Raw genomic sequence first — 72089 nt, forward strand, 5'->3', positions numbered from 1 at the left:
AGTATCTTGGTTTTGTTCCGATGGTTTTGTGACGAGAACATTGTTCTTGATGCCTCCTGTCTTTAGGGGTTGTGGCAGTGTCCCGGGGAGTTGAGCTCCGAGGTGTTGTCGTCACAATTTTATCGTTGCAATTCTGGTATACTTGAGATATGTGCGCGACATCGAAAATCTCTTTTATGCAGTTCGTTGGTGAGATAACCTCGACGCCACCCAGTACTGGGGCGGGAGTTCGGGAGTATCGCCATAACTTGTATAACGGATGCTTTTCGAAGGTTGAGATAGATGGTTTCCGAAGGTTTCTTGGTTATGTGTTGAAGGATGGATACAGCTGGATGTAGGATTTGCTAGCTTGAGTGAGATATTATGCTCCCCTGTATCCCCAACACCTGATTGCATAACCGGAAAATTTCGGGAGTTTCATAGGTGGGAATTCAAGTAGCCTTACGATATCTTTCCGACAGATGTATGATATGAAATTGGGGTTCGACGTCTAGTGGTTCGTCTATTCACGGTCGATTTTACAGTGGTCTCGTTGTGTCTTAAAGAGTCCTTGGCTATGCTGACTCGGGGACGCTTCGTATGTCATGTGCACTGCCTTGTACATGATGGTGCTGTACGATCGAGCCCGTGTAGGTCCCACCACGAAAACTTCGGACGAAATTTCTATCATGTATTTGTTCCGGCTTATTCCGCAAGCCAACCCTTGGTTTTATTTCAAGTTGTGGCATTCGTTTTGCTTCGACGTCATATGTTGATTCCATCCCCCGTTGATGTACCCCTTCTACATGATTCTACGTGGCTTTGCAATTTAGGAATATGTGACCACTTCAAGAGAAATGCATTCGTTCATTTTGTTCGGATGTGAAGACTTTATGTTGCAATTTTCATTCCGTTGGTTTCAGCTTCATTTATCTGTCTATGTGCTAACGGTGGTCAACCTCTTCAGGATGGCTCCCGCTAAGAGCACCAGTCAGAACCAGAATCAAGATCCGCCACCGCCTCCACCTCCTCCAGAGGCATGGAAAGCTGTGATGGCCGCAACCAATGCAAACACTCAGCTGATCATGCAAATTATCCAAGAGCGCAATCAAGGCAGTCAAGGGAATCAAGGCAGCAATCAGAGTCACTTTGCTACACTCAACCAGTTCCTTGCTAATGGGCCAAAGACTTTCAGCAATTGTGTTGAGGCAACCGATGCTGACGATTGGCTTGTGGATCTGTGTAAGCATTTCGAGTGCAGTAACGTCAGGCCTGAGGACTTTGTCAAGTTCGCTTCCTTCCAACTCAAAGATCAGGCTGCAGAGTGGTTCCAGCAGTACAAGGATTCCAGAGGTGGACGTGTTATCACTTGGGATGATTTCCGTCGAGATTTCCGAGCTCATCACATTCCGCAGAGCGTGGTTGAAAGCAAGCGTGATGAATTCCGCAATCTGAAGCAAGGCTCTTTGTTTGTCTATGACTACAACAAATTGTTCCAAAAACTTGCCCGCTTTGCCAAGCAGGACGTGCCTGATGAGAAGAGCATGATATATCAGTTCAGGGGTGGTCTCAGAGAAGATATTCAGCTCGCTCTTGTTCTCTTCGAGCCTTTGAGATACAATGAGTTCTACAACATGGCACTGAAGCAAGAGGCTGCTCAGTTGAAGTGTGATGCTTCCAGGAAGCGAGTCAGAGATGTTACTCCTTCTTCCTCTACTCAAGTGGCCAAGCAGCAGAAGTTTTGGCTTCCTCCTCCTCCGTTCCGTCAGCCGTATCAGCAGAAGAGCAAAGGTGGTAGTGGTTCTTCCCACCCACCCAACCCAGGCTTTCAGAACAAGGCTCCGTCTCAACCTCCAAGATCGAGTGCTCCGTATCACCGTCCGCTCTCAGAGGTCACGTGCAACAAGTGCCAACAAAAGGGTCACTATGCCAACAAGTGTACCAACCAGAGGCGTCTTCCTCCTCCTCCTCCTGTGAGATCGGCAAGTACAGCTATGGTCAAGCATAACCCCAAGCATGCCAAGGTCAATTTGATGAATGCAGCTCAGGCAGAGGACTCGTCAGATGTGATCATGGGTAACCTTTCTGTTAATGATATTCCTACAAAAGTTCTATTTGACACTGGTGCATCGCATTCCTTTTTGTCATGTCCTTTTGCATCGAAGCACAATGTTGATACCGAGATTATGCCCAAAGTCATGCAAGTTGTTTCTCCCGGCAAGCTTTTGACTTCTGGTTTGGTTGCTCCCGATGTCTCTATCACGTTGGGCGATTACAAGTTTCTCTCTTCTCCGGTGGTTCTTGGTAACTCGAATATTGTTCTTATTCTCGGAATGGATTGGCTTTCTAAGCACAAGGCTCAGCTTGATTGTGCAGCGAGGCAGATTCAATTGACTCATTCGTCTGAGGAAGTAATTGTATTTGCCGCTCGGGATAATACCATCCGTCTATTTTCTCTCAATGAGAAGGGTGAATTGGATGCCATCTCTCAAATTCCAGTCGTTTGCGAGTATCAAGACGTCTTTCCAGAAGAGCTCCCAGGAATGCCACCGCACTGGCCAGTTGAATTTGTTATTGAACTTGAACCTGGCACGGAACCTGTGTGCAAACGTCCCTACAAGCTCGGCCCCGAAGAGTTGAAGGAGTTGAAGAAACAACTCGATGAGCAAGAAAGATTGGGTCTCATCTGGCCTAGTACTTCTCCGTGGGGTTGTGGTGTTCTTTTTGTGAAGAAGAAGGATGGATCGAGTCGACTTTGTGTTGATTACCGTCCAGTGAATAAGAAGACCATCAAGAACAAATACCCACTTCCCAACATCAATGAGCTGTTCGAACAACTCAAAGGTGCCCAAGTATTCTCCAAGCTTGATCTTCGTATGGGTTATCACCAGATTCACATTCGTGAAGAAGATATTCCCAAGACAGCATTCAGAACAAGCTTTGGTTCATATGAATACACTGTCATGTCTTTTGGCCTCGCCAACGCTCCTCCGACGTTCTCTCGCATGATGAACTTCATCTTCAACGCCTACACCAATGACTTTGTTTTGGTCTATCTCGATGACATTCTGGTTTTCTCCAAGAACAAGGAAGATCATGCCACGCACTTGCGTTTGGTTCTTGACAAGCTCAGGGAACATCAGTTCTACGCCAAGTTCTCCAAGTGTGAATTTTGGCTCGATGAGGTTCTTTATCTTGGCCATATCATCTCCGCCAAGGGCATTTCCGTGAATCCTGAGAAGGTGTCTGCAATTGTGAATTGGGAACCTCCTCAGAACGTGAAGCAACTCCGCAGTTTCCTCGGTCTCGCAAGCTATTGCAGAAGATTCGTTGAAAACTTTTCTAAGATCGCGAAGCCTCTCTCAAATCTTCTTCAGAAGCACGTCAAGTACGTTTGGTCTCTGGAGTGTGATATTGCTTTCAACACTTTGAAAGAGAAGTTGATCACTGCTCCAGTTCTGACTCCGCCTGATGAATCCAAGCCGTACGAGGTCTTTTGTGATGCCTCTCTCCAAGGTCTCGGTGCAGTTTTGATGCAAGAGAAGAAAGTTGTTGCTTATACCTCTCGCCAGTTGAAGCCTAATGAGAAGAACTACCCCACTCATGATCTCGAGTTGGCGGCAGTTGTGCACGCTCTTTTGACTTGGAGACATCTTCTATTGGGAAGAAAAGTGGACATTTTCACCGATCACAAGAGTCTCAAGTACATCTTCACTCAGCCTAATCTCAACCTAAGGCAAACTCGATGGGTCGAAATGATTCAAGAGTATAATTCGAGTATTGAGTATACTCCAGGCAAGGCCAATGTGATTGCTGACGCTTTGAGCAGAAAGGCCTACTGCAACAGTCTGATTCTCAAGCCTTATCAACCTGAGCTCTGTGAAGCTTTCCGCAAGCTTAATCTGCAAATTGTTCCTCAAGGTTTCCTCGCCAACCTTCAAGTCTCTCCTACCTTGGAAGACCAGATTCGCCAAGCCCAGCTTCTTGATGCTATGGTGAAAAAGGTGAAGATTGGTATTGCAAAGAGTCAGTCCAAGTACAAGTGTTACCGACTTGATGACAAGGACACTCTCTTCTTTGAGGATCGAATTGTTGTGCCCAAAGGTGAACTTCGTAAAGTGATCATGAACGAGGCTCATAATTCTCTCCTCTCCATCCACCCTGGGAGCACGAAGATGTATCAGGACCTCAAGCAAGCTTATTGGTGGACTCGAATGAAGCGCGAGATCGCTCAATTCGTGAACGAGTGTGATGTCTGCAGAAGAGTGAAGGCAGAACACCAAAGGCCAGCAGGTCTCCTCCAACCTCTTGCCATTCCAGAATGGAAGTTTGACCACATTGAAATGGACTTCGTGACTGGGTTTCCAAAGTCCAAGCGTGGCAATGATGCTATATTCGTTGTCATCGACAAGCTCACCAAAGTCGCTCACTTTCTGCCTATCAAAGAGTCGATCACTGCAGCTCAATTGGCGGAACTCTATACCTCTCGCATTGTCTCTCTGCACGGTATTCCTCAAGTGATCTCTTCAGACCGTGGCAGCATCTTTACCTCTAAGTTTTGGGATTCTTTTCAGAAGGCCATGGGCACCAGCATCCGCTTCAACACTGCTTTCCATCCTCAAACGAGCGGTCAAGTCGAGCGTGTCAACCAGATTCTCGAAGACATGCTCAGGACTTGTGTGATTTCTTTCGGCATGAAGTGGGAGGACTGTCTTCCTTATGCTGAATTCTCCTATAACAACAGTTTTCAAGCAAGTTCGGGTAAGGCCCCTTTTGAAATTCTGTATGGCAGGAAGTGTCGTACCCCTCTCAACTGGTCTGAAACCGGTGAACGTCAGCTGCTGGGTAATGACTTAATCACGGAAGCAGAAGAAATGTGCAAAGTCATTCGTGATAACCTCAAAGCAGCCCAATCCCGCCAGAAGAGCTACTATGATAGTAAGCACCGTGATTTGGCTTTCGAGATCGGAGATCATGTTTACCTCTGTGTCTCTCCTATGAAAAGTACTCGTCGCTTCGGTATCAAAGGGAAGCTTGCCCCTAGATACGTGGGACCTTTCAAGATTGTCAGCAAGAGAGGCGACCTCGCCTATCAACTCGAGCTTCCTTCAAACTTTGCAAATGTTCATGATGTGTTCCATGTCTCTCAGCTTCGAAAGTGCTTCAAGACTCCTGACCGCACCGTCAACTTCGAGGACATTGAGCTCCAAGAAGATCTCTCTTATCGTGAGCACCCAGTTGCTATTCTTGAAGAGACTGAACGCAAGACTCGCAACAAGTCAATCAAATTTCTCAAAGTCAAGTGGTCTCACCATTCCGACCGTGAAGCTACCTGGGAACGCGAGGATCACCTCCGTTCTGAGTACCCGGAGTTCTTTCAGTCCTAGATCTCGGGACGAGATCTTTTCGTAGTGGTGGAGTGTTGTAACGCCCCAGATATACTTTCCATATTTGTATCCAACTCTTGCCGTCTCCGGCGCTAAGTTATATTTATTTCTCGGGTTCGGGTCTTTGTCTCCGTGTGTTGTTTTTCTTTTTCGTGCATCTCTTATCATGTCATCACGTGCATTGCATTTGCATACATGTTCATCTCATGCATTCAAGCATTTTCCCCGTTGTCCGTTTTGCATTCCGGCGCTTCGTTCTCCTCCGGTGGCCATTTCTAGCTTTCTTTCGTGTGTGGGGTTCAAACATTTCAGGATTGGACCGAGACTTGCCATGCGGCCTTGGGTTACTACAGGTAGACCGCCTGTCAAGTTTCGTATCATTTGGACTTCGTTTGATACTCCAACGGTTAACCGAGGGACCGAAAAGGCCTTGTGTGTGTTGCAGCCTAACACCCTCCAAATTTGTCTCAAAACCCACCAAACTCTGCTCCATGTCCTAGAGCGTTCGATCACGATCGCGTGGGCGAAAACCGCACCTCATTTGGACTCTCCTAGCTCCACTTATGCCTATTTAAAGGCCCCCATTTTCGGATCTCGTCTTCCTCCCCGTCCTCCTCCTTAAAAAAAAGCAGATCAACCCCCCCCCCTCACCGACGGACGTGTCCGGATCCGACCGGACACCGTCCGCCCCACCGCCGCCAGCCAACCATTCGCCGCCACCTGTCCCCGGGGCGGGACCGCATCGCCGCCGGCCCGCCTGGCCCGCGCCCGGCCCCCGTGGCCCATCTCCCCCGCCGCCTCGCGCCAGCGCCCCGCCGCCTTTCTTCCTCGTCGCCGGCGCCCCGCCGCCGCCCGTCCCCGGCCGCGCGCTGCCGCCGTCGCCGGCCGGCGCCACCGCGCCGGGCCCCGCCGCCTCGACCTCCTCCGGTGGCCCGCGCCGCCGCAGGACGCCGCTCCACCTCCGGCCGCCGTCCTCTCCTCCGGGCCCGGCCTTCCCCGCCGCTCCGGCCGCCGTCCCCACCATTTCCGGCGAACCTCGGCAGCCGTGCCGCTACAGTGCCCCGGCCGCCTCGTAATCCGTGCCGCTGGATCTAGATCTGGGTTGACCCCTCTCCCCCGAAACCCTAATTTTCATGCTACCTTTGACTGCTTGTATCTCCGCAACCGTAGCTCCGTTTTGGGCATATGATATATCAAAATCTTCGCCTCGACATGTACATCATTTCATTCCATTGCATCATTTGCATTTGATGTCATCTTGTTGCCCAAAATGCTGTTAGAAGGAGGCTTCATGAGTTAAATTGCAGATCCGTTAGTTCATCATGCACTTTTGTCATTTTTGCCATGTTTAATTCGTGCATGATATGCCTGTGCCCCTTTGGGATGAATCGTTAAGCATTTTGTCTTCTTTCCAGAGGTGCCACCCATGCATTTTTAGGATGTGTGTGTTATCTTGTGCAAGCTTGCGAAGAGAGGTACCTGAGATTGCTGATTTCAGAGACTTAGTGATTTTCACAAAGTCTGGGATATTTTAGTTCATGATGCCATATGTCCAGCTTGTTTCCTAGTGATCCGTGCCTCTTTTGAGGATGATCAGTAAGGGAGTTTTGATATTTATGTTATGCTCTATCCATCCATGTCTTTGTTTGCATATATGGAGTGCTCTAGGTTGACTCAATCGAGCTCAACTTTTGCTTCGTTGTTAATCTGGGCAGATCGTCAACTTGTTTGCGATTTTGCCGATGCTACCGTTAGTGTTCCATGCATGCTATGCCTTTGTTCTTGCCATGTGTAGCTAGCATATTGTGCCTTCTTGCTGGTTATATGCTTTTCTTGCCATGACTTGCACCGTAGTGAGTGCATCGAGCTCGTTTACATGCCTTCGTGAGTTATATTTCAGCATGTCTCCGTTTTCACGAAGTCTGAAAACTGATTGTGTTTGAGCTATGTTCGTGTGCTCGGTAGAGTATTTTGTGAACCCTTTTGGCCCCAGGTCACTTTGGGTGTTTTGTTAAGCTTGTTGAGTAGCTCCATGCCATGTTCTTACTTTTCATGTTCAGGTTTTGTATCATGTTGTTTTGCTGCTCTGAAGAGGACTTCGTGATCTGAAATTTCAGGCTAGTGTTAATTTCACTAAGTCTGGAATCTGTTTTGCATATTCATTTTTGCCATGCTTGTTTGAACCTCTTAATGGATGAATTTGCCTATGGCTCAGTGCTAGTGTTTTGTTAAGCATCTTGTGTAAATCACTGCCATGGATTTTGTTTTCATGTTTGGTGGCTGTAGCATATTCATTTTGTTGCATTTATATGCCTACTTGCTGTAAATCGCAGACCGGTGTCATATCTTAAAACGCTTGCCATTTCCAAACCGTAGCTCCGATTCCAATGATCTTTATATCGTTTTCAAGAGATTTCATCCCCTCTATCCAGTGGCACCCTTGGAATTCCAAGTTGAGGCCAGGTTCAGGCATTTCCTGTCATATCTTGCATTTTGCATCCCGCATCGCATCCCGCATAGCATATCATCATTTCATCATATTGCTTGGTCTTGCACGTGGTTGATTGTATCCTTGTTGCTTGTTTGTCTTGTTTGGGTAGAGCTGGGAGACGAGTTCGCTACCGAGGAGCCCGTTGAGCTTGCTTGTGAGGATCCAGTCAACTTTGACAACTGTGCAGGCAAGATGATCATACCCTCGAAATCACTACTATCTTTGCTATGCTAGTTTGCTCGCTCTTGCTTTGCCAATGCTACAATGCCTACCTTTTGCTTGTCAGCCTCCCAATTGCCATGCCAAACCCCTAACCCACCATGTCCTAGCAAACCGTTGATTGGCTATGTTACCGCTTTGCTCAGCCCCTCTTATAGCGTTGTTAGTTGCAGGTGAAGATTGGAGCCGTTCCTTATTGGAACATTTATTTACTTGTTGGGATATCATTATGTTGCTATGTTATCTTAATGCATCTATATACTTGGTAAAGGGTGGAAGGCTCGGCCTCTCGCCTAGTGTTTTGTTCCACTCTTGCCGCCCTAGTTTCCGTCATATCGGTGTTATGTTCCCGGATTTTGCGTTCCTTACGTGGTTGGGTTATAATGGGAACCCCTTGATATTTCGCCTTGATTAAATCTTTTCCAACAATGCCCAACATTGGTTTTACCATTTTCCACCTACCCTTTTCTTTCCCTTGGGTTCTGCAGACTCAAGGGTCATCTTATTTTAGCCCCCCACGGGCCAGTGCTCCCTCTGAGTGTTGGTCCGACCGAGTAGACTACGGGGCCACCTCGGGGCAACTTGAGGGTTGGTTTTACTCGTAGGATGTCTCATCTGAGTGTGCCCTGAGAAAGAGATATGTGCAGCTCCTATCGGGATTTGTCGGCACATTCGGGCGGTGTTGCTGGTCTTGTTTTAACCTGTCGAACTGTCTTGTTGTACCGGGTTACCGAGTCTGATCGGTGTGACTCGGGTGGAGGTCTATTCCTTCGTTGACCGTGAGAGCTTGTCATGGGCTAAGTTGGGACCCCCTGCAGGGATTGAACTTTCGAAAGCCGTGCCCGCGGTTATGGGCAGATGGGAATTTGTTAATGTCCAGTTGTAGATAACTTAAACCTTAATTAATTAAAATGAATCAACCGTGTGTGTTGCCGTGATGGCCTCTTCTCGGCGGAGTCCGGGAAGTGCACACGGTGTTGGAGTTATGTTTGCACAGGTTGTTCCTTCTAGCTTCTCGCTCGCGCTTGCCTTCTCTTCTCGCTCTCTTTTGCGTATAAGATAGCCACCATATATGCTAGTCGCTTGCTGCAGCTCCACATATATTTGCCTCATCCATTCCTATAAACTTAAATAGTCTTGATCGAGAGGGTGCGAGATTGCTGAGTCCCTGTGGCTCACAAATATTATAATTCCAGATGCAGGTCCAGGTGATTCTGCTCCAGGTGACGAGTACGAGCTCAAGTGGGAGTTCGACGAGGACTCTCAGCGTTGTTATGTTTCCTTTCCCGATGATCAGTAGTGGTGCCTAGTTGGGGTTTGATTCAGGGCCTTGTCGCATGTTGGGTTCTTTTCTATTTTGGCGCCGTAGTCGGGCCATGAGTGTTTGCTTGATGGATGTTATTTATGTACTCTGATGTGACGTGGCGAGTGTAAGCCAACTATGTTATCTCCCCCTTTTTTTATGTATTACATGGGATGTTGTAATGATTGCCTGACTTGCGACATTGCTTTCAATGCGGTTATGTCTCTAAGTCGTGCCTCGACACGTGGGAGCTATAGCCGCATTGAGGGCGTTACAGTTCTTGACCGCTGTCCAGTGATCCACTCCTGGATTACTTTGATACCGCCCTGCTAAACTGATAGCAAGGCACACATCAGGTCTGGTACAAGGCATTGCGTACATGATAGAGCCTATGGCTGAAGCATAGGAAACACCTTCCATTTTCTCTCTATCTTCTGCAGTGGTCGGGCGTTGAGTCTGACTCAACTTCACACCTTGTAATACAAGCAAGAACCCTTTCTTTGCCTTATCCATTTTGAACTTCTTCAAAACTTTATCAAGGTATGTGCTTTGTGAAAGTCCAATTAAGCGTCTTGATCTATTTCTATAGATCTTGATGCCCAATATATAAGCAACTTCACCAAGGTCTTTCATTGAAAAATTCTTATTCAAGTATCCTTTTATGCTATTCAGAAATTCAATATCATTTCCGATCAACAATATGTCATCTACATATAATATCAGAAATGCTACGGAGCTCCCACTCACTTTCTTGTAAATACAGACTTCTCCAAAAGTCTGTATAAAACCATATGCTTTGATCACACTATCAAAGCGTATATTCCAACTCCGAGAGACTTGCACCAGTCCATATATGGATCGCTGGAACTTGCACACTTTGTTAGCACCTTTTGGATCGACAAAACCTTCTGATTGCATCATATACAACTCTTCCTTAAGATATCCATTAAGGAATGCAGTTTTGACATCCATTTGCCAAATTTCATAATCATAAAATGCGGCAATTGCTAACATGATTCAGACGGACTTAAGCATCGCTACGGGTGAGGAGGTCTCATCGTAGTCAACTGCTTGAACTTGTTGAATACCTTTTGCAACAAGTCGAGCTTTATAGATAGTAACATTACCGTAAGCGTCAGTCTTCTTCTTGAATATCCATTTATTCTCTATGGCCTGCCGATCATCGGGCAAGTCAACCAAAGTCCACACTTTGTTCTCATACATGGATCCCATCTCAGATTTCATGGCCTCAAGCCATTTTGCGAAATCTGGGCTCATCATCGCTTCCTCATAGTTCGTAGGTTTGTCATGGTCAAGTAACATGACCTCCAGAACAGGATTCCCGTACCACTTTGGTGCGGATCTTACTCTGGTTGACCTACGAGGTTTGGTAGTAACTTGATCAGAAGTTTCATGATCATCATCATAAGCTTCCTCACTTACTGGTGTAGGAATCACTGCAACTGATTTCAGTGATGAACTACTTTCCAATAAGGGAGCAGGTACAATTACCTCATCAAGTTCTACTTTCCTCCCACTCACTTCTTTCGAGAAAAACTCCTTCTCTAGAAAGGATCCATTCTTAGCAACGAATATTTTACCTTCGGATCTGTGACAGAAGGTGTACCCAACAATCTCCTTTGGGTATCCTATGAAAACACATTTCTCCGATTTGGGTTTGAGCTTATCAGGTTGAAGCTTATTCACATAAGTATCGCAGCCCCAAACTTTAAGAAACGACAACTTGGGTTTCTTGCCAAACCATATTTCATAAGGTGTCGTCTCAACAGATTTAGATGGTGCCCTATTTAATGTGAATGCAGCCTGATAACCCACAAGTATAGGGGATCGCAACCGTTTTTGATGATAGAGTATTCAACCCAAATTTATTTATTCGACACAAGGGGAGCCAAAGAATATTCTCAAGTATTAGCAGCTGAGTTGTCAATTCAACCACACCTGGAAACTTAGTATCTGCAGAAAAGTGTTTAGTAGAAAAGTAATATGATAGTAGTGGTAACGGTAGCAAAAGATAACAGTAGCAAGAGTAATGTTTTTGGTATTTTGTAGTGATGATAGCAATAGTAACGGAAAAGTAAATAAGCGAAGAACAATATATGGAAAGCTCGTAGGCAATGGATCGGTGATAGAGAATTATGCCAGATGCGGTTCATCATGTAACAATCATAACATAGGGTGACACAGAACTAGCTCTAGTTCATCAATGTAATGTAGGCATGTATTCCGAATATAGTCATACATGCTTATGGAAAAGAACTTCCATCACATCTTTTGTCCTACCCTCCCGTGGCAGCGGGGTCCTAACGGAAACTAAGGGATATTAAGGCCTCCTTTTAATAGAGTACCGGAACAAAGCATTAACACATAGTGAATACATGAACTCCTCAAACAATGGTCATCACCGGTAAGTATCCCCATTATTGTCACTTCGGGGCTAACGGATCATAACACATAATAGGTGACTATAGACTTGCAAGATAGGATCAAGAACTCGCATATATTGATGAAAACATAATAGGTTCAGATCTGAAATCATGGCACTCGGGCCCTAGTGACAAGCATTAAGCATAGCAAAGTCATAACAACATCAATCTCATAACATAGTGGATACTAGGGATCAAACCCTAACAAAACTAACTCGATTACATGATAGATCCCATCCAACCCATCACCGTCCAGCTAGCCTACGATAGAATTACTCACGCACGGCGGTGAGCATTATGAAATTGGTGATGGAGGATGGTTGATGATGACGATGGCGACAGATTCCCCTCTCCGGAGCCCTGAACGGACTCTAGATCAGCCCTCCCGAGAGGTTTTAGGGTTTGCAGCGGCTCCGTATCGTAAAACGCGATGAATCCTTCTCTTTGATTTTTTTTCTCCCCGAAACCAAATATATAGAGTTGGAGTTGAGGTCGGAGGAGCTCCACGGGGGCCACGAGGTAGGGGCGCGCCCCCACCCTCGTGTACAAGTGGTGGGCCCCATGGCCTTCATCTTTTGCAAGGATTTTTTTATTATTTCCAAAAAGTTGTTCCGTGAAGTTTCAGGTCATTTTGAGAACTTTTGTTTCTGCACATAAATAACACCATGATAATTCTGCTGAATACAGCGTCAGTCCGGGTTAGTTCCATTCAAATCATGCAAGTTATAGTCCAAAATAAGGGCAAAAGTATTTGGAAAAGTAGATATGATGGAGACATATCAACTCCCCCAAGCTTAAACCTTTGTTTGTCCTCAAGCAATTCAGTTGATAAACTGAAAGTGATAAAGAAAAACTTTTACAAACTCTGTTTGCTCTTGTTGTTGTAAATATGTAAAGCTAGCATTCAAGTTTTCAGCAAAGATTATCTAACCACATTCACAATAACGCTTAGGTCTCAAGTTTACTCATATCAATGGCATAATCAACTAGCGAGCAATAATAATAAATCTCGGATGACAACACTTTCTCAAAATAGTCATAATATGATATAACAAGATGGTATTTCGCTAGCCCTTTCTGAGACCGCAAAACATAAATGCAGAGCACCTTTAAAAATCAAGGATTGACTAGACATTGTAATTCATGGTAAAAGAGATCCAGTCAAGTCATACTCAATGTAAACTAACAGTAATGAATGTAAATGACAGCGGTGCTCTCCAACTGGTGCTTTTTAATAAGAGGATGATGACTCGGCATAAAAGTAAATAGATAGGCCCTTCGCAGAGGGAAGCAGGGATTTGTAGAGGTGCCAGAGCTCGGTTTTGAAACAGAGGTGAATAATATTTTGAGCGGTATACTTTCATCGTCAACATAACAACCAAGAGATGGCGATATCTTCCATGCTACACACATTATAGGCAGTTCCCAAACAGAATGGTAAAGTTTATACTCCCTCTTCCACCACAAGCATCAATCCATGGCTTGCTCAAAACAACGAGTGCCTCCAACTAACAGGAGTCCCAGGGGGAGTTTTGTTTGCAATTATTTTGATTTAGTTTGCATAAAGCATGGGACTGGGCATCCCGGTGACCAGCCATTTATCTCATGAGTGAGGAGCGGAGTCCACTCCTCTTGAGAATAACCCGCCTAACATGAAAGATACGGACAACCCTAGTTGGTACATGAGCTATTCGAGCATACAAAACATGATATTTATTTGAAGGTTTAGAGTTTGGCACATGCAAATTTACTTGGAACGGCAGGTAGATACCGTATATAGGTAGGTATGGTGGACTCATATGGAATAATTTTGGGGTTTATATAGTTGGATGCACAAGCAGTATTCCTGCTTAGTACAGGTGAAGGCTAACAAAAGACTGGGAAGCGACCAGCTAGAGAGCGACAACAGTCATGAACATGCATTAAAATTAATCAACACCGAATGCAAGCACGAGTAGGATATAATCCACCATGAACATAAATATCGTGAAGGCTATGTTGATTTTGTTTCAACTACATGCGTGAACATGCGCCAAGTCAAGTCACTTAAATCATTTAGAGGAGGATACCACCCTATCATACCACATCACAACCATTTTAATAGCATGTTGGTACGCAAGGTAAAACATTATAAGCTCCTAGCTAATCAAGCATGGCACGAGAACTATGATATCTAGTTGTCACTACAAACATGTTTATTCATAATAGGCTGAATCAGGAACGATGAACTAATCATATTGACAAAAGCAAGAGAGGTCGAGTTCATACCAGCTTTTCTCGTCTCAATAAGTTCATCATATAATCATCATTATTGCCTTTCACTTGCACGCCCGAACGACGTGGATAATAATAATAATAGTGCACGTGCATTGGACTAAGCTGGAATCTACAAGCATTAAATAAACAGGAGAATACAAGGCAATATGGGCTCTTTTGTCAGATCAACAATAATGCATATAAGAGCCACTTCAATAATTTAATCATGGTCTTCTTCTATCGACCCCCAAAGAAAAGAAAGAAATAAAACTATTTACATGGGAGAGCTCCCAACAAATAAAAGAAGAACAGGAAATATTTTTGGGTTTTCTTTTTAATTACTACTACAAGCATGGAAATTAAAATTAACTAAAAATCTACAACTAATTTTTTTGGTTTTTCTTAAGGTTTATTAAACACATAAGAAGAAAGCATAAAAAAGAAATAAACTAGCATGGATGATACAATGAAAAAGTATGAGCACCGACATCTAGCAATGAGTGTGTGAACATGAATGTAATGTCGGTGGGAAATACGTACTCTCCCAAGCTTAGGCTTTTGGCCTAAGTTGGTCTATGGCCACGATTGGCCTGGCGGATATCCATAATAATAGTTGGGGTCGTGCTGAGATGCAGCGGCTATCGCCTCCTAAGCTGCAGCGTGGCGATGAGCGGCCTCCGCCCTTCTCTCGTACTCATCTGCCTCCTCTCTGATAATAACATATCTTTCTTTTGCCTGATAATCAAAGAAGGCAGGAGCAAGGAGAGTAATATGGACAACACGGCGTCTGTTAAAAATTAAACGATACTGGAGAGATGATTCATTCCTCTCGACAAACTGGTGGTGAACCATAGCATTAAAGTCTAGGTAAGCACGAGGTAATTCAATATCATCTTCACGTATGGCTATACCAATAAAATTAGCTATGCGGATTGCATAAATTCCACCAAAGAAATCTTCATTAAACCTATTAAGATGCAACCTACGTGCAACAATAGTTTTCAAATTATAAGATTTGTCTCCTAACACAGCACTTCTAAGAATACTGAGGTCAGGGACACATATGTGACATGCCTCATCTTTATAATTAATGCATCTACCTATGAAGAGAGCAAAATAATGTATAGCAGGAAAGTGAATGCTCCCTGTGGTAGCTTGTGTTATATCTCTATAAATTCTCCCACAGTTATGTATACTACTATTAAAAAAGCAAACATAACTCCCTTTAAAGCCACACAACAAAATGTACACAGAAGTACCAGAGACGTTAGATCAATCAAACTAAATTATATCCAACAATCCATATTACATCCCAGGTCTGTCACACAAACTAACGCTCCAAATTAAATGTTCTGCCAGGCAGACTACTCCGCGCACGTCCTACCCCTCCGCACATCACGCTGCTAAAAGCATCTGAACCCAACAAATTATCCACTGCCCAATTGCGCCCCCGCCTTCCTTCCCCACCGCTGTGCTCCCCTCTCCCCATAGACGCCTCCTACCCTCTGACGCCGCCCCGCGCGATGGACGCCATCTCTCCCCTATTTCCCTCTTCACCTCCACGGCCACGCCGCATCGCCGGCCAAGCCCCGCTGCGGTGGCTATGATCCGCCACGCCGCCCCATAGCCCCACACCCAAAGCTGCAGCCGAGATGCATCTGAGCGAGAACGAGGGGATTGAGGGCGTGCGGTTCGCGGTGACTGTCGGGCAGGGCTTCGTCGGTGCCGCGCTATGCCTGGAGCTGATCCGCCGCGGCGCCCTGGAGGTCTGCTCCCTCGACAGCTCGACCTGCGCGATTCCTCCGCTTGGTCCCAGCAGCTCCTCGACGCCGGCGTCCGCTTCTTACAAGGTTCTCTCCCTCACTCTCTTTTGCTTAAATTATTGTGTTTTTTTTCTGTCGCCATGAGTGGGCGTGAGACTTAAATGCAGCGTCGCAGCGAAGAAGGTAATTTGTTTTTCTGTCCAATGCATTGAAGCTATAATGTACGTGCTTAGTAAATTGTTTAGGGCGGTGTGAGACTTATAATGCCTGCCAACTTAGTGAATTGATAAACCTGGAAGTTTGTGTTTTTCACTTCACTTGAATTTGCACAATTCAGTTATGTGTTCATTGAATGGATTTGACATGACATTTCCTGCAAGCAATGAGGGAAGTAGATGGGCATGGCTGATTTGTTCGTCATGCAGTTATGTGCTATCTTATTCCTTGATGCTGAGTGTGAGTCCATGCATGTGCAAGCTATATGTACTCTTAGTCTATTAGTGTTCTCTAACTTATTTCCTACTATTCCTGTATGGTACCACTTCTTCCCTAGCAAGGATATGTGAGCCTATTAACCTTATGTTGTCTGTCAATGTCAGATTTAGAACCCAACAAAGAAATATGGCAGAAATTTGCATATTAACCTTTCTTGTGCAGGTTCGAGATATAAAGGTCATACAGATGCTTCTTTGCCATGAGTCTGTAAACTTGATGAGGCAACATGGTCTTCAAGCACAAGAAATACCCATGTACGTGAGTGTGGGCTGCCGCTCTGCCCTCCACTCCTCTGCTTGACCACCGCCACCGCCACGTTGAAGCCCCTTGCCACCTAGCGGCATGCTTTCTCGTGAGCTAGCTTCTTCAACACATGTTTTTCTGAATTTCTACAAGCTAAATTAGTACATGCTTCTTTGAACGTTGGCCTGTATTGGATTCTTGTATGTTATGATTTGCCCAATCAGCACACCCATGGATAGGGCAAGAAAAATAATTAGAAAGCATGAAATATGCCAATCAATACTTTCTGTTGGATATATCAATTGTTTTAGCTCTTCCTACACCCAACCGCCACATTCTAAATTATGAAGGTTCCAGCTGGAATTCCCGTTCCGTTCATACATTCCAATTTAGCGTTTTAGTTCAAAATTAGAAGCTGGATTCTGTGTATAGTTATTCTCATGTCCATCATATGAACTATGCGTGTGTACTCATGTTGAATTGATGTGTGATACTGAGTCTTTGCATTTTCAATTGCCTTTCACTTTCTTCATGATTTGGTGCATGTGCATTTTCACATAATTTGTAACAAACCAATTCATATTTTCGTCGAGCTTGGATCATTTTGTTCTTTTATAATGGTTGGAGGTGTGGTTTAGGAGGATCAGCAGCTAATGGCAAACGCGCCAGCGAGCCCCGAGTGCGCTGGACCGTGCAACATGAAGAAGACCATCTGGACAAAGGGCAGGTACACGAATAGCCAAGAACACAAGGATACGTGCGGGTCTGCGTTTCTGAGGTATATCTCTTTTAGCACTAGCGACTAAATGGTCTGTAGCTGGTCAGGCGTGCTTGCCTAAAATGTACTTTAGTAGTTGCTAGAGCCATGCTAGCTTCTATGTTGTTCTTGCAGCCTCAACTAGCTTATTTCATTTGAAGCAAATGTTGTTCTATCCTTCCAATTAATGTTATTCAGATCTTCTTTTCTTTTTTCTATTGTCATTCACAATACAAATGTTATGAGAATTTCAGGAATTTTGTCATATCTTTCTCCCAGTTACCTTAATTTTGTAAATTGTGGTCTAATTCAATTTTGAGTTTGTTTTCAGAAAAGCCTACTTTAAAGCTGTGTAAATCCATTATTTCCTTTGAGTTTGCCGTGGAGGTGAGTTGGGAACCTTTTTTTATACTTGGTGGATGCACTGATTTAGGGTGCGTTTGGTTAGGGAACGAAGTGGAATGGAATGTCATGGTTCCGTTCTAGTAGAATGGGTCGGTTCCATCCTTGTGTTCGGTATATGCAAATCTAAGGAATGGAATGGTTATGTTTTAGTGTTTGGTTTCAGATATCTGATGAAATGGATTTGTTCATCCCTACACTTGTCTGCTTGTGATTATGTAGAATATATTGAACTTTGAACTGGATTTCAGTCAATCAAAAACCATCGGATGCATTGGCACACACATATGGGCAAGATTAAGCTGAATTAGAAAAGAGCGGTGCATACACTGAATCAGATTTCAGAACACCAAATACAGCTGGTTTCAGTCAAATGGTTGATCTCGGCAAGACAAAGACTGAATTGGATGGGGAGCTCAACAGTACAGGCCTTAGCCCCAATCGTCGGCGCACTGGTTGGGCTCGCTGGGCGCCGGCACAGGACTGGAGACACCTGGGCGCGAAGACCACGCCGAGCGGTGCACAAGGCCGCACAGCTGCGCATACTACAGATCAACGCCGTCGCTCGCGGCCATCCAGCGCGGCCGTCTCGTGATGCATGAGGCCATGCAGGAGCTGCTCGTGCACTCTGGTACAAATCTACGCCGCTGCCCTCCTCCATTAGCCGCCGTCTCTTGGTGCCCGTCGTCGCTCGCCTCCATCCAGCGCCGTCTTTCGGTGCCCGCCGTGCTCGCCTCCATCCAGCGCCATCTCTCGGTGCCCGCCGTTGCTCTCCTCCCTCCAACGCCGCCTATTGCTACCCGCTGCCACTCGTGTCGAGAGAGGGAGAGGCGATAGAGTTGCGGGAGTGCGAGGAGAACGACCGGTTTCATGTGGTCCGCTCGAGTTGGAAGTATGAGCGTGTTCCGCATCTGAGAGGAATATTTGGTTCGTGGGAACTAGTCGGTTACCGTTCCAGCTCTATGCCAAACACCAGAACGGGGCCTAGAAACGGGTCCGACCCATGACATTCCAGTTGATGACTGCAACCAAACACACCCTTAGTGACGGAGACTTGCCTGAATGTTATTTTCCTCCGCGTGAAGTGCTTACAATTCTCAAAGACTTCAACAAGTCCCGGAGGAGATTGACAAGGTGCAGGCAAGATCTCAAGTTCATTGCTGTCTTTTTCTGTCTGAACATTTTCTTATTTGGAGTTGCAGCCGATTTATGGTGTATCAACCGACTTGGCTTAGGATGTATTGTAGTTAGTTTGGTTGCATCAACCAACAAGTCTTATTATGTATTGCTATTGGTTTGGTACCATCAGACGACTGGCCAGTTGGAAAACCAGCGGGGAAAACATGTACTGTGAGCTCCCCTCGCATTCATAATTTGGAGCTTGATAAACAATGTTCTGTGAGCTTGTTAATGATCTGCTATTTTTCACAAAATTGGGACATGTCTGATGGTTGATGTGAGGTTCTCTAAATAAAAAAATTCCTCATTTGTCCATTCTGATAGTCTGATGGAATTTTGTTAATAAGAACCTACAATTCCTTGGGTAAGTTTGGGTTAGGAGTTCCGTATATATGCGCCAGGAAAGTATATAGGGAAATCATGATATGCTTTTTCTGCAGTGCCAACACTGAAAATGTAAAGTGTGTCCTGCATGACTTTTATATGTGTTTTAGGAATTGGAGGATAGCTCTATAAACAAAATTCCTTATTCTGCACTTCTCTGCTTTGCTTGGCAGGAATCCTTGTTGTAAAGAGCGAAGGCATGGTTTGGTTTGCATGACATTATCTTCAATTGGCTGGAGATATATAAATGTTGATACTTGATTTTCTCATCTGGCATCTTATCACTTGTGTGAAACACACTTGATTTTCTCATAGTAATAGTTCTCTATTATTGCTGATACATAAATGGATCTTTATTCAATGGTACTTGTATGTGTGTATGGAGAATGGTGATTAACCTTTTAAATAATCCATTGTCCAACAAGGTGATTCTAATTTCTGATTAGATTATACTATAACAATATGATTAGAAAAATTCAAATGGTTGTATATTTGACACATACTACAACGGGCCGAAGCCTGCCTGTATATTTTTTTTCAAATACTAAAATTTGAGATTATAATCATTTGGGCGCTATGCATTGAGAAAGTGGGCATTTAGATAAGAGATTATATAATTAACGCAAAGACGTGCGATATTTTTTTCAACAAGAATGTTGATCATGAAGAATGATAATCAAATTTGTAGGGTAGCCAAAGAATATTGATAACACACAAGTATAGGGGATCGCAACAGTTTTTGAGGGTAGAGTATTCAACCCAAATTTATTGATTCGACACAAGGGGAGCCAAAGAATATTCTCAAGTATTAGCAGCTGAATTGTCAATGAACCACACCTGGGAACTTAGTATCTGCAGCAAAGTGATTAGTAGCAAAGTAATATGATAGTAGTGGTAATGGTAGCAAAAGGTAACGGTAGCAAGAGTAATGTTTTTGGTATTTTGTAGTGATGATAGCAATAGCAACGGAAAAGCAAATAAGCGAAGAACAATATAAGGAAAGCTCGTAGGCAATGGATCGGTGATAGAGAATTATGCCGGATGCGGTTCATCATGTAACAATCATAACATAGGGTGACACAGAACTAGCTCCAGTTCATCAATGTAATGTAGGCATGTATTCCGAATATAGTCATACGTGCTTATGGAAAAGAACTTGCATGACACCTTTTGTCCTACCCTCCTGTGGCAGCGGGGTCCTAACGGAAACTAAGGGATATTAAGGCCTTCTTTTAATAGAGTACCGGAACAAAGCATTAGCACATAGTGAATACATGAACTCCTCAAACTATGGTCATCACTGGTAAGTATCCCGATTATTGTCACTTCGGGGTTAACGGATCATAGCACATAACAGGTGACTATAGACTTGCAAGATAGGATCATGAACTCTCATATATTGATGAAAACATAATAGGTTCAGATCTGAAATCATGGCACTCGGGCCCTAGTGACAAGCATTAATCATAGCAAAGTCATAGCAACATCAATCTCAGAACATAGTGGATACTAGGGATCAAACCCTAACAAAACTAACTCAGTTACATGATAGATCCCGTCCAACCCATTACCGTCCAGCAAGCCTATGATGGAATTACTCATGCATGGCGGTGAGCATCATGAAATTGGTGATGGAGGATGGTTGATGATGACGATGGCGACGAATTCCCCTCTCTGGAGCCCCGAATGGACTCCAAATCAGCCCTCCCGAGAGGTTTTAGGGTTTGGCGGCGGCTCCGTATCATAAAACGTGATGAATCCTTCTCTCTGATTTTTTTCTCCCCGAAACCAAATATATAGGGTTGGAGTTGAGGTCGGAGGAGCTCCAGGGGGCCTACGAGGTAGGGGCGCGCCCCCACCCTCGTGGACAGGTGGTGGGCCCCCTGGCCTTCATCTTTTGCAAGGATTTTTTTTATTATTTCCGAAAATTTGTTCCGTGAAGTTTCAGGTCATTCCGAGAACTTTTGTTTCTGCACATAAATAACACCATGATAATTCTGCTGAAAACAGCGTCAGTCTGGGTTAGTTCCATTCAAATCATGCAAGTTAGAGTCCAAAATAAGGGCAAAAGTGTTTGGAGACGTATCACAGCCGTCTCTAAAGCATTCAAATCATAGCCGTCTCTAAAACAGTGTCAGTCCGGATTAGTTCCATTCAAATCATTCAAATCATGCAAGTTAGATACGATGGAGACGTATCACAGCCGTCTCTAAAGCATAACCCCAAAACGATAGCGGTAAATTAGTGAGAGACATCATAGATCGCACCATATCTAATAAAATGTGGTTACAACATTCGGACACACCATTACTTTGTGGTGTTCCAGGTGGCGTGAGTTGTGAAACTATTCCGCATTGTTTCAAATGAAGTCCAAACTCATAACTCAAATATTCACCTCCACGATCAAATCATATAAACTTGACTTTCTTGTTACGATGATTTTCCACTTAACTCTGAAATTCTCTGAACTTTTCAAATGTTCAAGACTTATGTTTCATTAAGTAGATATACCCATATCTGCTCAAATCATCTGTGAAGGTGAGAAAATAACGATATCCGCCACGAGCTTCAGTGTTCATTGGACCACATACATCAGTATGTATGATTTCCAATAACTCTGTTGCTCGCTCCATTGTTCCAGAGAACGGAGTTTTAGTCATCTTACCCATGAGGCACGGTTTGCAAGTACCAAGTGATTCATAATCAAGTGATTCTAGAAGTCCATCAGAATGGAGTTTCTTCATGCGCTTTACACCAATATGACCCAAACGGCAGTGCCACAAATAAGTTGCACTATCATTATCAACTCTGCATCTTTTGGCTTCAATACTATGAACATGTGTATCACTATTATCAAGATTTAGTAAAAATAGACCACTCATCAAGGGTGCATGACCATAAAAGATATTACTCATATAAATAGAACAATCATTATTCTTTGATTTAAATGAATATCCGTCTCGCATCAAACAAGATCTAGATATAATGTTCATACTTAACACTGGCACGAAGTAACAATTATTTAGGTCTAAAACTAATCCCGAAGGTAGATGTAGAGGTAGCGTGCCGGCGGCGATCACATCGACTTTGGAACCATTTCCCACACGCATCGTCACCTCGTCCTTAGCCAATCTTCGCTTAATCCATAGCCCATGTTTCGAGTTGCAAATGTTAGCAACTGAACCAGTATCAAATACCCATGCACTACTACGAGCATTGGTAAGGTACACATCAATAACATGTATATCAAATATACCTTTCACTTTGCCATCCTTCTTCTTCGCCAAATACTTGGGGCAGTACCGCTTCCAGTGACCAGTCCCTTTGCAGTAGAAGCACTCAGTCTCAGGCTTAGGTCCAGACTTGGGTTTCTTCACTTGAGCAGCAACTGGCTTGCTATTCTTCTTGAAGTTCCCTTTCTTACCTTTACCCTTTTTCTTGAAACTGGTGGTCTTGTTGACCATCAACACTTGATGCTCCTTCTTGATTTCTACCTCCGCAGCTTTTAGCATTGCGAAGAGCTCAGGAATCATCTTATCCATCCCTTGCATATTATAGTTCATCATGAAGCTCTTGTAGCTTGGTGGCAGTGATTGAAGAACTCTGTCAATAACACTTTCATCAGGAAGATTAACTCCCAGCTGAGTCAAGTGGTTGTGGTACCCAGACATTCTGAGTATATGTTCACTGACAAAATTATTCTCCTCCATCTTGCAGCTATAGAACTTATTGGAGACTTCATATCTCTCAATCTGGGCATTTGCTTGAAATATTAACTTCAACTCCTAGAACATCTCATATGCTCCATGACGTTCAAAACATCATTGAAGTCCCGGTTCTAAGCCGTAAAGCATGGCACACTGAACTATCGAGTAGTCATCAGCTTTGCTCTGCCAGGTGTTCACAACATCTGGCATTGCTCCTGCGGCGGGTTAGTTACCTAGCGGTGCTTCCAGGACATAATTCTTCTGTGCAGCAATGAGGATAATTCTCAAGTTACGGACCTAGTCCGTGTAGTTTCTACCATCATCTTTCAACTTAGCTTTCTCTAGGAACGCATTAAAATTCAACAGAACAACAACACAGGCCATCTATCTACAACAACATAGACATGCAAAATACTATCAGGTGGTAAGTTCATGATAAATTAAAGTTCAATTAATCAAATTACTTAAGAACTCCCATTTAGATAGACATCTCTCTAATCTTCTAAGTGATCACGTGATCCATATCAACTAAACCATGTCCGATCATCACGTGAGATGGAGTAGTTTTCAATGGTGAACATCACTATGTTGATCATATCTACTATATGATTCACGCTCGACCTTTTGGTCTCATTGTTCAAGTCCATATCTGCATATGCTAGGCTCGTCAATTTTAACCTGAGTATTCTGCGTGTGCAAAACTGGCTTGCACTCGTTGTATGTGAACGTAGAGCTTATCACACCCGATCATCACGTGGTGTCTCGGCACGACAAACTGTAGCAACGGAGCATACTCAGGGAGAACACTTGTACCTTGAAATTTAGTGAGAGAACATCTTATAATGATACTGCCGAACTAAGCAAAATAAGATTCATAAAGGATAAACATCACATGCAATCAATATAAGTGATATGATATGGCCATCATCATCTTGTGCCTTTGATCTCCATCTCCAAAGCACCGTCATGATCACCATCGTCACCGGCTTGACACCTTGATCTCCATCGAAGCATCGTTGTCGTCTCGCCAACTATTGCTTCGATGACTATCACTATCGTTTAGTGATAAAGTAAAGCAATTACATGGCGATTGCATTTCATACAATAAAGCGACAACCATATGGCTCCTGCCGGTTGCCGATAACTGTGTTACAAAACATGATCATCTCATACAATAAAATTTAGCATCATGTCTTGACCATATCACATCACAACATGCCCTGCATAAACAAGTTAGACGTCCTCTACTTTGTTATTGCAAGTTTTACGTGGCTGCTATGGGCTGAGCAAGAACCATTCTTACCTATGCATCAAAAACCACAACGCGGTATAGTGATTGCTTTTTGATCTTCAGAAAGAACCTTGTTCATTGAATCCGATTCAACTAAAGTTGGAGAAACTGACACCCACCAGCCACCTGTGTGCGAAGCACGTCAGTAGAACCAGTCTCGCGTAAGCGTACGCGTAATTTCGGTCTGGGCCGCTTCATCCAACAATATCACCGAATCAAGAATCAACTAGTGACGACAAGCAATATGTATATACCCACGCCCACAACTACTTTGTGTTCTACTCGTGCATATAACATCTATGCATAGACCTGGCTCAGATGGCACTGTAGGGGAACGCGGTAATTTCAAAAAAATTCCTACGCACACACAAGATCATGGTGATGCATAGCAACAAGAGGGGAGAGTTTCATCTATGTACCCTCGTAGACTGTAAGCGGAAGCGTTATGACAACGCGGTTGATGTAGTCATGCGTCTTCACGATCGACCGATCCTTAGTACCGAAAGTACGACACCTCCGTGATCTACACACGTTCGGCTCAGTGACGTCCCACAAACTCATGATCCAGCAGAGCGTCAATGGAGAGCTTTGTCAGCACGATGGCGTGATGACAGTGATGATGATGCTACCGGAACAGGGCTTCACCTAAGCACCTCTACGATATGACTGTTGGGGATATTACTACTAAGTATAAACCGGCCATGAGGGGCCGGGTTATGTCCACAATGGGTTAGTCATGTTTAAAGCCCATGAAGACAAGAAGTATGGCGCTTTACGGTAGGCAGATCTAATATGAAGGCCCAGGGCCCAAAGGCGGATTAAGGCCCGTAGACATAAACCGCCATATGATATGTAACTTATGTTGTAAGACAAGGAAAGGTAGAGACCGAGCCGGGCATGTCTATGAGCCGGCCTCGGGATTCTGTAAACCGCCGGGCGTCAACCTGTGTATATAAAGGGACGACCCGGCGGCGGTTTAGGGACAACAAACGATAACTCGAGAGCCAGGCAAAGCGAATTCGCTCCCTGGTCATCGAAACCCTAGCAAATCCATCACAACTATAGTAGGCTTTTACCTTCATCGTAAGGGGCCGAACCAGTATAATTCCTTGCGTCCCTTGTTCCGCGTTAACCCCTTTAAGCTAACCCGTCGCGATGGCTCCACGACTAAGTCCTCTCACTAGGACATCTGTCGTGACAAAACCACGACAGTTGGCGCCCACCGTGGGGCTATCGCACGATGGTTTCGAGTTCTTGAAGGGCAGCTTCGAAGGACTCAAGGGATACGCTATGGGCTGGATGACCAAGAGTCGTCGCGGCAAGCTCTACATCGACGACGTAGGCTGGGGCCCCGAGGCCGGCTCAATGGAGTATGGGTATCGGGTCCCCTTTGGCGGAATACACGTCTTCATTGTCAAGATCGGCGAACCGGGCCCTGAGCCGGACATCTGCACCAACATCGTTGAGACGGCTCAGTGCGCAAGACCTGCTCGAGTTCAGCCTGCCGTAAAGCGTGCCTTCATGGGAGTCATCCATGGAGCGGAATCTGAGGATAGATCGATATCTGGTGGCGAAACCGTCGTTTACTCTGATGACGAGTCTTCGACCGGAGAGACCGAGTCACTGTATCAGTTGCATGATGGCAGGATTAGTGGCGGTTCCGATGGCGACAGTATTTCGGACCTCTTTGATCCGCCGAGCCGGGTTGCGATTTTCATGGCTGGTACGTAGTCGGTGTGGCATTCTTCTACCGCAGCGGCAATGATTTCCGGTTCAGTAGCTACAACACCTCCTGGGGCAGGAGGCCCCGCGCCAGCGCCGATTCAGGTTTTGTCTGATTTATTCGACACTTTGGCAACATTGCTGGCAGCTGAGGTTAATCCGGCAGATCAGGATCACCATGACACAGAAATTGCAAAGGTGAAGGATCAGATAGCTCAAGCTAAGGTAGATCTGGCAGTAGAGAATACTAGGATGGCCGCAGAGCGGGCCGAGTTAGAGGCACAGGCTTATCGGCTTATGCTGGATCAGAGCGCATCAAACGATGTCATAAGAAGAAGGCACCGGTCTCACCTGCCTCCGGTTTACGCCAGGGGCAGGAACTAGTAACCAACCAGTGGTAAACCGGGTGGAGGCACCTGGAACGGGGGCGTCGGTTCAGCCACGCATGATGTATCCGCCTCGTCAGAACAATGTCCTGCCACAACACGTCTCAACGCCCCTGGGTCATTACTCTAACCCGTTGGATAACATCATTGCCGCCGCCTCATGATTGGCAGCTCTACCGATCGAAGGCGAATCTCCAGTAGCGGTTGAAACACGACGGGCTAGAGAGCTCCTTCAGACAGCTTTAACCCAATAGCAGGCTTATTCATACAGTCGTGAGAGGATTCATTCCACCCCCCGCCCAAGTCGGAGCTACAACAGGCATATTGATGAACCGGTTGTATCAAGCAGTGCGCGAAACCGTAACCCACCGCGAGGGCATAACCTGGCGGATGGCGGTGCTAATGCCCAGGATGTGGTGGATCACAGTCGAGCACATCGAGAAGCCGAGTTAGCAGCGCAATACGCGACTCGTCAGCTTTCTCCGGTTCGTCCGACCACTTCAGTGGAACCAGGTGTGGTTTTTAGTTCTTTGGGGGTCCCATGTCTCACCTCGGCCTTACGTAATGTGCAGCTGCCCAAGGATTTCAAGGGTCCTCGTAAGGTTCCCAATTACACTGCCGATTTACCCCCCGAATCCTAGGTCGAGAGCTATGAGATGGCGATGGAGATGCTGGATGTGGATGACGCGGCATGTGCTAAGTACTTCACCATGATGCTAGAAGGAACGACTCGTACCTGGCTGAAAAGTTTACCAACTAACTCCGTTGGGTCATGGGCTGAGTTAAAAAGCCGGTTTATCCAGAATTTCAAAGACACGTGCAAGCAGCCCATGTCAATCATAGACTTAGCCGCCTGTGTTCAAGAGGAGGGGGAGTCTACAACCCATTGGGTAAAGCGAGTCTCAGCTATTCTGCATTCATCAGATAGCATCAATGCTGATACGGTAGTCTTAACATTGGAAGGCAATTACCGGTTTACGTCTTTGAAACTGAAGTTGGGAAGACTCAAGCGTCACTGCAATGACATGGCAACGCTATGGCAGCTTTGGTTAAGTATCCCGACTCAGATAGTACCAACGACCCTGAGTCTGAGGATGAAAGGCTGGGGAAGGGAAAGAAGAATGGCAGTGCCAAGGGGCAGCAGCATAACCCGGTGGGTCATGGGAACAACGGTAAGCGCAAGGCGGATAATAGCTTGGACTTTGTGGCTAACACCAACACCCAGGATAATGGTTAGCGCCATAAGGGTAAACCGCCCCAGCAGGGTGGAGGATCAGGTCCCAATCTTGAGCGCCTGTTAAACCAGCCTTGCCCAAAGCACGGGTCGAAAGAAAGGCCAGCTACGCACCTTTGGAAAGATTGCTTTATTATGCGGGAATTTAAAAATTCGAATCTTTTCCAATACGACCATGGATCACCCGGCAGTTCTCATGGGCCGGGTTATGGTCGTGGCAGCTCCGATTCAGGATTTCAAGGCAACCAAACCGGACATGGCAATCAAGGCAGTCAGGGTAACCAGGGCGGTTATAATCATCAGGGGAGTCAGCAGCAGCAACAATCAGGTTATAAGAGTAATCTGAAGCAGTTGAATAGTGGGTAGTACCATGTCTTCACCACTAGTTTGTGTAAGCGCGATCAGAAACTTCATAAAAGGGCAGTAAACTCTGTTGAACCAGCAGTGCCCCGTTATCTGCGTTGGTCTGAACAACCCATTTTGTGGAGTCGAGAGGATCATCCACCCCGGGTTGATAATCCGGATCACCTGGCATTAGTGGTGGCACCTCAGGTTGGGGGGTACAATTTCACCAAGGTACTCATGGATGGAGGGAGCAGTATCAATATCCTTTATTATGAAACCTTCCGTCGCATGGGGTTGACAGATAAAAATCTTAAACCATCGAACACCATTTTTCATGGTGTGGTGCCTGGTAAATTGGCATACCCAGTTGGTAAGATAGCTCTAGAGGTTGCTTTTGGAGATGATCATGATTCAAGGTCAGAAACATTGACTTTTGAAGTGGTGAAAATCAAGAGCCCATATCATGCCCTGTTTGGACGGCTGGCTTATGCTAAGTTCATGGCAAGGCCATGTTATGTTTATCTGCAGCTTATGCCAGGTCATAAGGGGACAATCACGGTACATGGGAGTAGGAAGATTGCTTTGGAACGTGAAGAAGGTGATGCGGCTTATGCTGAGTCATTTTGCGCAACAGAGGAGCTGAAGTTCTACAAAGACAATGTTGATGTGGCAGATATGACTTCTCTGAAAAGGCCAACTACAGAGCATGATCCGGCTTTAAAATTTAAATCGACTGAGGAGAGTAAGTTCGTTGACTTTGTTCCTGGCGATTCATCCAGGCGGTTCAGCATCAGCGCTAACCTCGATCCGAAATAGGAAAGCACGCTCATTGAGTTCATCCATGAGAACCGAGACATCTTTGCATGGAAACCTTCTGATATGCCAGGTGTACCGAGGGAACTCGCTGAGCACACTCTTAATATAGATCATAAGTTTAAACCGGTCAGGCAGTTTCTCCGTCGCTTCAATGAAGAAAGGCGCAAGGATATTGGTGAGGAGGTAGCCCGGCTTTTGGCAGCATGGTTTATTGTGGAGGTCTTTCACCCTGAGTGGCTAGCTAATCCGGTGCTAGTACTTAAGAAGAACGGCACTTGGCGTATGTGTGTGGACTACACAGATTTGAACAAGGCCTGTCCAGCCGATCCCTTTGCTCTCCCTCGTATTGATCAAATCATTGATGCTACGGCAGGTTGTGACCGTTTGTGTTTTCTGGACGCTTATTCTGGTTATCATCGGATCAAAATGGCAGTTAAGGACCAGGAGAAGACAGCTTTTATAACTCCCTTTGGAGCCTTCTGCTATGTATCTATGCCTTTTGGGCTCAAGAGTGCCCAGGCGACGTATCAACGCTGTGTATAGAATTTTCTTCATAATCAGATAGGGCGCAATGTTCATGCTTATGTGGATGATACCGTGGTAAAATCCAGAAAGGAGTAAACATTGATAGATGACTTGAAGGAGACTTTTGATAACCTCCGGGTTTATAAGATGATGCTTAATCCAGCCAAATGTGTCTTTTGTGTACCGGCAGGCAAGCTCTTGGATTTTCTGGTGTCTAACAGGGGCATTGAAGCTAATCCGGAGAAGATCAAAGATATTACGTCTCTGGCTAAACCGGCGTGTATTAACGATGTTCAGCATCTGGCGGGTCGTATTGCCGCATTGAGCCGGTTTATCAGCTGTTTGGGAGAAAAGGCAATACCTCTGTATCAGATGATGAAGAAGACATACCATTTCGTCTGGAGTGAGGCTGCCAATGAAGCCTTTGAGAGTTTAAAGCGACAGCTAGCTGAGCCACCTATCCTTGCTGCTCCTGTTGATAAAGATCCCTTGTTGTTATATGTGGCTGCTAATGCCCGGGTTGTTAGTGTGGGTATTGTTGTGGAGCGCAAGGAGGCTGGGAAGGAGTATCCGGTTCAACGACCGTTTATTATGTGAGTGAGGTGCTTATTGAGTCCAAGCAAAGGTACCCACATTGGCAGAAACTGGTGTATGGAGTTTTTATGGCAAGCCGGAAGCTCAAGTAGTATTTTCAGGGTCATCCCATTACTGTGGTCAGTTCTGCCCCCTTGGGAGATATAATTCAAAATAGGGAAGCAACTGGTCGAGTTGCCAAGTGGGCTATTGAGCTTGGACCCCACGGGTTAAAGTATATGCTCGCACGGCGATCAAGTCCCAAGCACTTGTGGATTTCATCAATGACTAGACAGAGTTACAGGCACCGGAAGAAAAGCCGGATAACACTTACTGGACTATTCATTTTGATGGGTCCAGGCAATTGGAGGGCTCGGGGGCTGGAGTCGTGTTAACTTCCCCACGAGGTGATAAGTTTTGTTATGTTCTTCGTTTAATGTTCCCTTGCACTAACAATGCAGCTGAATATGAGGCCTTGCTTCATGGTCTTCGGATGGCTAAGGAGATGAATTTAAGTCGGGTTAAGTGCTTTGGTGACTCAGACCTGGTAGCTCAACAGGTGTCTAGCACTTGGGATTCCAAGGATCCGCTCATGGCGGCATATCGACGAGAGGTGGACATAGTGGCTGGTCATTTCAAGGGTTATCAGGTTGACCATATAGACCGGCAAAAGAATGAAGCGGCGAATGCTTTAAGTCGCTTAGGCTCTCAACGTAAGCCGGTGCAGCCCAATGTCTTTCTGGATGTGCTACATAATCCATCGGTCAAGCTACCTACACAGGAGGATTTGGTTGTTCCTGATCCGGAGGCTCAGTTAGTGGCAGCTCTTCATGTTATCCCGGATTGGACGATCCCATACTTGGCGTATATAAACCGGGGCGAGTTACCGGAGGACGAAACTTTGGCCAGACAGATAATCCGACAATCCAAGTCAATGACCATTATCAATGGGGAGTTGCATCATGGCAGTATAACAGGGGCGTTTCAGCGTTGTGTATCTCCTCAAGAAGGCTGTGAGATTTTTGAAGGAAATATGCCCTAGAGGCAATGATAAAGTTATTATTTATTTCCTTATATCATGATAAATGTTTATTATTCATGCTAGAATTGTATTAACCGGAAACATAAAACATGTGTGAATACATAGACAAACAGAGTGTCACTAGTATGCCTCTACTTGACTAGCTCGTTGATCAAAGATGGTTATGTTTCCTAACCATAGACATGAGTTGTCATTTGATTAACGGGATCACATCATTAGGAGAATGATGTGATTGACTTGACCCATTCCGTTAGCATAGCACTTGATCGTTTAGTTTGTTGCTATTGCTTTCTTCATAACTTATACATGTTCCTATGACTATGAGATTATGCAACTCCCGTTTACCGGAGGAACACTTTATGTGCTACCAAACGTCACAACGTAACTGGGTGATTATAAAGGTGCTCTACAGGTGTCTCCGAAGGTACTTGTTGGGTTGGCGTATTTCGAGATTAGGATTTGTCACTCCGACTGTCGGAGAGGTAACTCTGGGCCCTCTCGGTAATGCACATCACTTAAGCCTTGCAAGCATTGCAACTAATGAGTTAGTTGCGGGATGATGTATTATGGAACGAGTAAAGAGACTTGCTGGTAACGAGATTGAACTAGGTATTGAGATACCGACGATCAAATCTCGGGTAAGTAACATACCAATGATAAAGGGAACAACGTATGTTTTTATGCGGTCTGACCGATAAAGATCTTTGTAGAATATGTGGGAGCCAATATGAGCATCCAGGTTCCGCTATTGGTTATTGACCGGAGACGTATCTCGGTCATGTCTACATTGTTCTCGAACCCGTAGGGTCCACACGCTTAAGGTTTCGATGACAGTTATATTATGAGTTTATGAGTTTTGATGTACCGAAGGAGTTCAGAGTCCCGGATTAGATCGGGGACATGACGAGGAGTCTCGAAATGGTCGAGACGTAAAGATCGATATATTGGACGACTATATTCGGACATCGGAAAGGTTCCAAGTGATTCGGGTATTTTTCGGAGTACCGGAGAGTTACGGGAATTCGCCGGGGAGTATATGGGCCTTATTGGGCCATACAGGAATAGAGGAGAGAGGCCAAAAGGAAGGAGGCACGCCCTCCCATCTGGTCCGAATTGAACAAGGGGTGCAACCCACTTTTCCTTGTTCCTCTCCCCCTCTTTCATTCTCTCCTACTCCAACAAGGGAAGGAGGAGTCCTACTCCCGGTGGGAGTAGGACTCCCCCCTTGGCGCGCCCTCCTCCTAGGCCGGCCACCTCTCCCCTTGCTCCTTTATATACAGGGGCAGGGGGCACCTCTAGACACACAAGTTGATCGTCTCTTAGCCGTGTGCGGTGCCCCCCTCCACCATAGTCCAACTCGATAATACTGTAGCGGTGCTTAGGCGAAGCCCTACGTCGGTAGAACATCAACATCGTCACCACGCCGTCGTGCTGACGAAACTCTCCCTCAACACTCGGCTGGATCGGAGTTCGAGGGACGTCATCGGGCTGAACGTGTGCTGAACTCGGAGGTATCGTACGTTCGGTACTTGATCGGTCGGATCGTGAAGACGTACGACTACATCAACCGCGTTGTGCTAACGCTTCCGTTTACGGTCTACAAGGGTACGTGGACAACACTCTCCCCTCTCGTTGCTATGCATCACCATGATCTTGCATGTGCGTAGGAAATTTTTGATGCTAAATTTTATTGCAGGGCATGTTGTGATGTGATATGGTCAAGACATGATGCTAAATTTTATTGTATGAGATGATCATGTTTTGTAACCGAGTTATCGGCAACTGGCAGGAGCCATATGGTTGTCGCTTTATTGTATGCAATGCAATTGCGCTGTAATGCTTTACTTTATCACTAAGCGGTAGCGATAGTCGTGGAAGCATAAGATTGGCGAGACGACAACGATGCTACGATGGTGATCTAGGTGTCACGCCGGTGACGATGGTGATCATGATGGTGCTTCGGAGATGGAGATCACAAGCACAAGATGATGATGGCCATATCATATCACTTATTTTGATTGCATGTGATGTTTATCTTTTATACATCTTACTTTGCTTGGTTCGGCGATAACATTATAAGATGATCTCTCACTAAATTTCAAGATAAAAGTGTTCTCCCTGAGTATGCACCGTTGCCAAAGTTCGTCGTGCCCAGACACCACGTGATGATCGGGTGTGATAAGCTCTATGTCCATCTACAATGGGTGTAAGCCAGTTTTGCACACGCAGAATAATCAGGTTAAACTTGACGAGCCTAGCATATGCAGATATGGCCTCGGAACACTGGAGACCGAAAGGTCGAGCGTGAATCATATAGTAGATATGATCAACATAATGATGTTCACCATTGAAAACTACTCCATTTCACGTGATGATCGGTTATGGTTTAGTTGATATGGATCACGTGATCACTTAGATGATTAGAGGGATGTCTATCTAAGTGGGAGTTCTTAAGTAATATGATTAATTGAACTATAATTTATCATGAACTTAGTCCTGGTAGTATTTGCATATCTATGTTGTAGATCAATAGCTCGCGTTATTGCTTCCCTATGTTTTATATGTGTTCCTAGAGAAAACTAAGTTGAAAGATGATAGTAGCAATGATGCGGATTGGGTCCGTGATCTGAGGTTTATCCTCATTGCTGCACAGAAGAATTATGTCCTTGATGCACCGCTAGGTGACTGACCTATTGCAGGAGCAGATGCAGACGTTATGAACGTTTGGCTAGCTCAATATGATGACTACTTGATAGTTTAGTGCACCATGCTTAAACGACTTAGAATTGGGACTTCAAAGACGTTTTGAATGTCATGGACCATATGAGATGTTCCAGGAGTTGAAGTTAATATTTCAAGCAAATACCCGAGTTGAGAGATATGAAGTCTCCAACAAGTTCTATAGCTAAAAGATGAAGGAGAATAGCTCAATCAGTGAGCATGTGCTCAGATTGTCTGGGTACTACAATCGCTTGAATCAAGTGGGAGTTAATCTTCCAGATAAAATAGTGATTGACAGAATTCTCTAGTCACCATCACCAAGTTAGTAGAACTTCGTGATGAACTATAATATGCAAGGGATAACGGAAACGATTCCCAAGCTCTTCGTGATGCTAAAATCGACGAAGGTAGAAATCACAAAAAGCATCAAGTGTTGATGGTAAACAAAACCACTAGTTTCAAGTAAAGGGGCAAATGGAAGAAAGGGGAACTTCAAGAAGAACGGCAAACAATTTGCTGCTCAAGTGAAAAAAACCCAAGTCTGGACCTAAGCCTGAAACTGAGTGCTTCTACTGCAAAGAGACTGGTCATTGGAAGCGGAACTACCTCAAGTAATTGGCGGATAAGAAGGATGGCAAAGTGAACATAGGTATATTTGATATACATGTTATATGTGTACTTTACTAGTGTTTAGAGCAACCCCTCAGTATTTGATACTAGTTCAGTTACTAAGAATAGTAACTCGAAATGGGAGTTGCAGAATGAACATAGACTAGTTAAGGGTGAAGTGACGATGTGTATTGGAAATGGTTCCAAGATTGATATGATCATCATCGCACACTCCCTATACTTTCGGGATTAGTGTTGAACCTAAATAAATGTTATTTGGTGTTTGCATAAATATGATTGGATCATGTTTATTGCAATACGGTTATTCATGTAAGTTAGAGAATAATTGTTGTTCTGTTTACATGAATAAAACCTTCTATGGTCATACACCCAATGAAAATGGTTTGTTGGATCTCGATCGTGGTAATACACATTTTCATAATATTGAAGCCAAAAGATGCAAAGTTAATAATGATAGTGCAACTTATTTGTGGCACTGCCGTTTAGGTCATATTGGTGTAAAGCGCATGAAGAAAATCCATGCTGATGGGCTTTTGGAATCACTTGATTATGAATCAGTTGATGCTTGCGAACCATGCCTCATGGGCAAGATGACTAAGACTCCGTTCTTCGGAACAATGAAGCGAGCAACAGATTTGTTGGAAATCATACATACTGATGTATGTGGTCCGATGAATATTGAGGCTCGTGGCAGGTATCATTATTTTCTGATCTTCGCAGATGATTTGAGCAGATATGAGTATATCTACTTGATGAAACACAAGTCTGAAATATTTGAAAAGTTCAAATAATTTCAGAGTGAAGTGGAGAATCATCGTAACAAAAATAAAAATTTCTACGATATGATCGCAGAAGTAAAATATTTGAGTTACGAGTTTGGCCTTCAGTTAAAACAATCTGAAATAGTTTCACTACTCACGCCACCTGGAACACCACAGTGTAATGGTGTGTCCGAACGTCGTAACCATGCTTTATTAGATATGGTGCGATCTATGATGTCTCTTACCGATTACCACTATCGTTTTGGGGTTATGCATTAGAGACAGCTACATTCACGTTAAATAGGGCACCATCTAAATCCGTTGAGACGACGCCGTATGAACTGTGGTTTGGCGAAAAACCTAAGCTGTCGTTTCTTAAAGTTTGGGACTGCGATGCTTATGTGAAAAAGTTTCAAGTTGATAAGCTCGAACCCAAATCGGAGAAGTAAATCTTCATAGGATACCCAAAAGAAAAGTTGGGTACACCTTCTATCACAGATCCGAAGGCAATATATTCACTGCTGAGAATGGATCCTTTCTAGAGAAGGAGTTTCTCTCGAAAGAAGTGAGTCGGAGGAAAGTAGAACTTGATGAGGTAACTGTACCTGCTCCCTTATTGGAAAGTAGTACTTCACAGAAATCTGTTCCTGTGACTACTACAGCAATTAGTGAGGAAGCTAATGATGATGGTCATGTAACTTCAGATCAAGTTACTACCGAACCTCGTAGGTAAACCAGAGTGAAATCTGCACCAGAGTGGTACAGTAATCCTGTTCTGGAAGTCATGTTACTAGACCATGACGAACTTGCGAACTATGAGGAAGCGATGATGAGCCCAGATTCCGCAAAATGGTTTGAGGCCATGAAATCTGAGATGAGATCCATGTATGAGAACAAAGTATGGACTTTGATTGACTTGCCCAATGATCGGCGAGTAATTGAGATTAAATGGATCTTCAAGAGGAAGACGGACGCTGATAGTAGTGTTACTATCTACAAAGCTAGAATTGTCGCAAAAGGTTTTCGACAAGTTCAAGGTGTTGACTACGATGAGAGTTTCTCACTCATATCTATGCTTAAGTCTGTCCGAATCATGTTAACAATTGCTGCATTTTATGAAATCTGGCAAATGGATAAACAAAACTGCATTCCTTAATGGATTTATTAAAGAAGAGTTGTATATGATGTAACCAGAAGGTTTTGTCAATCCTAAAGGTACTAACAAAATATGCAAGCTCTAGCGATCCATCTATGGACTGGTGCAAGAATCTCGGAGTTGGAATATACACTTTGATAATTTAATCAAAGCATATAGTTTTATACAGACTTGCGGTGAAGCCTATATTTACAAGAAAGTGAGTGGGAGCACTACAACATTTCTGATAAGTATACGTGTATGACATATTGTTGATCGGAAATAATATAGAGATAGATCAAGACGCTTGATAAGTTTTCAATGAGTACATACCTTGACAAGTTTTTGAAGTACTTCAAAATGGAACAGTCAAAGAGAGAGTTCTTGCCTGTGTTACAAGGTGTGAAATTGAGTAAGACTCAAAGCCCGACCATGGCAGAAGATAGAGAGAAAATGAAAGTCATTCCCTATGCCTCAGCCATAGGTTCTACAAAGTATGCCATGCTGTGTACCAGACCTATTGTATACCCCGCCCTAAGTTTGGCAAGGGAGTACAATAGTGATCTAGGAGTAGATCACTGGACATTGGTCAAAATTATCCTTAGTGGAATAAGGATATGTTTCTCGATTATGGAGGTGACAAAAGGTTCGTCGTAAAGGGTTACGTTGATGCAAGTTTCGACACTAATCCAGATGACTCTAAGTCTCAATCTGGATACATATTGAAAGTGGGAGCAATTAGCTAGAGTAGCTCCGTGCAGAGCATTGTTGACATAGAAATTTGCAAAATACGTACGGATCTGAATATGGCAGACCCGTTGACTAAACTTCTCTCACAAGCAAAACATGATCACACCTTAGTACTCTTTGGGTGTTAATCACATAGCGATGTGAACTAGACTATTGACTCTACTAAACCCTTTGGGTGTTGGTCGCATGTCGATGTGAACTATGGGTGTTAATCACATGGTGATATGAACTATTGATATGAAATCACATGGTGATGTGAACTAGATTATTGACTGGGAGACTGAAGGAAATATGCCCTAGAGGCAATGATAAAGTTATTATTTATTTCCTTATATCATGATAAATGTTTATTATTCATGCTAGAATTGTATTAACCGGAAACATAATACATGTGTGAATACATAGACAAACAGAGTGTCACTAGTATGCCTCTACTTGACTAGCTCGTTGATCAAAGATGGTTATGTTTCCTAACCATATACATGAGTTGTTATTTGATTAACGGGATCACATCATTAGGAGAATGATGTGATTGACTTGACCCATTCCGTTAGCATAGCACTTGATTGTTTAGTTTGTTGCTATTGCTTTTTTCATAACTTATACATGTTCCTATGACTATGAGATTATGCAACTCCCGTTTACCGGAGGAACACTTTGTGTGCTACCAAACATCACAACGTAACTGGGTGATTATAAAGGAGCTCTACAGGTGTCTCCGAAGGTACTTGTTGGGTTGGCGTATTTCGAGATTAGGATTTGTCACTCCGATTGTCGGAGAGGTATCTCTGGGCCCTCTCAGTAATGCACATCACTTAAGCCTTGCAAGCATTGCAACTAATGAGTTAGTTGCGGGATGATGTATTACGAAACGAGTAAAGAGACTTGCCGGTAACGAGATTGAACTAGGTATTGAGATACCGACGATCAAATCTCGGGCAAGTAACATACCAATGACAAAGGGAACAACGTATGTTGTTATGCGGTCTGACCGATAAAGATCTTCGTAGAATATGTGGGAGCCAATATGAGCATCCATGTTTCGCTATTGGTTATTGACCGGAGATGTATCTCGGTCATGTCTACATTGTTCTCAAACCCGTAGGGTCCGCACGCTTAAGGTTTCGATGACAGTTATATTATGAGTTTATGAGTTTTGATGTACCGAAGGAGTTCGGAGTCTCGGATGAGATCAGGGACATGACGAGGAGTCTCGAAATGATCGAGACGTAAAGATCGATATATTGGACGACTATATTCGGACATCGGAAAGGTTCCGAGTGATTCGGGTATTTTTCGGAGTACCGGAGAGTTACGGGAATTCGCCGGGGAGTATATGGGCCTTATTGGGCCATACGTGAATAGAGGAGAGAGGCCAAAAGGAAGGAGGTGCGCACCCCCCCTCTGGTCCGAATTGGACAAGGAGTGCAGCCCACTTTTCCTTGTTCCTCTCCCCCTCTTTCCTTCTCTCCTACTCCAACAAGGGAAGGAGGAGTCCTACTCCCGGTGGGAGTAGGACTCCCCCCTTGGCGCGCCCTCCTCCTAGGCCGGCCACCTCTCCCCTTGCTCCTTTATATACAGGGGCAGGGGGCACCTCTAGACACACAAGTTGATCAAGTTGATCGTCTCTTAGCCGTGTGCGGTGCCCCCCTCCATCATAGTCCAATTCGATAATACTGTAGCGGTGCTTAGGCGAAGCCCTGCATCGGTAGAACATCAACATCGTCATCATGTCGTCGTGCTGACGAAACTCTCCCTCAACACTCAGCTGGATCGGAGTTCGAGGGACGTCATCGGGCTGAACGTGTGCTGAACTCGGAGGTGTCGTACGTTCGGTACTTGATCGGTCGGATCGTGAAGACGTACGACTACATCAACCGCATTGTGCTAACGCTTCCGCTTACGGTCTACAAGGGTACATGGACAACACTCTCCCCTCTCGTTGCTATGCATCACCGTGATCACCGAAATGGCAACCTTTGCCTGACGCCTCGGTACTCCGTGGCTGCGCTTGCCCCCTTTGCCCCAAAGAGGAAAGGAGGACGCTGCACGGGCTGGCACCCGCCTGGCGCCCTGAGTTGTCATGGCTTGCGTCATGGGCACCTCGTGAGGTACCCCGCCTTGATCCCTCCGCCTCCTCGTGAGCTAGCCTGACGAGGTCGTGCCTGAGGAAGCTTCGCGTCGTCCGCCCCGCGAGGCTTGGCCCCTCGCGAGGGTCTTGGGTTTGTGTTGGTGAAGATGGGCCGTGCTGGGCCCCCTTTGAGCCACGCCGCAGGCCGCAGGCAAGCAAGTCTGGGGACCCCCGTTCCCAGAACACCGACACCGGTTTAGATTGGCATCATAAATTGGCCCTTGCGGGCTACTGGAGTTGGTACTTGAAATTGGACATAAGAGAGAAACAATTATGTAGTTACCTCATATCGCTCCTTCATCAGATTCACTAAACCGGCTTCGTAGTCGCGGCTTGTGTACAAACGGTTTAAAAAACCAGAATGAAGTCAAAGCCGGTAATCGTAATGGCGTAGCTTGACAAGTCTGCATGTCACTTGCCTTTGCCCATAGCAGAAAGCTCTTCCTTGGCACTATGTTTTGATAGAGCAACAGGATTGCCAGGAGTGGTGTCGCCAAAGCCGGTAATCATAATGGCATCTTCCTTGTCATCAGCAGCCTACGCTGGAGTTGACGATTTATCAGTAGCCTTAGCCGGACTTGACGGTTTATCATCAGTGCGGACCGGGCTTGTCGGTTTATCAGCATGGCATGTTGCATCAACTTCTACTTGTTCAACAACAAAGTCATGATCTTGAGGTGGCGGATCATCAAGCATGGCGTCAGCATTTGTTCCTTCCGGTTATGGAGTTCTCTCCGGTTCAATAACCACATTATCATCAGATGGTTTATTTACCTGAGCTTTCTTACTGGGTCTGGCCTTGGCTCTGAAAGGGGAAAATATAAAGGTTAGTATAAAACGCAAGTGTAAAGCATCAAAAGATTAAGTTTAAAGTGTTTACCTAGGAACAGTCTTAAGAGGAGGGAGTTGTGTGGCCGTTGATTCGCCAGATGATGAATGAGGCGTTCCCTGATAATTTGAATCATACGGATTAAGAGGTTGTCGGAAATAACCTGCCTTGGGATAAGAAGTATCAGAAGTGTGTGAAACCTCAGATTGACGTTTCTGAACCAGAGTGTTCCGTAAAATGGCTGAGGTGACTACTTGGCCGTTGTGCCGGGTTGTGCGGAGAGCTTCGTGTTGCTGCTTCTTCAAAAGAAAGTTTGGGTCCAAATGAGCTAGGGGTGAGAAAATCTGATTTTCCGGATTGTTTGACGGATTTTCTGTGTTGGCAGAGTATCTGAACTGGAGGAAAGAGTAATTACCTCTGCATCATTGGCTTGGCTGCCTTCAGCGTCATCCTGATAATAATCATTGTCAATGAGGTGTATGAAAAACAAATCAAGAGAGTCAAGTTCTACGTCTGAGTCCGGATTATCCGGGTCATCATCAACGCTCGGTTCAGTGAGTTCAGCGCTTTTCTTCTTGGCAGGTCTTTTAGTAACCTTGGTCTTCGGGTGAGGCGTCTTGGCCGGTTTATCCTGTGGCTTCTTCTTCCAGGACGGATCATCGCCCTGCCAAAGATGGACAAAATTTTGAGAGAATATTTAAAAAAAGGATCAAGCTAAAACAAAAAGGTATATGATTCTTACAGCTGGCAGTTTATTCAAGGTGCGGAAAGGATTTAGCCCTGTCTTGCTACAAACAGCCTCCGATTCATTCAATATTTTCTTGACAGCCTCATTAACTTCAGCCTCTGTTAGCTGAATGTTAATATGGCGTTGAGGATCTTTCAAGTCCCCTGTGTACTCACACATTAAACCGGGGCGCCGGCTTAAAGGCAGAATGCTCTAGGATATCCAGCAGTGAACAAAGTCAACTCCTGTTAAACCGTTTGCCACAAGGGCTCTGAGTTTTGAGAGTTGTGCTGCGTAGTTGGATCGTTCCTTTGCAGTCAGCCTCTGAGGAAATGGATGTGTGTTGCTAAGCCGGTGAGGGCTATAACCCGGCAGAGGATTCTCATCAGTTGGAGACGTATCTCGGTAATAAAACCAAGTCTAATTCCAGTCCTTGGGATGACTATGAAGTTTGGCGTGAGGGAAACTAACATCCTTCCTCTTTTGAATAGCCATTCCACCAAGTTCAGTATTGGGGCCGTCTGTAAACTCTGTGCAATGGTTCAAATAGAAGAAATCCCTAAACAGTTCAACTGTAGGCTCTTCTTGAAGATAAGCCTCGCAAAATACTTGGAAATTGCAAACATTGGACACAGAGTTTGGTCCGATGTCTTGAGGATGGAGCTGGAAGCTAGCGAGCACATCTCAGAATTTTTTTGATCCGGGAGGGCTAAACCTCGACCCAGGTGGTCAACAAACACGACTACTTCTCCATCTTTGGGCCCGGGAGGATTTTCCGGACCAGGGGCCCTCCAGTGGATGACGTCTTTCTTTGCTAAAACGCCGGTTGCAACACATTCGGTTAGTTGCTCTTCGGTAACCCGGGAAGGGACCCAGTTACAAGCATAAAATTTTATGGCCATTTCAAATGAAAAGCTGGAAAAAGATCAAATGCCAGTTTAGGGTTTATGACAGACAAACATAAAGCGACGCAATATCAGAAGGAGAAGACAGAGGCTGATGCACATTGTTAAGCCGGAGCCTAACATTGGAGGGGTTACAAGGATAAACAAATCGGCGGTTTAAAAGGGGACTAATGGAACCTGCCGGATTATCGTTTTCTACATACCAGATTATTATTTCCTAAAAAAGTTAAACCGCCTATATTGGTAGGGAAGGTACAGATCTAAAAAATATCTAAGTAAGGGGAAAACAAGTTTCACAGATCGATATGGTAATTTTAGATCTGCAGCATGTCAGTAAATCAAAGGATAATCAGGCTCAAAGTACAGGTGTTTAAATAGTTCATCAGGTCCAGATGGGTTATTTCTATACAAAGAAGATATTCTAAGAATGAAAAAGGGGATTACAACTACGACTGCGCAAGAAAATGTCGGCATGTGAGTTCACTGCTTACACTATGGAGATGAACAGAGAAGAACGGCCGCGAGCTTTGATGAACATCGAAACCCTAATGGCGGATCTAGACCAAGGGAAAGGGAAACTTACTATTGCCGACGAAGCAGCGAAGGTGTGTCGTGTTTTTCTGGTACGTTCAGGTTGATGCAGCGGCCGGAGATGAGGTCGAGGGCGGAGCTTGACGACGGCGGCCACACGCGAAGGTCAGGTCGGCGCAAGGAAGAAGAGGAAGCGAGGAGGCACGAGGGAAAAAATGAAAAGGACCCCCGGTCTTATTTATAAGGCGAAGGGATAAGTGACAGGCACGAAAATCGAGGAGCCCAAAAAATTGGATCTGTGATAGAGCTGTCGCCTCGATTGTCGGAGGCTCGTTAATGAAGATGAGACATACAATTTTTAATAACAGGTGACGTCATGGCGGTTTATTACAATCTTGGAGGATGATGTCATGGCGGTTCATAAGACTTATGCGAAGGTGCTGAAGGAGGAATTTTCTAAGTGTTGAAGATTGACATGAACAGGTTCAAATCAATCTGGGGCCTAATGTTGGGGATATTACTACTAAGTATAAATCGGCCATGAGGGGCCGGGTTATGTCCACAATGGGTTAGTCATGTTTAAAGCCCATGAAGACAAGAAGTATGGCGCTTTATGGCAAGTTGCTCTAATATGAAGGCCCAGGGCCCAAAGGCGGATTAAGGTCCGTAGACATAAACTACCATATGATATGTAACTTATGTTGTAAGACAAGGAAAGGTAGAGACCGAGCCGGGAACGTCTATGAGCCGGCCTCGGGATTCTGTAAACCGCCGAGCGTCAACCTATGTATATAAAGGGATGACCCGGCGGCAATTAGGGACAGCAAACGATAACTCGAGAGCCAGGCAAAGCGGATTCGCTCCGTTGTCATCAAAACCCTAGCAATTCCATCACAACTGGAGTAGGCTTTTACCTTCATCGTAAGGGGCCGAACCAGTATAATCCCTTGTGTCCCTTGTTCCACTTTAACCCTTTAAGCTAACCCGTCGAGATGGCTCCATGACTAAGTCCTCTCACTAGGACATCTGTAGTGACAAAACCACGACAATGACCGAGGTGGATTATGGTGGAGGGGGGCACCGCACACAGCTAAGAGATCAATGATCAACTTGTGTGTCTACGGGGCGTCCCCTCCCCTATATATAAAGGAGTGGAGGAGGGGGAGGGTGATACGTCCATTTTGCATCATGCTTTTATATCGATATTTATTGCATGATGGACTGTTATTTCACTTTATGTCACAATACTTATGGCTATTCTCTCTTATTTTACAAGGTTTACATAAGGAGGGAGAATGCCGGCAGCTGGAATTCTGGGCTGGAAAAGGAGAAAATATTAGAGACCTATTCTGCGCAACTCCAAAAGTCCAGAAACTTCACAGGACATCTTAAAAGAAATAAAGAAAAACCCTCGCCAAAGATGAAAGCCAGGGGGCCCACACCCTTCTCACGAGGGTGGGGCGCCCCCCCCTACCTCGTGGGCCCCCTGGTGGCTCTCCGATGCCCATCTTCTCCTATATGAGGTCTTTCGATGAGAAAAAAATAAGAAGGAACTTTTCAGGACGAGACTCCGCCGCCACGAGGTGGAACCTTGGCGGATCCAATCTAGAGCTCTAGCAGAGCTGTCCTACCGGGGATACTTCCCTCCCGGAGGGAGAAATCATCACCATCGTCATCACCAACGCTCCTCTCATCGGGAGAGGGCAATATCCATCAACATCTTCACCAGCATCATCTCATCTCCAAACCCTAGTTCATCTATTGTATCCAATTCTTGTCTCAAAGTCCGGGATTGGTGCTAGTAGGTTGCTAGTAGTGTTGATTACTCCTTGTAGTTGATGCTAGTTGGTTTAATTGGTGGAAGATCATATGTTTAGATCCTATATGCATATTATTACCCCTCTGATTATGAACATGAATATGCTTTGTGAGTAATTACGTTCATTCCCGAGGACAAGAGAGAAGTCTTGCTGTGAGTAGTCATGTGAATTTGGTATTCGTTTGATATTTTGATAAGATGTATGTTGTCTAGCCTCTAGTGGTGTTATGTGAACGTCGACTACATAACACTTCACCATTATTTGGGCCTAGAGGAAGGCATTGGGAAGTAATAATTAGATGATGGGTTGCTAGAGTGACAGAAGCTTAAACCCTAGTTTATGCGTTGCTTCGTAAGGGGCTGATTTGGATCCACATGTTTCATGCTATGGTTAGGTTTACCTTAATACTTTTGTTGTAGTTGCGGATGCTTGCAATAGAGGTTAATCATAAGTGGGATGCTTGTTCAAGTAAGAACAACACCCAAGCACCGGTCCACCCACATATCAAATTTTCAAAGTATCGAACGCGAATCATATGAACGTGATGAAAACTAGCTTGACAATATTCCCATGTGTCCTCGGGAGCGTTTTTCTTATTATAAGAGTTTGTTCTGGCTTGTCCTTTGCTACAAAAGGATTGGGCCACCTTGCTGCACTTTATTTACTTTTGTTACTTGTTGCTCGTTACAATTTATCCTATCACAAAACTATCTGTTACCACTTATTTCAGTACTTGCAGAGAATACCTTGCTGAAAACCGCTTATCATTTCCTTCTGCTCCTCGTTGGGTTTGACACTCTTACTTATTGAAAGGACTACGATAGATCCCCTATACTTGTGGGTCATCAAGACTCTTTTCTGGCGCCGTTGCCGGGGAGTGTAGCACCTTTGGTAGGTGGAATTTGGTAAGGAAAAATTTATATAGTGTGCTGAAATTTACTGTCACTTGTTACTATGGAAAGTAATTCTCTGAGGGGCTTGTCCGGTGTATCTTCACCCCGTCCAGTAGAGCAAAGAGTTGCTCCTCAACCTACTAAACCTATTGAAAATGAAACTCCTTTTGAATTTCCTTCGGCTATGATGGAAAAACTGCTAGCTAATCCTTTTATAGGAGATGGAACGAAGCATCCTGATGAGCACTTAATATATGTGGATGAAGTTTGTGGATTATTTAAGCTTGCAGGTATACCCGATGATGTTGCTAATAAGAAGGTCTTCCCCTTATCTTTGAGGGGAGACGCATTGATATGGTATAGGCAATGTGATGATATGAGATCATGGGACTATAAAAGATTGAAGCTGGAATTTCATCAAAAGTATTACCCTATGCATCTTGTTCATCGTGATCGCAATTATATATATAATTTCTGGCCTTGCCAAGGAGAAAGCATCGCTCAAGCTTGGGGAAGGCTTAAATCAATGTTATATTCATGCCCCAATCATGAGCTCCCGAGAGAAATAATTATGCAAAGTTTTTATGCTCGGCTTTCTGAAAACAATCGCACCATGCTCGATACTTCTTGTGCTGGCTCTTTTATGATGAAGACTATTGAATTCAGATGGAATTTATTGGATAGAATTAAACGAAACTCTAAAGATTGGGACCTCGACGAAGGTAAGGAGTCAGGTATGACACCTAAGTTTGATTGTGTTAAATCTTTTATGGATACCAATATTTTCCGTAAGTTTAGCACTAAATATGGACTTGACTCTGAGATAGTAGCTTCTTTCTGTGAATCTTTTGCTACTTATGTTGATCACCCTAAGGATAAGTGGTTTAAATATCATCCTCCCATAGAAGTAAAAGTAGTTGCACCTATTAAAGTTGAAGAAAAGACTGTCACTTATAATGATCCTATTGTTCCTACTTCTTATGTTGAGAAACCACCTTTCCCTGTTAGAATAAAGGATCATGCTAAAACTTCAACTGTTGTTCGTAAAAGCAATATTAAAACTTATACACCTCCCGAGCAAGTTAAAGTAGAACCTAATGTTGCTATTGTTAAAGATCTCTTGTTTGATAATATTGATGGGCATGTTATTCAGTTCGAAGGTGAAACCGCTAGAATTGCTAAACCTTATGCTAAAGATAAACATAGACCTGTGGTAGGCGTGCCTGTTATTTCTGTTAAAATAGGAGATCATTGTTATCATGGCTTATGTGATATGGGTGCTAGTGCTAGTGTTATACCTCATGACTTATACGAAGAAATTAAGAATGAAATTGCACCTGTTAAGTTAGAAGATATTGATGTCACAATTAAACTTGCCAATAGAGATACTATTTCAGCAATGGGTATTGTTAGAGATGTTGAAGTCTTGTGTGGGAAAACTAAATATCCTGCTGATTTTCTTGTTCTTGGTTCCCCACAAGATAGCTTTTGTCCCATTATATTTGGTAGACCCTTCTTAAATACTGTCAATGCTACCATAGATTGCACAAAGAATGTTGTTATTGTTGGCTTGGATGATATGGTTCATGAGTTTAATTTCTCTAAATTTAGTAAACAACATTGTCAAGAAGAATTACCTAGTAAGGATGAAATTATTGGTCTTGCTTCTATTGCCGTACCTCCTAGTGATCCTTTAGAACACTATTTGCTAGACCACAAAAATGATATGTTCATGAATGAAAGAAGGGAAATAGATGAAGTATTCTTTAAACAGAAACCTATTCTGAAACACAATTTGCTTGTTGAAATTTTAGGGGATCCTCCTCCACCCAAGGGTGATCCCGTGTTTGAGCTTAAACCTTTGCCTGATAATCTTAAATATGCTTATCTTGATGAAAAGAAGATATATCCTGTTATTATTAGTGCTAACCTTTCAGAGCATGAAGAAGAAAGATTATTGAAAACTTTGAAGAAGCACCGTGCTGATATTGGATATACTCTTGATGATCTTAAGGGCATTAGTCCCACTCTATGTCAACATAAAATAAATTTGGAAGCAGATGCCAAACCAGTTTGTGATCCTCAACGATGTCTGAATCCTAAAATGAAAGAAGTGGTAAGAAAAGAAATACTCAAGCTTCTGGAGGCAGGTATAGTTTATCCCGTTGCTGATAGTGAGTGGGTAAGTCATGTCCATTGTGTCCCTAAGAAGGGAGGTATTACTATTGTTCCTAATGATAAAGATGAATTGGTTCCACAAAGAATTATCACAGGTTATAGGATGGTAATTGATTTCCGCAAATTAAATAAAGCTACTAAGAAAGGTCATTACCCCTTACCTTTTATTGATCAAATGCTAGAAAGATTATGCAAAAACACACACTATTGCTTTCTAGATGGTTATTCGGGTTTCTCTCAAATACCTGTGTCGGCTAGAGATCAATCAAATACTACTTTTGCATGCCCTTTTGGTACTTTTGCTTACAGACGTATGCCTTTTGGTTTATGTAATGCACCTTCTACCTTTCAAAGATGCATGATGGCTATATTCTCTGACTTTTGTGAAAAGATTTGTGAGGTTTTCATGGACGACTTTTCCATCTATGGTTCCTCTTTTGATGATTGCTTGAGCAATCTTGATCGATTTTTGCAGAGATGTGAAGAAACTAATCTTGTCTTGAATTGGGAAAAGTGCCACTTTATAGTTAATGAAGGTATTGTCTTGGGGCACAAAGTTTCTGAAAGAGGTATTGAAGTTGATAAAGCCAAGGTTGATGCTATTGAAAAGATGCCATGTCCCAAGGACATCAAAGGTATAAGAAGTTTCCTTGGTCATGCCGGTTTTTATAGGAGGTTCATTAAGGACTTCTCAAAAATTTCTCGGCCTCTGACTAATTTATTGCAAAAAGATATACCATTTGTCTTTGATGATGATTGTGTAGAAGCATTTGAAATACTTAAGAAAGCTTTAGTATCTGCACCTGTTGTTCAGCCACCTGATTGGAATTTACCCTTTGAACTTATGTGTGATGCTAGTGATTATGCTGTAGGTGCTGTTCTAGGGCAAAGAGTTGATAAGAAATTAAATGGTATCCATTATGCTAGTAAGACTCTAGACAATGCTCAAAGAAATTATGCTACTACTGAAAAAGAGCTTTTAGCAGTTGTATTTGCTTGTGATAAGTTCAGATCTTATATTGTTGATTCTAAAGTAACTATTCACACTGATCATGCTGCTATTAAATATCTTATGGAAAAGAAAGATGCTAAACCTAGACTTATTAGATGGGTTCTCTTGCTACAAGAATTTGATTTGAATATTGTTGATAGAAAGGGAGCTGAGAACCCCGTTGCAGACAACTTGTCTAGGTTAGAAAATATTCTTGATGACCCACTACCTATTAATGAGGATTTTCCTGATGAACAATTAAATGTTATAAGTACTTCTCGTAGTACTCCATGGTATGCTGATTATGCTAATTATATTGTTGCTAAGTTTATACCACCTAGCTTCACATACCAGCAAAAGAAAAAGTTCTTCTATGACTTGAGACATTACTTTTGGGATGACCCACATCTTTATAAAGAAGGAGTAGATGGTGTTATTAGACGTTGTGTACCTGAGCATGAACATGAACAGATCCTACGCAAGTGTCACTCCGAGTCCTATGGAGGACACCACGCTGGAGATAGAACTGCGCATAAGGTATTGCAATCTGGTTTTTATTGGCCTACTCTCTTCAAGGATGCCCGTAAGTTTGTCTTGTCTTGTGATGAATGTCAAAGAATTGGTAATATTAGTAGACGTTAAGAAATGCCTATGAATTATTCACTTGTTATTGAACCATTTGATGTTTGGGGCTTTGATTACATGGGACCTTTTCCTGCCTATAATGGATACACACATATTCTAGTTGCTGTTGATTACGTTACTAAGTGGGTAGAAGCTATTCCAACTAGTAGTGCTGATCATAACACTTCTATTAAAATGCATAAGGAAGTTATTTTTCCGAGGTTTGGAGTCCCTAGATATTTAATGACTGATGGTGGTTCACACTTTATTCATGGTGCCTTTCGTAAAATGCTTGCTAAATATGATGTTAATCATAGAACTGCATCTCCTTATCGCCCTCAGTCTAGTGGTCAAGTAGAATTGAGCAATAGAGAGCTCAAATTAATTTTGCAAAAGACTGTTAATAAATCTAGAAAGAATTGGTCTAAGAAACTTGATGATGCATTATGGGCTTATAGAACTGCATACAAAAATCATATGGGTATGTCTCCATATAAAATGGTCTATGGAAAAGCATGTCACTTACCTCTCAAACTAGAACATAAGGCATATTGGGCTATTAAAGAGCTTAACTATGATTTTAAACTTGCCGGTGAGAAGAGGTTATTTGATATTAGCTCACTTGATGAATGGAGAACCCAAGCTTATGAAAATGCCAAGTTGTTTAAAGAAAAAGTTAAAAATGGCATGACAAAAGGATACAAAAGCATGAGTTTAATGTAGGTGATTATGTATTGCTATACAACTCTCGTTTAAGATTTTTTGCAGGAAAACTTCTCTCTAAATGGGAAGGCCCCTACGTCATCGAGGAGGTCTACCATTCCGGTGCCATAAAAATCAACAACTTCGAGGGCACAAATCCGAAGGTGGTAAATGGTCAAAGAATTAAACATTATATCTCAGGTAATCCCATAAATGTTGAAACCAATATTATTGAAACCATAACCCCGGAGGAATACATAAGGGACACTTTCCGGAATGTTTCAGACTCCGAAAAGGAATAGGTATGTGGTACGGTAAGTAAACCGACTCCAAAACAGTTTTTAAGGCAATATTTCTCCGTTTTGGAATATTTAGAAAAATAGAAAAATAAGTAGTAGTCCGGGAAGGGCACAAGGGCCCCACAAGGGTGGTGGGCGCGCCCCCCTACCTCGTGAGCACCTCGTGTGCCTTCCGGACTCCGTTTTCTGGCACGATACATATTTTAGTCGGTGAAAATTCATTATATATTCTCCCAGAGGTTTTGACTCCCGTATCACACAAACCTCCTCTGTTCTTGTTTCGAGCTGTTTTCTGTCAGGGTTTTCCAGGCTAGGCATCATGTCGTCTCCCTCCTCCAACAATGGTGACAACGATGCTTGGCTAATGAAGATAGATCTGAAGAGGGAAGAACCCACGAGGGCCAACAAGGATGAAAGGATCAAGAAGGCCACGGAGGATCAAGCTCCGGCAGCAGAAGACATCCTTCAACTTGATCATAACCTTCTTACCCCAACTAAGATCGAAGCTTTCAAGATGATTGAGTTAGCTCGTATACAAAACAAGTATCTCACACAAGAAAATATTTTGTTGAAGGAGCATATTGTCGCACTCAAGGGCATTATTCGCAAGCTCGAGGACCTCTTACGCTCGATGTGCGATTATCCGTCACCTCCACCTTCTTCATCAACCAAGGAGATATAATCACATGGGTATGGGCACTCCCCTTGGCAACTGCCAAGCTTGGGGGAGGTGCCCCGGTATCGTATCGCAATCACAACTCCTATCTTTACCGTTTTTCTTAGTTCGATCCTATTAGTAGTATCTTGATCTAGTAGAATAAAGTTTATGGCATGATCTAGTTTTGAGTTTGCTTTATGATCTCTCTATGTAATCGAGTCCGTGAGCTATATATAATAAAGATTAGTGTTGAGTCAAGGGCTTGATTATTTTTCCATGATCTTGGGTGAATAAAAGAAAAGAGAAAAAGAATAAAAAGAAACAAAGAGTTCATATTGATCTTATTGAGAGTAATGACTTCACATAGAAAGAGTATGATGATTAAAAGTTGTTGGGAGTTGGCAGACATAGCTTTGGTCATTTTTGCAATTAATAGGAAGTAATAAGGAAAGAGAGGATTTCACATATAGATATATTATCATTGACATCTTTTATGATTTGGAGCACTCGTTAAAATATGACATGCTAAAGAGTTAATGTTGGACAAGGAAGACAGCGTAATGAGTTATGTCTTTCTTATATCTGAGATAAAGTATGTTGTCATGGATCCTCTAACTTGTTGAGCTTGCCTTTCCCCCTCATGCTAGCCAAATTCTCAGCACTAAGTAGAAATACTACTTGTGCTCCCAAATACCCTTAAACCAGTTTTGCCATGAGAGTCCACCATATCTACCTATGGATTGAGTAAGATCCTTCAAGTAAGTTGTCATCGGTGCAAAGCAATAAAAATTGCTCTAAATATGTATGATTGATTGGTGTGGGAGAAATAAGCTTTATACGATCTTGTGATGTGGAAGTAATAAAAGCGACGGACTGCATAATAAAGGTTCATATCACAAGTGGCAATATAAAGTGACGTTCTTTCGCATTGAGATTTTATATATCCAACCATAAAAGCGCATGGCAACCTCTGCTTCCCTCTGCGAAGGGCCTATCCTTTATTATTATCTTCTACCTTATGCAAGAGTCATGGTGATCTTCACCTTTTCTTTTTTCATTTTATCCTTTGGCAAGCTCGGCATGTTGGAAAGAACATGATATATATATATATGTATATATATATATATCTAATTGGATGTAGGGGAGCATGAACCATTATTGTTGACATTACCCTTGAGGTAAAAGGTTATGGGGCAAAACTATAAGCCCCTATCTTTCTCTGTGTCCGACTAAAACTCTGTAACCACAAGTATCGCGTGAGTGTTAACAATTATGGAGGACTAAATGATAGTTGAGTATGTGGACTTGCTTTTTAGCTCTGACATAGACTCTTTTCGATGTTATGATAAATTGCAATTGCTTCAATGACTGAGATTATAGTTTGTTGGAACCCAATAAGGTTTATGATTTATACTTTTGCATTGTGAATAGATCATCACTTGAACATAAGTAATCATATGACAATATCTATATATGTTGCTCTTATAAGAATAATCATGATGCCCTCATGTCCGTATTTTATTTTTATCGACGCCTCTACCTCTAAACATGAGGACATATTTATTGTTATCGGCTTTTCGCTTGAGGACAAGCGAGGTCTAAGCTTGGGGGAGTTGATACGTCCATTTTGCATCATGCTTTTATATCGATATTTATTGCATTATGGACTGTTATTTCACTTTATGTCACAATACTTATGGCTATTCTCTCTTATTTTACAAGGTTTACATAAGGAGGGAGAATGCCGGCAGCTGGAATTCTGGGCTGGAAAAGGAGCAAATATTAGAGACCTATTCTGCGCAACTCCAAAAGTCCTGAAACTTCACGGGACATCTTAAAAGAAATAAATAAAAATCCTCGCCAAAGATGAAAGCCAGGGGCCCACACCCTTCTCACGAGGGTGGGGGGCGCCCCCCTAGGGCGCGCCCCCTACCTCGTGGGCCCCCCTGGTGGCTCTTTGATGCCCATCTTCTCCTATATGAGGTCTTTCGATGAGAAAAAAAATAAGAAGGAACTTTTCGGGACGAGACTCCGCCGCCACGAGGCAGAACCTTGGCGGATCCAATCTAGAGCTTCGGCAGAGCTGTTCTGCCGGGGATACTTCCCTACCAGAGGGGGAAATCATCACCATCGTCATCACCAACGCTCCTCTCATCGGGAGAGGGCAATCTCCATCAACATCTTCACCAGCACCATCTCATTTCCAAACCCTAGTTCATCTCTTGTATCCAATTCTTGTCTCAAAGTTCGGGATTGGTGCTAGTAGGTTGCTAGTAGTGTTGATTACTCCTTGTAGTTGATGCTAGTTGGTTTAATTGGTGGAAGATCATATGTTCAGATCCTATATGCATATTGTTACCCCTCTGATTATGAACATGAATATGCTTTGTGAGTAATTACGTTCGTTCCTGAGGACAAGAGAGAAGTCTTGCTATGAGTAGTCATGTGAATTTGGTATTCGTTTGATATTTTGATAAGATGTATGTTGTCTAGCCTCTAGTGGTGTTATGTGAACGTCGACTACATAACACTTCACCATTATTTGGGCCTAGATGAAGGCATTGGGAAGTAATAATTAGATGATGGGTTGCTAGAGTGACAGAAGCTTAAACCCTAGTTTATGCGTTGCTTCGTAAGGGGCTGATTTGGATCCACATGTTTCATGCTATGGTTAGGTTTACCTTAATACTTTTGTTGTAGTTGCGGATGCTTGCAATAGAGGTTAATCATGAGTGGGATGCTTGTTCAAGTAAGAACATCACCCAAGCACCGGTCCACCCACATATCAAATTATCAAAGTATCGAACGCGAATCATATGAACGTGATGAAAACAAGCTTGACGATATTCCCATGTGTCCTCGGGAGCGTTTTTCCTATTATAAGAGTTTGTTCCGGCTTGTCCTTTGCTACAAAAGGATTGGGACACCTTGCTGCACTTTATTTACTTTTGTTACTTGTTGCTCGTTACAATTTATCCTATCACAAAACTATCTGTTACCACTTATTTCAGTACTTGCAGATAATACCTTGCTGAAAACCGCTTATCATTTCCTTCTGCTCCTCGTTGGGTTCGACACTCTTACTTATCGAAAGGACTATGATAGATCCCCTATACTTGTGGGTCATCAGAGGGCCGACCCTCTACTATGGCGCGCCCTGGGGAGTCCTACTCCCACCGGGAGTAGGATTCCCCCCTTCCATGTAGGAGTAGGAGAGAAGGAAAGGGAAGAGAGAAGAGAAGGAAGGAGGGGTGCCACCCTCCCCCCTAGTCCAATTCAGACTAGGCCTTGGGGGCGCACAGCATGCCCTAGGCAGCCCCTCCCTCTCTCCCCTAAAGCCCATTAGGGCCCATATACTCCCCGGGGGGGTTCCGGCAACCCCTGGTACTCTGGTTAATGCCCGAACTTCCCCGGAACCATTCCGATGTCCAAACATACTCATCCAATATATCGATCTTTATGTCTCAACCATTTTGAGACTCCTCGTCATGTTCGTGATCATATCCGGGACTCCGAACAACCTTTGGTACATCAAAACACATAAACTCATAATATTGATCGTCACTGAATGTTAAGCGTGCAGACCCTACGGGTTCAAGTACTATGTAGACATGACCGAGACACGTCTCTGATCAATAACCAAGAGCGGAACCTGGATGTTCATATTGGCTCCCACATATTCTATGAAGTTCTTTATCGGTCAAACCACATAACGATATACGTTGTTCCCTTTGTCATCAGTATGTTACTTGCCCGAGATTCGATCATCAGTATCTCAATACCTAGTTCAATCTCGTTATCGACAAGTCTATTTACTCGTTCCGTAATGCTACATCTTGTAACTAACTCATTATCTATATTGATTGCAAGGCTTATAGTGATGTACATTACCGAGAGGGCCCAGAGATACCTCTCCGACAATCGGAGTGACAAATCCTAATCTCGATCTATGCCAACTCAACAAACACCATCGGAGACACCTGTAGAGCACCTTTATAATCGCCCAGTTACGTTGTCACGTTTGGTAGCACACAAAGTGTTCCTCCCTTATTTGGGAGTTGCATGATCTCATAGTCATAGGAACATGTATACGTTATGGAGAAAGCAATAGCAACAAACTAAATGATCATCGTGCTAAGCTAATGGATGGGTCAATTCAATCACATCATTCTCTAATGATGTGACCCCGTTCATCAAATGACAACTCATGTCTATGGTTAGGAAACATAACCATCATTGATTCAACGAGCTAGTTAAGTAGAGGCATACTAGTTACATTTTGTTTGTCTATGTATTCACACATGTACTAAGTTTCCGGTTAATACAATTCTAGCATGAATAATAAACATTTATCATGATATAAGGAAATATAAATAACAACTTTATTATTGCCTCTAGGGCATATTTCCTTCATCTACGTGCGAAGCGGAGTACATTGCTGCTCCGGAAGCAGCAAATGAAGGAGTCTGGATGAGGGATTTCATATCCGATCTAGGTGTCATACCTAGTGCATCGGGTCCAATGAAAATCTTTTGTGACAATATTAGTGCAATTGCCTTAGCAAAGGAATCCAGATTTTGCAAGAGAACCAAGCACATCAAGAGATGCTTCAATTCCATCCGCGATCAAGTCAAGGAGGGAGACATAGAGATTTGCAAGATACATACGGATCTGAATGTTGCAGACCCGTTGACTAAGCCTCTCTCACGAGCAAAACATGATCAGCACCAAGACTCCATGGGTGTTAGAATCATTACAATGTAATCTAGATTATTGACTCTAATGCAAGTGGGAGACTGAAGGAAATATGCCCTAGAGGCAATAATAAAGTTGTTATTTATATTTCCTTATATCATGATAAATGTTTATTATTCATGCTAGAATTGTATTAACCGGAAACTTAGTACATGTGTGAATACATAGACAAACAGAGTGTCACTAGTATGCCTCTACTTAACTAGCTCGTTAATCAAAGATGGTTAAGTTTCCTAACCATAGACATGAGTTACCATTTGATGAGCGGGGTCACATCATTAGAGAATGATGTGATTGACGTGACCCATCTGTTAGATTAACACTATGATCGTTTAGTTTATTGCTATTGCTTTCTTCATAACTTATACATGTTCCTATGGCTATGAGATTATGCAACTCCCGGATATCGGAGGAACACTTAGTGTGCTATCAAACGTCACAATGTAACTGGGTGACTATAAAGATGCTCTACAGGTGTCTCTGATGGTGTTTGTTGAGTTGGCATATATCAAGATTAGGATTTGTCACTCTGTGTATCAGAGAGGTATCTCTGGGCCCTCTCGGTAATGCACATCACTATAAGCCTTGCAAGCAATGTGACTAATGAATTAGTTGCGGGATGATGCATTACGGAACGAGTAAAGAGACTTGCCGGTAACGAGATTGAACTAGGTATTGAGATACCGACGATCGAATACCAGGCAAGTAACATACCGATGACAAAGGGAACAACGTATGTTGTTATGTGGTTTGACCGATAAAGATCTTCATAGAATATGTGGGAGCCAATATGAGCATCCAGGTTCCGCTATTGGTTATTGACCGAAGATGAGTCTCGGTCATGTCTACATACTTCTCGAACCCGTAGGGTCCGCATGCTTAACGTTCGATGATGATCAGTATTATGAGTTTATGTGTTTTGATGTACCAAAGGTTGTTCGGAGTCCTGATAACCCACAAGTATAGGGGATCGCAACAGTTTTCAAGGGTAGAGTATTCAACCCAAATTTATTGATTCAACACAAGGGGAGCCAAAGAATATTCTCAAGTATTAGCGGCTGAGTTGTTAAGTCAACCACACCTGGAAACTTAATATCTGCAGCAAAGTGTTTAGTAGCAAAGTAATATGATAGTAGTGGTAACGGTAGCAAAAGGTAACAATAGTAAAAGTAATGTTTTTGGTATTCTGTAGTGATGATAGCAATAGCAACAGAAAAGTAAATAAGTGAAGAACAATATGTGGAAAGCTCGTAGGCAATGGATCGGTGATGGAGAATTATGCCGGATGCAGTTCATCATGTAACAGTCATAACCTAGGGTGACACAGAACTAGCTCCAGTTCATTGATAGATCCCATCCAACCCATCACCGTCCAGCAAGCCTATGATGGAATTACTCACGCACGGCGGTGAACATCATGAAATTGGTGATGGAGGATGGTTGATGATGACGATGGCGACGGATTCCCCTCTCCGGAGCCCCGAACGGACTCCAGATCAGCCCTCCCGAGAGGTTTTAGGGCTTGGCAGCGGCTCCGTATCGTAAAACGCGATGATTTCTTCTCCCTGATTTTTTTTCTCATCGAAACTCAATATATGGAGGTGGAGTTGGAGTCGGAGAGGCAACAGGGGGCCCACGAGGTAGGGGGCGCGCCCCCCACCCTCATGGCAAGGTGTGGCCCCCCTGGCCTTCATCTTTGGCAGGTATTTTTCTTATTTTCTAAAAAGTGTCTCCGTGAAGTTTCAGGTCATTCCGAGAACGTTTGCTCCTGCACATAAATAACACCATGGTAATTCTGCTGAAAACAGCGTCAGTCTGGGTTAGTTCCACTCAAATCATGCAAGTTAGAGTCCAAAACAAGGGCAAAAGTGTTTGGAAAAGTAGATACGTTGGAGACATATCAACTCCCCCAAGCTTAAACCTTTGCTTGTCCTCAAGCAATTCAGTTGACAAACTGAAGGTGATAAAGAAAAACTTTTACAAACTCTGTTTGCTCTTGTTGTTGTAAATATGTAAAGCCAGCATTCAAGTTTTCAGCAAAGATTATAAGTAACCAAATTTGCAATAACGCATAGGTCTCAAGTTTACTCATATCAATAGCATAATCAACTAGCGAGCCATAATAATAAAACTCGGATGACAACACTTTCTCAAAACAATCATAATATGATATAACAGGATGGTATCTCGCTAGCCCTTTCTGAGACCGCAAAACATAAATGCAGAGCACCTTTAAAGACCAAGGACTGACTAGACATTGTAATTCATGGTAAAAGAGATCCAGTCAAGTCATACTCAATGTAAACTAACAGTAATGAATGTAAATGACAGCGGTGCTCTCCAACTGGTGCTTTTTAATAAGAGGATGATGACTCGGCATAAAAGTAAATAGATAGGCCCTTCGCAGAGGGAAGCAGGGATTTGTAGAGGTGCCAGAGCTCGGTTTTGAAACAGAGGTGAATAATATTTTGAGCGGTATACTTTCATCGTCAACATAACAACCAAGAGATGGCGATATCTTCCATGCTACACACATTATAGGCAGTTCCCAAACAGAATGGTAAAGTTTATACTCCCTCTTCCACCACAAGCATCAATCCATGGCTTGCTCAAAACAACGAGTGCCTCCAACTAACAGGAGTCCCAGGGGGAGTTTTGTTTGCAATTATTTTGATTTAGTTTGCATAAAGCATGGGACTGGGCATCCCGGTGACCAGCCATTTATCTCATGAGTGAGGAGCGGAGTCCACTCCTCTTGAGAATAACCCGCCTAACATGAAAGATACGGACAACCCTAGTTGGTACATGAGCTATTCGAGCATACAAAACATGATATTTATTTGAAGGTTTAGAGTTTGGCACATGCAAATTTACTTGGAACGGCAGGTAGATACCGTATATAGGTAGGTATGGTGGACTCATATGGAATAATTTTGGGGTTTATATAGTTGGATGCACAAGCAGTATTCCTGCTTAGTACAGGTGAAGGCTAACAAAAGACTGGGAAGCGACCAGCTAGAGAGCGACAACAGTCATGAACATGCATTAAAATTAATCAACACTGAATGCAAGCATGAGTAGGATATAATCCACCATGAACATAAATATCGTGAAGGCTATGTTGATTTTGTTTCAACTACATGCATGAACATGTGCCAAGTCAAGTCACTTAAATCATTCAGAGGAGGATACCACCCTATCATACCACACCATAACCATTTTAATAGCATGTTGGCACGCAAGGTAAACCATTATAACTCATAGCTAATCAAGCATGGCATAAGAAACTATGATCTCTAGTTGTCATTGCAAACATGTTTATTCATAATAGGCTGAATCAGGAATGATGAACTAATCATATTTACAAAAACAAAAGAGGTCAAGTTCATACCAGATTTTCTCATCTCAGCTAGTCCATCATATATCATCATAATTGCCTTTCACTTGCACGACTGAATAGTGTGAATAATGATAATAGTGCACGTGCATTGAACTAAGCTGGAATCTGCAAGCATTCAATAAACAGGAGAAGACAAGGCAATATGGGCTCTTTTGTCAGATCAACAATAATGCATATAAGAGCCACTTGAAGCATTTAATCATGGTCTTCTCCTATCGACCCCCAAAGAAAAGAAAAGAAATAAAACTATTTACATGGGAAAGCTCCCAACAAGCAAAAGAAGAACAAGAAATATTTTTGGGTTTTCTTTTTAATTACTACTACAAGCATGGAAATTAAACTGATTAAAAACTACAACTAATTTTTTTCTTAAGATTTATTAAACACACAAGAAGAAAGCATAAAAAGGAAAGTAAACTAGCATGGATGATAAAATGAAAAAGTATGAGCACCGACATCTAGCAATGAGTGTGTGAGCATAAATGTAATGTCGGTGAGAAATACGTACTCCCCCAAACTTAGGCTTTTGGCCTAAGTTGGTCTATGGCCACGGCTGGCCTGGCTGATATCCATAATAATAGTTGGGGTCGTACTGTGGTGCAGACGAGGAAGACTCCGATTGCCACTGGATGACAATCATCTCCGAATCCCACTGGTAATTAGACTGTCGTGGAGGATCAAATTGTGGTTCCGGCTCTGGCTCCTCAGCTGGTGTAGGGTTCCGGTAGGCGTGGGTAGCCGCCAACGGAACAAGGTACATGCCTACAGTCAAATCAAACAAAGAAGGAGCAGGCAAGGTAATAGTCTCAGGATGATGTTTATTAAAGAACAATTGATATTTAAGCTCTCCTTCCCTATTCTTAACAATAAAATCATGCGCCACCATACTTTTATAATCTAGATAAACATGAGGCAGCACTTTTTCTTCCTTCTCAGCATGCCTAATAGGTATGTTAAAATGTGCAGCTAGGCGTGTAGCATAGATGCCTCCAAAGATGGGGCCCTTGGTACGGTTCAGACTTAACCGTTTGGCAATAATGCCGCCCATACTAAAAGAGTTATCACCGTATAGATCGTGGTGCAAAATAATAATATCAGGGATACTCAGGTTTCCACAGTTTCCGCGACCAATTAAGCAACGACTAGCAAATAATGCAAAGTAATGTAAAATAGGAAAGTGTATGCGAGTGATTCATGCATCGGAAACCTTCCTTGTTTCCCCTACAGTGATAGTGTCAATAAATCCCTCCACATCATCACGATGTGGTTCTTCTGTGTTTCCCTCAAAAGGGACTAAACAAATCCGACAAAAATCATAAAGTGACATCTCCTTATGCTCATCATATAAATGAAACTCCACCATAGGTGGTGAGTTCCTATAATGAAAATGAAAGTTTTGCACAAAGGTATTTGTGAGCAAGAGATACTGATCGCATTGGTCGTGGAGGAAAGCGGTAAGGCCTGCAGTCTGAGCCAATTCATGAAAATCTTCATAAATCCCGGCTGCTCTCAAGAAATCCTCGGAAGGCCATTCACACGCCCGAACCTCCGCGGTGCGAGGTAGATTATACTTAGGCTTTGGTGCCTTTTCCTTCGAGCTTTGGCTCGATGAGCCCCTCAAAAGTCTCCTCGTCATTTTCTGAAAAATTCTGAAATTTTTAGTAACTTCAAAATAAAAGTAAACCAAACTCAATAATATTGATAGCAACCACTCCTACAAGTGCCTAGGGCCTATATCATGCATCAAAACTACTTTTGACCATATAAATTTGACATGCAAGCTCAAGAACAGGGTCACCTAAGCAGCAAAAATTTGCAATGAATAAAGCACTAGAACAAAAACTAATTGGACCAATGGAGGAGTCACATACCAAGGAACAATCTCCCCAAGCAGTTTTGTGAGAGGTGCTTTGAGCAAGGAGATCGAAAATGGCAGCAAGATGAGCTAGAACTCGTGCTTGAGCTGGTTATTCGTGTTTGTGGGAGGAAGATGAAGTGTGTGGGTGCAGGAATAAGTGGAGGAGGGCCACTGTGGGCCCACGAGGCAGGGGGCGCGCCCTAGAGGGGTTGGCACGCCCTCCACACTCGTGGCATGGTGGTTGGCCCCCCTGGTGTGTTCTCTGTTCCATAAATCCTTAAATATTCTAGAAAAAATCATATTTAAATTTCATGGCATTTGGAGAACTTTTATTTTCGAGGTATTTTTATATTGCATGGATAATCAGATAACAGACAGATAAATATTTTTTTATTTTATTTAATGTAAATAACAGAAAGTAAAAGTGGGATACAGAAAGTTGTGCCTTCTAGTTTCATCCATCTCATGATCATCAAAAGGAATCCACTAACAAGGTTGATCAAGTCTTGTTAACGAACTCATTCCGAATAACATGGAACCGGAGAAATTTCGAATAACACTATGTTACCTCAACGGGGATATGCACATCCCCAATAATAAGAATATCATATTTCTTCTTGACAGTAGGAAGAGGAAATTCAAAACCTCCAAATATAATCGATGGAAATTTTCCAATAGAGTTGATACTATGAACTTGAGGTTGTTTCCTCGGAAAGTGTATCGTATGCTCATTACCATTAACATGAAAAGTGACATTGCCTTTAGTGCAATCAATAATAGCCCCTGCAGTATTCAAAAAGGGTCTTCCAAGAATAATAGACATACTATCGTCCTCGGGAATATCAAGAATAACAAAGTCCGTTAAAATAGTAACGTTTGCAACTACACCAGACACATCCTCACAAATACCGACATGTATAGCAGTTGATTTATCAGCCATTTGCAAAGATATTTCAGTAGGTGTCAACTTATTCAAATAAAGTCTACGATATAAAGAGAGAGGCATAACACTAACACCGGCTCCAATATCACATAAAGCAGTTTTAACATAGTTTCTTTTAATGGAGCATGGTATAGTGGGTACTCCTGGTTCTCCAAGTTTCTTTGGTATTCCACCCTTAAAAGTATAATTAGCAAGCATGATGGAAATTTCAGCTTCCAGTATCTTTCTTTTATTTGTAATAATATCTTTCATGTACTTTTTTGACTATAAACAGTAGGGTAAACACCCCACTGCAACTTTTATTAATAATAAAAATGGAAAAAACAAAAGTCTGTTGGGCTTGAGCTAAGCCCAAAAAAAACACAAGAAGAAAAGAGAGAAACTACCAAAAAAGAGAAGCTATACAACAACTCAGCACAAAAACTAAAAACTAAAAAACAGTAACAAGGAAAGCAAGGAGAACTATACAAATTACAACAGAGAATCCAGCCAAGCAGAAAAATGCAATTCATATTTCTTCTTGATCCTGAATTTGAGAAGCTTGAGTTCCTCAGTAAAAATGTGTTTCCAGCCCTGGAATGAAGGAGTTATATTATCAAAGATTTTGTTGTTTCTAGATATCCAGATGGCCCATGATCCCAATATGATAATCTCCATAAAGAAGGGGTATCTGAGTTTGTCTTTGAGGTCTTGAAATGCTTCCAGAACTGACAAGTTTGGTGTTCTTGAAGGACAAATAAAATCCCAGCATCTGGTGGCAAAAGGACATCCCCAAAAAAGATGATGCAGAGTTTCTTCTTGCTGACAGTCCCTCACTGCACAATTGTAAACTTCCAATTCAAAGTTTTTCCTCCTTAGAAGATTTCTTGTGTTTACTCTGTCATGCAGGAGCATCCAGAAAAAAACTTTATGCTTGGGTTGACAAGAGCTTTTCCAAATCCATGAAAAAAGTGGTGGGGTTTGTTTGTGCCCAATTAGCACCTTATAGGCTTTAATTGAAGAATAGAATTCATTGCCCCAGATGTAACTCCAAGTATCCAGAGCATCTAAGTATTCTGATTGTCTCATGGAAATGCACATGTCCTCCATTTGTAGGAACTCCCTCATATGCCTGTGCAGTTAGGGGCAGGTGGAATAAGTCTTGGAGATATTCAGTATTGATCACTTGCTGAACACTTGTCTCAGGGTTTCTAACAGAGTATAGATGATCAAACTTGTGCTTTAGAATGAATTGGTCCCACGTATCATCCCAGAACAAAGCAGTTTTGCCATCTCCCACATTGCATCTTGCTATAGCTTTGAACTGATCAATGAGTGCAAGATTGGATTTCCACCAAAAAGAGCCCACTTTTTGATCTCCTGGAAGTTGCCCATTGCTGTAGTATGTTTCCCAAATTAGATTGACCCAAGGGATGTCATGTCTATTGTAAAACTTATGAAGGTTTTTCATGAGCAGAGTTTTATTTTGTGTGAAGATATCCAGAACTCCCAAGCCACCCTGATTTTTAGGTCTGCAAACTGTGTGCCAAGCCACTAGTGCTGGCCTCCTATCTTCCAGATCAGGGCTCCTCCATAGACAGTGCCTTAAGTATTTGATGATCTGGTGTTTAATAGTGATGGGAATGTCCAGACAACACATGAAGTAAACTGCTAGGGAAGCCAACACAGATTTGACCAATAAAATCTTCCCTGCATGACTCATGAAAGTGGAAATGCCAGTAATCCTCTTAGCTATTCTATTGACTATGGGCAAACACTGCTCTACAGTTGGCTTATAAATGCCCAAAGGTAGCCCTAGATAAGTGAATGGGAATTGCCCTCTGGCACATTGCAAAGTGTTAGTGAAAATATCTACTCTGTCTTCTACAATGTTTAATGGCACCATGATTGATTTCCCATAATTTACTCTGAGGCTTGTGGCATCTGCAAATGTGTTGAGTAGAGCTTTGAGGCATACAAGCTGTCTAGCACTTGCTTGCAAAATAACAAGTGTCATCTGCATACTGCACAATAGGGAAGTCAGGGCATGAGATCACTTGTAGTGGAGGTGTTATTAGATCCCTAGCCATGGCTTTATTGAAAATTGATTGAAGCAAGTCAGCTGCCAATATGAATAGAAGAGGTGAAAGGGGATCTCCTTGCCTTACTCCTCTTTTACAGTAAAACTTCTTCCCTGGCACCCCATTTAACATTACAGCAGAGGATGCAGAATTGAATAGCATGTGCATCCAGGTTATCCACCTTTCACCAAATCCCTTAGCCCTTAAGATGTCAATTATAGCCTGATGCTCAATAGTGTCAAAAGACTTTTCAAAATCCAGTTTGATAACAAGCAATTCTTCTTTTGACTTGTGACATTGATATATATATTCATAGGCCCAACCCAGACAATCTTGAATTACTCTGTTTTTTAAGAATCCATACTAATTGATATGAACCATCTTGAGAATGACTTTTTGTAATCTGTTTGCCAGCAGTTTAGTAATGATTTTGAGAACCCCATTAAGCAATGAAATTGGCCTGAAGTCATTAGGGGATATAGGTACCTCCTTTTTAGGAATGAATGTGATATATGAAGTGTTTATGCTTTCCAAATTCACATTTCCAGCATGAAAGGCAATGATAAGTTCAGTAACATCCAGTTTGATAATGTCCCAACAAGCTTTGAGGAACTCATTATTAAATCCATCAGGGCCTGGAGATTTGTCTGTGGGCAAGTTTTTAACTACCTCTTCAATTTCTTCTTGAGAGAAATGTCTCTCAAGGTCTTGGAATATTTGTGGATCCACTCTGTTATCATACAGGTCCTGTAAATTGAAGTGCATTGTATGGCCATTTGATTGTCCCAGTCTCTTCTTAAAAGCTTCCCAAAGAATTGCAGCCTTCCCTTCATGATCAGTAATTTCCACTTGGTCCTCATTCATGAGCATTGCAATTTTGTTGTGCCTATGATTTATTGAAGCCTTTGTATGAAAGAATTTGGTATTTTCATCCCCAAATTTGACCCCCTTGATTTTTCCTCTTTGTTTCCAATAAATCTTCTGATTACTGAGAACAGTTAGCAGTGTTTCTTTCAAAAGCTCCCTGCAGTTATGCTCAGATGTAGTGAGGTCTCTGAATTCCTCCAAGAAGTCCCATAGGAATATACATTCATTCAACTCATCAATCTGTTTTTAAGACAAGATAGATTTTTTGCCCAAAGTTTTAGTGCTCTCCTCAAGTTTTTGAATTTAGCATTAATCTTCTTTGCTGGATCAGTATAACCAACAGGGATGTTCCAAGCAGCTTGAACAATATCTTTGAAAGAGCTGTGCTTCAACCAATAATTTTCAAATCTAAAAACCCTTGACTTAGGAATAGATGTACCAATTTTAATTACACAAGGCAAATGGTCTGATATTGGTTTAGCAAGAGGTAGAGCAGTTGTGTCAGGATAAGTAGTCATCCATGCAGCAGAGGTGAAAAACCAGTCCAGTTTTTCAAGAAGTGGAGTTTCTTGCATATTGCTCCAGCTGAACTGTCTTCCTTTTAGAGGTAATTCAGTTAACCCCAAATTACTAATGGCCTCATTGAACAGTAACATCTGATTGACATCTCCACTAGGTCTATTTCTGTCTTCAGGTGACCTAATGAAGTTGAAATCCCCCATAACTATCCAATCAACATCATCTGGCATTTGGATATTTGTAAACCAATCAATAAATTCCAATTTGTCTTCAAGGTTTCAAGGTCCATAAATGTTTGTGAGGATCGATGGTTTGTTGGTTGAAGTACAAGTGAACTGCATAGATAGTGAAAATTTATTCTGAAAGAGCAGTTGCCCATTAAAAAGAGCCTCATTCCAAGCAGTCAAGATCCCTCCAGATGCCCCAATAGAAGGTAGGAATTCAAATTTATTGAATCTTTGTGGACAAAAGTTATGAATATATGCCAAATCAAAAGCTTGTCTCTTAGTTTCTTGAAGGCACAAAATACCAGCAGCACTTTCCTCAATTTTTTGTCTAATGGCCAGCCATTTCTCAAGAGAATTCAAGCCCCTAATGTTCCAGTTCAAGATGTTCCAGGATCTATTTCTACTCATGATTAACTAACTGAATGAAAAGATGTGTGATACCAGGCCCCATCTCCTGGTATGTTGCCATACATATGCAAAGCATAACTTTTGTGTGAATGAGACCCAGTACAGTTTGAGGTGTCAGAACACATGGGTAACAGATGAAACACCACAGTCCTACTGGAGAGCACAATATTTTAAAGTTTTCATGGCAACCACAATTCCAGAGCATAGTCAAACAGATCAACAGGGCAGTAGACAAAAGAGAGTACCAAGTTTTCAGTACATACACTAAACATGTTCTGCTTACATCAATCATACCAGACTTCATACATTCCACTATCAAACTAGCCTTTCTCAAAATATTCCTGATACTATTAGTAACTGGACAGTTCATGATGGCACATCCTAAGGAGTTGTAGCATCAGTGACCTTGGAAGCCTTGGCCACATCCTCCTGGCCCTTCTTCTTGGGCCTCTTGGAAAGCGTGTCCTGTGCCTCATCCTCAAACACCTTGCAAAAAGTTTTTGTCAGATTTTTGACCACTTTATTATGCACAATGGGTGGAATAGCATTACAAGGTAAGCAAGAGCTAGCATCACATGATTTTCTCCTATACCCATTGTTGTCTTTCTTAATTTGATCACTCCTTCTCACCTGGGTCTCCACAAGTGGCTCTTTGTCCCTTCTTTTCCTTGAGACAGCTTCACCTAGTGACAACTGTATAACTTTATTGGGGGACACTTGCTTGAGTGGACTTCCAGCTCCACTAGAGGAGTGAGCAGCAGGGCTTATCCCCTCATTTTCCTTTCCCAGACCCAGCATGATTTCCTTACAACTTGGAGCCTGTGAGGTAGCAGGTTTGTCAGGTATATGGAATAAGATAGTCTCTTCAGTGTCACAGTTTGCAGTAAGCATTTTCCACAGCTCAGATTTTAACAGATGCATCACCCAGCCAAAATTTGTCAGGAGTGGGGAGAAGGTGAATTATGAAGTTAAACCAACTTACAAGTATGTCAATTTTGAAGGTGTTTACTTCTCCCTGGGTTGCTGGAGCAAAGTGTTGAATCCATAAGTCCAAACCTTCCTCAGAAATCAAATGGGCACCATCAATAATATCCAAGGTATGATTTTGTACTAATTCATGAATCTCTAGTAAAGTAGGGGAATTAGTTGGATGAAATCTGTCCATACCTTTACTTGACCCACCAATGGAGGTACCAACCTGAACAATATGGACATCTGCTTTGCCCTTTAAATCCATTCTGGGCTCTGAGCTTTGTGCTACTAGAGTTCCTTGTGGCAAGACATTTGCAGCCATAGTATCAGTGCCCAGAGGACAAACATTGAGCTGAGAAGCAGATGCAGCATTCTCCTCAGTTACCTCAACCTGAACATTGGCTGTATTAAGAGGAATAACACCCACAGGCTGAACAAGAGGCCCATCTGGCATAAGATTTCCTTCAGCAGCAGCAGGTACAACCACAACATCTGGATTCACAACATGATCAACAGCTTCCACATCATGAACAGCCAAAGGAGCCCCCTGAACCACCTGTTGTTCCATAATAGGCATGTTTGCATTGTCTTGCCCAAGGCCCTCCTCCTCCCCATCTACCTGATAAGCATTAAGAATGTTCTATAGGCCCATGCCCAAAGGATTGTTCTGAGCACCTTGATTGACCTCCTCACTGGCAGTGTGAGTGTTAGACCAAATACCATCAGATAAGGAGACTGTAGTGGTGATGCTGCTATTGGGAGCACCATCCTCTTGTAAAACTGGCAGTTCCATTTGCTGCTGTGGTGGTTGAGCCTGAGGGATATTTGCCTGAGGGAATGCCCAGTGACCTTGCTCCTCCCGCTCTTCCCAATCATCCCAGTCCTCCTGTTGAGCAGGTTCATTATGAATTGGAGCCGGATGGAAGCCAGGGAAATCATTGGCGTGCTGTGGGATAGGGTGAGGGTCCACTCTAGGAGGTGGAATAGGATCTTCATCAGCTGGGCCCCCTCCCAGCATTTCCTCTAGTAAAACCCCCACAGAACTAGTCCATGACTCCTCGTCAAAGCACTCCCCTTCAGACCACCTTATACTTTTAGGGATGTCAATAAGTTCAGTGACTCTTGCCTTCACCAGAATCATCCCTTTTAGAGCATCCTCTCTCTCCCAACTAATAATTCTTCCCCACTTGGCAATGGCGGCTGCAATATCGTCAGTGTTGTAGTGGTCAAATGGAACACCCACAAACAGCAACCAAACGGTCCTATTGAAGTGCAATCTATGCCAGTTTCTACCTTGATTGTGTTTAGTGAAAGAGATAAAAACATCTCCAAATGGATGCGGGCTCTGCCTGATGAGACGATCTCTGTCCCTAACATGTCGAAACTGAACATAAGCCTCTCCAAACGGACAAGGCTGGATTTCTCTGAACCCCACTTCTTCAACACCTTGAAAGAACTCCTCAAGAACTTCTCTAACGTTGGGAAAAATACCTCATTGGGATGCGGCTGAATAGTAGCAATCGCCCAGTCCTCATGCCTCCGTGGGCGATGCGGCAAAATTGCCCTCGAAACCCCAGTATGGCCCTCCACCTCGAAAATATGGAACCCATGAGGAACAAATGGAGCCGGATCAATGGGAATGTTGGCCATGGTCGATGTCGAAGCTTCCGATGAACGGACAACCAATGCCCGCTCTAGCAATGGTGAGGCAGACGGCGAGCTTGTCGAGGCAGAAACAGTGGAATAGGCAGAGTTGGTAAGAACAGAAGAATGCGAGGAGGCAGCCTGTGATCGCGGTTGGAAATTTGGAAATAGGCCCTTGATCAGCTCCGCAAATGACGAGACCTGCCTTATCGGCTGAGCTGGGCTGACACATTTGAACCAGGCCTCCACCTCACCATCAGCCCAGGCCGCCTCGAGCGGGCTCGCGAAAGAATCGAACTGTAAAAAAGGCCACAGCCCAGGTAGCTTTGGAACCATGCAGTTACGTGCAAAGTGACCTTGCCCTCCACATGCAAAACACACTATGTTCGCGCGAGCTGTATAACATTGCGGCATTTGCGTGTGATTAAGAGACCCATAACCCTCAGAGTTAAGAGAGGGGGAATTCAAAGCTTGCCGCTGATTGACAGTGGATTGAATGGGACCCGATAAACGCTCAAACACCGATCGACCGTTTCTGACCACCGAGCTGTAACTCCGACGATCGCCGGAGTTGTCGACGACAGCCTTTCCATTTCTACCCACCAAGGTCCATTCAGCATCTAGTTCTTTGTAAAAAGCTTGTTCTTCCCTAAACCAATTTGGCCCACCATAATTCCACAAACTAAAAACAACCTCAAAATCTTGCTCAACAATTCTACCATTGTTGTAAATCTCAAAACCAACAGACTTAGAGGCCACCGAAAACTTGAAAGTTCTATCCCTCAAGTGACGAACCCTAAAACCTTGAGCATAACCTCCAAACATAGCCAGGAGAGAGACACTAACCGTGTGCACATCAAGCTTGAAGGTTGCGCGACAGAAAGAAACCACCAAGATAAATTCTTGTTGACGAAAGCCAGGAGAGAACACCACTGGATGACCAAACTTGGTTCTCATATCCGCTTGGAACTTTCTGCCACGATCAAAGTTGAGGGCAAAAGGAGCCATCTTTGGATGTGGCTGTTGAGGCCGGAGTGGCCGTCAACAGGAGAGGTGGCCGCCGGGGTCGGAGTGGCCACCGGCGCAAAATCGCCTTGGAGTCGCCTAGGAGGAGCCTAGCACCGCAGTTTGATTCTGTGTGACAAATTTTATCTTCGTGTACTTAGCATAAGGATTAGTTTTGAGCATATCACTTAATCACATACGCAAAAATATAGGTCTAATCATTTCAGCAAAGCGCTCAAAATCCTCATCATCCTTTTTCTTGGATGGTTTGGGAGGAAATGGCATGGGTTTCTGAACCCAAGGCTCTCTTTCTTTACCATGTTTCCTAGCAACAAAATCTTTCTTATCATAACATTGATTCTTTGATTGTGGGTTATCAAGATCAACAACAGGTTCAATTTCTATATCATTATCATTACTAGGTTGAGCATCATCATGAACATTATTATTAGCATTATCACTAGTTTCAGGTTCATTACCAGGTTGTGTTTCAGCATCAGAAATAGAAATATCATTTGGATTCTCAGGTGTTTCAACAATAGGATCACTAGAAGCATGCAAAGTCCTATCGTTTTTCTTTTTCTTCTTTTTAGAAGAACTAGGTACATCTAAATTATTTCTCTGAGAATCTTGCTCAATTCTCTTAGGATGGCCTTCAGGATACTTCCCGAGTCATTCTACCCGTTCTAGTAGCCACTCTAACATCATTATCATTATTCTTATTATTCAATTCATTGAGCAAATCATTTTGAGCTTTAAGTACTTGTTCTACTTGAGTGGTAACCATAGAAGCATGTTTACTAATAAGTTTAAGCTCACCTTTGACATTAGCCATATAATCACCCAAGTGTCCAAGCATATTTGAATTGTATTTTAATTGTCTACCAAAATAAGCATTAAAGTCTTCTTGCTTAGCCATAAAATTATCAAACTCATCTAAGCATGGGCGAGCAATTTTAGTAAATGGGATTACAACTTTATCATATCTATAGAGAGAATTTACCTTTACTACATGTGTCGGGTTATCAAGACCATGAGTTTGTTCAATAGGTAAAGGATTAAGATTATATGTTTCTTCAACAGGCAGTAAATTAAGACCATGTATTTCTTCAATAGGAGGTAAATTCTTAACATCTTCAGCTTTAATACCTTTCTCTTTCATAGATTTCTTTGCCTCTTGCATATCTTCAGGACTGAGAAACAGAATACCCCTCTTCTTCGGAGTTGGTTTAGGAATAGGCTCAGGAATTGACTCCGAAGGTGTCCAATTATTTTCATTTGTCAACATATTATTCAATAGAATTTCAGCTTCATCCGGTGTTCTTTCCCTGAAAACAGATCCAACACAACTATCCAGGTAATCTCTGGAGGCATCGGTTAGTCCATATCAAGCATTTCATTTTTCTTAAGAGGATGATCAGGCAAAGCATTAAGTAATTGGAGAAGCCTCCCCAAGCTTGTGGGAGACTCTCTTCTTCAATTTGCGCAAAATTATATATATACCTTAAAGCAGCTTGTTTCTTATGAGCAGGGAAATATTTAGCAGAGAAGTAATAAATCATATCCTGGGGACTACGCACACAACCAGGATCAACAGAATTAAACCATATCTTAGCATCACCCTTTAATGAGAATGAAAATATTTTAAGGATATGAAAGTAGCAAGTTCTCTCATCTTTAGCGAACAGGGTAGCTATATCATTCAATTTAGTAAGATGTGTCACAACAGTTTCAGATTCATAACCATGAAAAGGATCAGATTCAACCAAAGTAATTATATCAGGATCAATGGAGAATTCATAATCCTTATCAGTAACAAAGACATGTGAAGTAGCAAAAGCAGGGTCAGGTTTCATTCTAGCATTTAGAGATTGCTTACTCCATTTAGCTAATAATCTTTTAAGTTCAGTTCTATTTCTGCAAGCTAAAATAGCTAAAGAAGCATCTTGATAAAAAAACATAACCCTTAGGAATGGCAAGTGGTTCTTCATCATCACTTTCATCAGTATCATCAGATTCAATATTTTCAATTTCTCTAGCCCTCGCAAGTTGTTCATCAAGAAAGGCACTAAGTGGCATAGTAGTATCAGGCATAGAGGTAGTTTCATCATAAGTATCATGCATAGCAGAAGTGGCATCATCAATAACATGCGACATATCAGAACGAATAGCAGAAGCAGGTGTAGGTGTCGCAAGGTTACTCAAAACAGAAGGTGAATCAAGTGCAGAGCTAGATGGCAGTTCCTTACCTCCCCTCGTAGTTGAGGGATAGATCTTGGTTTTTGGATCTCTCAAGTTCTTCATAATGATAAGCAGATATATATCCCAAGTGACTAAAAGAATAGAGCTATGCTCCCCGGCAACGGTGCCAGAAAATAGTCTTGATAACCCACAAGTATAGGGGATCACAACAATTTTCGAGGGTAGAGTATTCAACCCAAATTTATTGATTCGACACAAGGGGAGCCAAAGAATATTCTCAAGTATTAGCAGCTGAGTTGCCAATTCAACCACACCTGAAAACTTAATATCTGCAGCGAAGTGTTTAGTAGCAAAGTAATATGATAGTAGTGGTAACGGTAGCAAAAGGTAACAATAGTAAAAGTAATGTTTTTGGTATTTTGTAGTGATGATAGCAATAGCAACGGAAAAGTAAATAAGCGAAGAACAATATGTGGAAAGCTCGTAGGCAATGGATCGGTGATGGAGAATTATGTCGGATGCAGTTCATCATGTAACAGTCATAACCTAGGGTGACACAGAACTAGCTCCAGTTCATTGATAGATCCCATCCAACCCATCACCGTCCAGCAAGCCTACGATGGAATTACTCACGCACGGCAGTGAGCATCGTGAAATTGGTGATGGAGGATGGTTGATGATGACGATGGCGACGGATTCCCCTCTCCGGAGCCCCGAACGGACTCCAGATCAGCCCTCCCGAGAGGTTTTAGGGCTTGGCGACGGCTCTGTATCGTAAAACGCGATGATTTCTTCTCCCTGATTTTTTTCTCATCGGAACTCAATATATGGAGGTGGAGTTGGAGTCGGAGAGGCAACAGGGGGCCCACGAGGTAGGGGGCGCGCCCTAGGGGGGCAGGCGCGCCCCACACCCTCGTGGCAAGGTGGTGGCCCCCCTGGCCTTCATCTTTGGCAGGTATTTTTCTTATTTTCTGAAAAGTGTCTCCGTGAAGTTTCAGGTC

At 43.1% G+C, this 72089-nt stretch overlaps 1 protein-coding gene across 5 annotated transcripts; it reads left to right on the forward strand.

The window, feature by feature from the left end:
• Nucleotides 1–15498: 15498 nt before the first annotated feature.
• LOC125551676 (uncharacterized) lies at nucleotides 15499–19726 on the forward strand. 5 transcript variants are annotated; one of them, XR_015600836.1, is made up of 4 exons: nucleotides 15499–15929; nucleotides 16500–16591; nucleotides 17219–17358; nucleotides 19476–19726. XR_015600836.1 is itself a non-coding variant. In XM_048714955.2 (3 exons), the coding sequence occupies exons 1-3, from the start codon at nucleotides 15732–15734 to the stop codon at nucleotides 19561–19563; spliced, it is 426 nt and encodes a 141-aa protein (XP_048570912.1). In that variant the 5' UTR covers nucleotides 15499–15731; the 3' UTR covers nucleotides 19564–19726. The 5 variants fall into 5 exon arrangements, 2 of the variants coding, with proteins under 2 accessions (XP_048570912.1, XP_048570913.1); XR_007303014.2 differs by lacking the exon at nucleotides 19476–19726 and having other exon boundaries at nucleotides 16500–16689; nucleotides 17219–17634; XM_048714955.2 differs by lacking the exon at nucleotides 16500–16591.
• Nucleotides 19727–72089: the final 52363 nt, after the last annotated feature.

The sequence above is a fragment of the Triticum urartu genome, chromosome 4A (assembly GCF_056163025.1).
Source record: "Triticum urartu cultivar PI428250 chromosome 4A, HENAU_Tu73, whole genome shotgun sequence".
NCBI lineage: Eukaryota > Viridiplantae > Streptophyta > Magnoliopsida > Poales > Poaceae > Triticum > Triticum urartu.

Excerpts from the sequence above, each read along its gene's own strand:
- LOC125551676 (XM_048714955.2), top strand. The coding sequence starts at position 15,732 with ATGCATCTGAGCGAGAACGAGGGGATTGAGGGCGTGCGGTTCGCGGTG. Across the intron at positions 15,930-17,218 it reads CGGCGTCCGCTTCTTACAAG|GAGGATCAGCAGCTAATGGC; the intron begins GTTCTCTCCCTC and ends GGTGTGGTTTAG. Across the intron at positions 17,359-19,475 it reads TGCGGGTCTGCGTTTCTGAG|GAATCCTTGTTGTAAAGAGC; the intron begins GTATATCTCTTT and ends TTTGCTTGGCAG.